Source organism: Natrix helvetica (assembly GCF_964273705.1).
Source record: "Natrix helvetica genome assembly, chromosome: 6".
Taxonomy (NCBI): domain Eukaryota; kingdom Metazoa; phylum Chordata; class Lepidosauria; order Squamata; family Natricidae; genus Natrix; species Natrix helvetica.
In genome coordinates, this window is record NC_138553.1 from 30,186,922 (window position 1) to 30,256,349 (window position 69,428).

General features: G+C 38.3%; 2 protein-coding genes and 1 long non-coding RNA gene across 4 annotated transcripts; 1 reads left to right on the forward strand and 2 right to left on the reverse strand.

Annotated features, from left to right (window-relative positions):
• Positions 1–971: 971 nt before the first annotated feature.
• On the reverse strand, positions 972–32,750 carry NPTXR (neuronal pentraxin receptor). The gene is made up of 5 exons (XM_081958739.1): positions 31,872–32,750; positions 9,760–9,982; positions 8,921–9,165; positions 6,122–6,301; positions 972–5,639 (listed from the first exon to the last, which is right to left on the reverse strand). The coding sequence occupies exons 1-5, from the start codon at positions 32,508–32,510 to the stop codon at positions 5,415–5,417; spliced, it is 1,512 nt and encodes a 503-aa protein (XP_081814865.1). The 5' UTR covers positions 32,511–32,750; the 3' UTR covers positions 972–5,414.
• A 9,377-nt stretch (positions 32,751–42,127) lies between these two features.
• On the forward strand, positions 42,128–52,198 carry LOC309394881. Its single transcript, XR_014175809.1, has 2 exons — positions 42,128–52,000; positions 52,053–52,198. It is a non-coding gene; the product is annotated as an uncharacterized lncRNA (long non-coding RNA).
• Positions 52,199–52,334: 136 nt separating this feature from the next.
• On the reverse strand, positions 52,335–58,849 carry CBX6 (chromobox 6). Of its 2 annotated transcripts, none has more exons than XM_081958542.1 (5): positions 57,907–58,849; positions 57,723–57,766; positions 57,414–57,479; positions 57,183–57,249; positions 52,335–54,729 (listed from the first exon to the last, which is right to left on the reverse strand). In XM_081958542.1, the coding sequence occupies exons 1-5, from the start codon at positions 57,973–57,975 to the stop codon at positions 53,812–53,814; spliced, it is 1,164 nt and encodes a 387-aa protein (XP_081814668.1). In that variant the 5' UTR covers positions 57,976–58,849; the 3' UTR covers positions 52,335–53,811. The 2 variants fall into 2 exon arrangements, with proteins under 2 accessions (XP_081814668.1, XP_081814667.1); XM_081958541.1 differs by having other exon boundaries at positions 52,335–54,783; positions 57,907–58,848.
• Positions 58,850–69,428: the final 10,579 nt, after the last annotated feature.

Sequence of the window (69,428 nt, forward strand, 5' to 3'; positions counted from 1 at the left end):
CCTACCAAGAAACGTTTTTGAAGGGTGACCATATAAATGAAATAAGACCTTGGATAAGATTGTCCTGATGTAGTGTAGAAAGTATGGAAGATAATCAGAGAAAGGCCAGATCCCTTACTAAAGCAATGAGTAGAAACACATAGCTTAAGTCCAAACCAAGCAGAAAGTATTTGTAAGCAGCTCAAACAAATATCTCCCTAATTCACATAGGTATAAAAGGGGGAGAAGGCACAGCAAAATTAACCTTGCAAGATTCTGTTATTATAGTCAAATTTAATAAAAAATAGTTTTAGCCATGTGTTGAGTTGACACTTGGTCTGGCCTCTCACTGTGCATCAATTCCAAGGGGCTCCTTGGTTCTTCAGTAAATAAAATTGCTCATTATTTGGAGTTGGACTCTCTGGGGAAAGTCATGTTGAGATGATGGAAAGATGGTTTGTATCTTGGGTAGGTGAGGTGAGTTTGAACTCGCAAGTACTGAGGAAGTGGACTAGAAGCTTGAGTTGATAAACCCACTCATCTCTATATTAGATCAATGGTTTTTTCAGCTGGAGAATGCCAGCCAGGAAGTGATATGCAATAGTATGAACTTTTTTGAGTATCTACTTCTTTCTTTGCAATTTCCTTCTATTTTGTAATCTTTTCTTTTGAGGGAAATTTTTCTGAAGGTGGTTGGATACAGCTTCAGAGTTCCCTGGAGAATATAATTATCTAGGTGCTTTTCAATCAGGTTTCAGACCAGTGCCGATATTGTGTTAGTATTAGCTAGTTGGGCTTGTTTATGACTTTTGGCAGAGTTAGGATGAGGGTGGTACAATTTATTCATTTCTACTCCTTTGACCAATTACCTTTCATGTATATTCTTTCTTTGTTAACAGAGTGATACAAATATTTTCCACCAGACTCTAACAATGGCTATATTGTGTAGTTGTGTATCAGCTTCCTATTTAATGTACTCATCCATAAGAGCATCAAATATAAACATCAAATTTATTGTCAACTGTCAAATATACCAAAAAAACCCAAACATTATGATACATACATGTGCGCACATACAGTATATCACATCCTTTTAAACAGCTATACAGGAGGAAGGGAGAAAGAGAAGAAGGTGATGGTTGGAGAACTTATTCTTTCCCATAGGCTTGGGATATTATGGTCACAGTGTTTACAGTTTGAACAGGATTGCTTCTCTTCCTATGCTCACTCCTTCCTCTAAATAGTTTGATCCTCCTAGGCAATGAGAAAATTTGAGGTTAACCTTTTTAGTGGTACACATTAAAGATTGGCCTGTTGGAGTGATGATTCTTATAATTCATGGAGCCGGTTTACACTGTTGTATCATTACACATATGCTGTGGAGAACTACATAGAGGCAACCTGTCGGCATATAATATGCTTCTGCAGCGTACACATGGTGAAAACAATGCTTATCTCCATTTCCTATGTAATATTTGTACAAGTGGTCACACACTATGTCCATCTTCCCAGTCTGGTGTTCCTTAAATGTGCAAGGCTACTTGCACAGTATGTGTGTCATAATTCCCACATGTGCATCACATTATCCAACATATCAGGAGGACACCTAGTCAGAGAAGGCTATATTAGTTTTTCATCCATTAAAAGAGAATCCTCACTTATATAACTGTCTCCTTAATGGTTGCCCAGATAATCTGAACAAAGCTTTTCTACCTTGCCTTCACACTCACTCACTCCATCTGATCAGAGAGAAAGTAAAAGAGAAAGGACAAATATACATATTTTGTTTAGTCAGGTAGAAACATTTACGGTAGGGGAGGGAGCATAATACAAAAAAAGGGCCAATGCACTAGATTCAGAATTTCTCAAACAATTGTGTCGTCTGGTACTCAAATCAACACTGTTGACTGTGTTCTACCGTAAGAGAAGATTCTATAGCTCTCCAGTGCCTTCCTCCATTTTTTTGGTTCTATTTTTTGAAAACCTGGAATGCTGAAGACATTTTAAGGTGTCTTATTTTTGTCCAAGGAGAGGCACAATAAGAAGAAAAGCCAGACTGGAATAAGAATAGGAACACAGCTAGTTCTCTGCTGGAAAGTGTGGAGAGCTGAATATTTTTAAGTGTCTTTGCAGTTTTTATTGCAGCATCCTGGGCTGTCTTACCCATTTGGCTTTATCTAGAATTTAATATTATTTGTTAGTAACCTAGCCAAGATTACACGACACATTTGTGAAAATATATTTTGAATAGATTCATGTGATCTTTGCTTTTCATGTGAGGAAGTCAGTGCGGGGATAAAGTTATGTCTTGTGGCTGTAATGCAGGGCTTTCTTCACTCCCTAGAAAACATTACTAACAACATTATTTATATTACTAATATACTCTACTAGTGTTCAACAGCGTTTCCAGACATTGGGCTAGCTGGGAGTTTGGGGAGCATCAGGTTGGAGAAGACTGAAATGTATTATTGTTTTTGAAGGCCCATAAGGGTCTTGACTCTTGATTAAGATTAAGACCTGAAAGAACATTGAGTCCTAATATGTAAGTGTTGCACTGAGATGTATTCATTTGTCATACTAGTGGCAAGAGATGCTCTATTGAGCAAAGAAATTAAATCAGTACTTATCAAGAGAGAAAGGGATCCTTTCTTCTTCAGGACAAATGACTTGGGAAATGTATTTATGTCTGCAAATGTGTGACAATAATAAAGAAACTGTCCAATGCATTTTCTTTACTGACTGCAAGGAAAATGAAGAATTTGCAGAGGATCAAATATTTTGATCTCACTCAACCAGCCTACCTAGTAAAACAAACATACTAACAACCCAGTCGTGGGTTTCAATTTATTTCACTACCAGTTCGCTCGTGTGCGTTTGCGCACTCGCACGATGCTTCTGCGCATGTACAGAAGCGTCTGGCGGGTGGGCGAAGCCTCCCACCACTGCCGCTACTGGTTCGTCTGATCTGGGGAGAACCAGCAGAAACCCTCCTCTGTAACAACCCAAAGATCTGATGTCTAAATTCTGACCACTCATTTTATATTTCATTTAGGCCGGAACACTCTGCCTGGTGTTCCCAAGTGGTCTGAGAATCTGTTCTGCACCTCCTTGCACACCTCTGACTGTGATTGCCATGAACAAACAGCCAGTATGGTCTAGTGGTTAAGGCACCAGGCTAGAAATTGGGACGGTGTGAGTTCTAATGCTGCCTGAGACATGCAAGCCAACTAGTGACTTTGGGCCAGTCTCTCTCTCTCTCTCTCTCTCTCTCACCCCGTCTCATCTCACAGAGATGTTGTGGAGAAAATAGGAGGAGGAAGGAGTATTAGGTACATCCGCCCCCTTGAATTATTTATATAACATAATAATAGTGGGATAAATAAATAAATAAATAAATAAATAAATAAATAATAAATAAATAAATAAATAAATAAATAATAAATAAATAAATAAATAAATAAATAAATAAATAAATAAATAAATAAAGCAAGTAGGAGAATCCAAACACTGTAGTTGAAGCCCTAACATAGTTTTAATACATCTTTAAAAGGAAGGATTAAAACAAAACCCTAAGGTCTCAATTGCCAGTCAAAGAGAAATCAGAAAATCTTACTCCCTTAGTATGAAACATGAGTTGTCCCCTTTGTAGCCTTTACATGCCAACCCCATGATAGGTCCATGCCTTGGCTGCCAAAATACAACCCATCCCCATTTGATTTCCAAAAGCTCCTTTAACTAAGGGGCTGTCTGTCAAGTAAGACACAAAACCGTATTTTCAGTGACACACTTATAAGTGTATCCACAAATATGTGAGCTAATAATGCAGCGGAAGAGGATGGATACTGAAAGATCCAGTATGCATCAGGGATAAGACAAATAGCAATGGTATCACTGCAGCAGAACCTCTCAGTAAAATGTGGAGAATCTCTCTTGGGCTGATATGTAAATTACAGTAAATGAATTCATTTCATTGACCAACAGGCTCCCTTTCTCAATTGCACTGTCTTGCTTATTGTGTCCCTCTGCAGTTTGCAGAGTTTTGCAGGATGTGATATATTTATTGAAATGTGTGCAGTGATGTATGCCTTTTTGTGGTGACGTTTTTGGATGGCAGGATCAGATTGCTAGACCCTAATCATTATATTGGCTTTTGTGTGGTCCCAAATGTTATTTCCCGACAGGTTTCTATTTATCAGGAATCAACAACTCAACCAGTCAAATAGTTTGGCCAACTTTCTTCAACTTGGGCATTATTCAGGTACATAGATCTCAACTCTCAGAATCCTACAGTAAGCATGACTTTAGCAGATAAATCTTTGAGCTGAAATTCATAGGAGGAGGAGGAGGAGAATGCATGGATAAAAAAGCTATCATAGAGCATAACAAAAGTTTTCATATCATACCACATCACATACCACATCACTTCAGACACAATGCTTTTTAATGAACACGATTCACACACAATCAGCTGCAAGTCACTGTGATGATGATCAACAAAATGAGCCAAGCTTGTGAGAGTCAGCCCTTAGGAGGGAAAGGCAGCAATGAAAGGGAAAACTGGGGTAGAAAAAAGGCTTGACCAAGACTGCTCCTATTCCATGCCTACCACTTAGAACTTACCCTTCTTAAAATCTGTCATTATGGCTTATAAGAAAGGTTTAAAAAAGAGTTTGAAAATATATAATCTAGAGAAACAAAAAAAGATTGGCAGGGCAACACAGGAATTCAAGTAACCGATTAGGGAAATGATGCCTCTGGTGTAAAAAAAAATCGAACATAGGCCTTTGTGAAATTAAGGAAACTGCTGGCACTTTTTGCTTAGTGACAATGTTTTACAAGGAAGACTACGAACTAAAGCTAGAAGAAAGATAAAACAGCTGAACATCCTGGTGAGGACATGCAGATACTAGAAGAATATTGGGTTGTGTTTTCTAGATGGTCAGTGGCTTATAGTGGGCAAATGTCAACAAGAGTGCTTTAATGCTTTTACAATCCCAATCAAGTTTCATCACTGAAACTATCAGCAATGGGACAGACTGGAAGTGTTGGAGATGTTTGTTCTACCAACAATTTTCTACTCACTGATACAGTTTTTATCCTTTCTCATACTGCTCTTCAGAGATTGGCTACTTTCCAACTGCTTTAGCTTTCTTAGTGGAATGTCTACTCACTCACAGAATGAATTTAAAAATATTTTACTGAAACAATGAAAAATAGTGTCTTAATTTCATTTTTAAGTTTAGAAGGTTTCCTTGCATATACATGCTCTCTTTCTCAAACACACACACACACACACACAACTTTCCCCTCTCCAGGCCGAATGTAAGAAGTTGCTGGATGGGAGAAAGGAACTGTTGTTCCTTCTTTCCCAAAGCAGATTGAAAGAAGGAAATGTGGCTTGCATGCTCCTTTCTTGTGGCAGGAACGAAAGACCTTCATGCCTTCATTTTTGCCTTGCAGATCTCAAAACTTAATTTGGCTGCCCCTCCATGGACTTCAACCAACTTCTCATCCCACTGGGCTACGTTGCCTTGCAGCTGGCTGGTGCAGTTGGCCAGACCTACGATCTCTGCTGGCATCAGGACACGATCCCACATGTTGAACTGAGAAATTTCCCCAACGAAGGCCTGAGTCGCATCAAATCTCCCTCCCAGTGTATCCTATGGCATCAAAATGGAGAAATGGGGAAATAAACAAAGTAAATAGGAAGGAATAAAACAACAATGGGTGAATCAGAGTGGATTAAAAAGTTGAAGAAAAACTAGAAAATAGCGGGATAGAAAAATATTGTTACTGAAGGTAACTATTAATTTTAGTGTAGAGGTTGCCAATTCTTCAGTTTCGAGGGCTGAATTTCATATTTTGTAGGAATAGGGCAGTTAATGAATGACAACCCTAAACCACATAGGGTAGAAACAGCCATTTCATACTCATGGCCCCTGGGTTTCAGGGACTCCAGTTTAAATCAAAAATCTTTAAATTTTCTAGATATTAAGGCTGATGGGTTTGGCACAGTCAAGAGAAAACCAATAGGGGATCTTTTAGGTTCAAATTCTGCTCCTTTAGTTCAACTGTTAGTCAAGTTGCTTGAATATTGTTTTGGTCATTATTTTTCAAGATCATGTGGAGAAATGAGACATACCTGTTCCTGGCCCAAGATTATCACCCCATGAGGTTTGATTGAATGCCAAGAGGCTAGGTTGTCACTGGCGCCACGCTCCACTCCATCTTGATACACGGACCATATGCCATCCCGGGTGATCCATGTAATGCAAATATGGTGCCATGTCCCATCCTTTAAAGTCATGGGCAGTTGAGCCACCTTTCCAACACAATAGAAGAGAGAGTGACTGTCAGGTTCTGAAGGGATAATGAAACCAGCCAAACACAGAAACGGTTTGAAATGCAGTTTGTATTCTTTCTTCGGCACGAACTGACCAACAAAGCACTAAGGCAATGAATAAATTGTCAGAGCTGCTACCTTGTGTTTCCCACCACCTTTTATAGCTACATTGATAATTAAGATAAGCCACACCCCGCGCGGTGCGCACACCCATCACCTTGTGACCCAGAGTAAAACCACCCGGCAATTAATCATGGATTATTAGCATGAATTTCTTCAGTTTGTGTAGGTGGGACGGTGAGTCTTGGCAGCTGGCCCAGTCTTCTCCCCTGAATGGCAGCTCCAGGCCTTGGAGCTGACAGTGCCTTAACAGCCTAGTGCAAATAGATGTTTTTGTAGATGCCTTTTTGTCCTTTGCTAAAATTCCCATACCCATCACTATCACAGTTGGGTTTCCCAATCATCTTTATAGTCTAGAACAGTGGCTCCCAACATGGAGCCCACACCCCATAGGGGGGAAATTAGATTTTTAATGGTGGCAATTTGAACCATGTTTAAACCAAGTTTTAGGCTTCCTCCGCGTGAATAGAGCTCCCTTTTGAGGTAAAGAAAGAATTATATGTCACCGGGGGGGGGCAGGGGGGGGCATCAGGATTTTAGAGATGCTTAGGTGGGGCATGGCCAAAAAAAGGTTGGGGACCACTAGTCTAGAACTGCAGTCACTATGGCAACATAGCAAACAGATACAACTCAATGGGATAGATACAGGGGTGTCAACCTTGATTTCATTGAGGGCCGCATCAGGGTTCTGTTTGACCTTGGGGGGCATGGTCAGAATGGGCATGGACATCTCAATGTCACTCATTGAGGTTCCATATTTGGCCACGATGGCCTCCTGCAGCCCTCTGCCAGCGAAAACGGAGCCCAGGAGGGCCCCATGTTGCCTTCCTGAGCTCTGTTTTCAGTGGCAGAGACACTGCGGGCTAGTCTTTTGCTGTTTCCAGAGTGGGCCAGATCTAAGCATCCAGTGGGCTGGATCCAGGCCCGGGGCCTTGAGTTTGACACCCCTGAAATAGAGTAATCTTTCTGGTTATTTTTCCAAAGAAGAATCTGATTGCAAAGCAGTTCCACAGCTGGATTGTCACTACCCAAAGAAGCCCATCATGAGTACTTGGCCACCTGGTATCTCAAAATGGTGGGTGATATAACAGACTTCTCAATTAGAATTGTAAAATGTAGATAGACTCACAGGAAAAGATAGCTACCCTTCGGATAGCCTGAACCCAAACAATTTTCTTTTGTAGATTAAAATCACCAGCCTGAATTGTTTGTAGTAGTAGATTGGAAGTCAGGAAAATATATCCAAGAGTGTTGTGGCAGAGACACTACACAAATGGACCACAACAAAAATCTGTTGCTTTTGATTCTATCTGTACTTTCTGAACATTTTTCAAGGGCTGTTCCATGCAGACAGCATTATGGGCATCTAAAAGAAAAGCAATCAAACTTGGGCAAAGCCATTCCTGCTACTTCATCACTGTGGCCCTTGATTTTCCAGGATCAGAGCACAGTCAGACCCTTTGAATCGGGGGGGTGGGAGGGAGGAGCTGAATTTTTGTGGATGGCATTGTATTTTCACTTGACAGCCCTCTAATGGCATCAGAGCAGGGTGGGTTCCTCCCGGTTCTAACCTCGTCTATAGAAGAGGTTCCACAAATCTACAGTGCCGTTTAGAACCGGTTCCAGCTCCCTCCCCCTGCCCGTCCGCACATCATCAAGATGAAGAGCGAGAGGAGGAATTCTGAGAGTTGAAGTCCACAAGTCTTAAAGCTGTCAAGTTTGAACACCCGTGGGTTTTTTTTCTAAAGGGTTAGGGAGTGCAAGGGTCTTGTAACGTGACAGCTTTAAGACTTGCATGCTTCAAATGCCAGAGTTTCTGAGCCAACACTTTGGTTGCTAAGCAAGAGTGTTGTTAAGTGAGTTTCACCACATTTTACAAGTTGGCCAAGCCCATCCTGTCACATGGCTGATAAGCCACTCCCCACCTGGTCACATGGCCGGCAAGCCACTCCCACCCAGTCACATGGCCGGCAAGCCACTCCCACAAAGCAGGCCACACTTACAGAAGAGGTTCTAAAAAATTTGAAACCCACCACTGCATCAGAGGTATATTGCTGGCATGCAGACATTACTGGAGGGGTGGGGAATCAATTTTTTCCCTCCCTTTCTTTTGGAGGCGATGTAAGTAGGTAAAACAGATACAATAAACCTATTTGTTTTTCATATTGTTTATAAAAAAATAAGTAAAACAATCACACCACTGAAAATCAACTGTTTCCACTGACATTGGGAGTTGCATTTTACTGGTAGTGGCAGTTCATGTCTTAGCAATTCATAAAAAGTAAATATGTGTCACATATGTCCGGATGGGGAGGTCATAAAAGTCAAGATGACTTTTGCAGGGCAACCCTTTCATGCTACCATGGTACTCCAGCCTAGGGAAATCCCACACTGTTACTACAGCTAATGCCACTTTTAGAACAAGGCAGTGCCTGTGCCATTCAATTTATTCTCTGCTGTAAGCTCCCTTTATCTTACCTTGTCATTAATTATAAGCTCCATAGGATTGTTTCCCCATACTATCAGTACAAGCTCATTGGCTTGTCCAGGAGCGGAGTAGGAGAAAGGGGTGCCCACTTCTGCTGAATTCTTAGCTTTTAGCCACATGCTGATGGTGAAGGCATATAGTTCAGGCAAGCTTTTCTTCATCCGAGCGTACATGTAGTTGTTTCGTACAGGGATGGAGACTTTGAAGGTTTCTGGAGGGTTGAAGACAGTTGTTTCTATGTGCACAGGAGATAAATAAGAGTCAAAAGAGTTATGAAAGACTAGCAGAGATAGAGAAATAATCCTGACATATGATCAGACCGTCGTTATCTGAAAGAGCTGCTGAAATGGGTGTCAGATTTTATAAATAGTCAGTACATTAGCCGCATTCTATCAGAATTTGAGATCATTTGACAAAGTTAATTGGTCACAGATTTAAGAAATATCACCTAGCACATAAGTAATTCATGGAATCTACAGCCACAAACGGGGAAAAGATGATCACTAGAATAGCTGGCCGTAAGAGAGGAGTCATCCAAGTTACAAAAGCTAGTTGTGTCAATCAAAGGTTGCTAGTTATTTTACAGTGGCTGTATGAAGCCTTTCACTGGGGCATATGCTATCAGGTAATATTTGCTGAGGAACAAGAGTAGAAGAGCCTCATTGTGTAACACATGAATAGCACCAGATCAGAAAGTACTTCGAGATAAACATTTCAATAGCACCGCATTTTGATGCATCTTTTCTAATATGTAAACATGTACTAAAATTGAATGTATGAAAGCTCTGGATTTAACCCCATATTCTGGGCTCCTCGTGGTCACACTAACCATGCTCAAGCTCAACGACCCGGTTATGGAGAGCATCCAGCTCCTTTTCAACATTTTGTTGCTGTTGGTTGTGGCTGCTGGTGATGGAGGTGCGTTCTTTCTCCAGGGCCAAAAGCTTAGAGAGGATTTGTCCTTCCAGGTCCTCCATCTTGGTGTGGATGGTCTCTTGGGCTGGCACGGGGGCAGAAGTAGAAGAAGCATTCGTTCGAGTGGGAATATCCTGCTGCACTCAGAGAAGAGATAAAAAACCAGATTAAAAATAACAGAAAAATAATTTCACACACAAAGAATTCAGAGATGCCTTTATTGATGTATTTATATTTCTACAGTACCCCAATATGGTTAGGATTGGACTTTGGGAGAAAAGATCATGATCCTGCAGCCATTAGGGTCCCAAGTGATTTCCAAAGGATCAGTGCAGGGGAGCATTAACTGATATCATAGCATTAAAACACACACAGAGACACATATATGCACATACATATACGTGTATCAACCAATGGATGGTTGAACATATATAATGACATATGATCATTTTTGTTACTTTTAATTAAAAATATGCATTTTTGGGAAATAAAATGGGGCTTATAAAATGGAGCAATATCTAAAGTTCCTCTTTCCGACAAGTTTAGGATCTAAAGTTACTTGATTCCATTATTCCACCCAGATCGTTAATATAGACTCAGCATAAAAAGCTGAGAGCCATGATATTATGAATAGACTAAAACTGTTGAATTAACCCAAAACAATTTAGAGAATCTTTGTGCACCTACCAATGTCTTCTGTCCTGGGCCCCAGAGCCCCAAAAGTGATAGGAGAGGGATTGGAGATCAGCAATAAAACCCAGGTCTGATGTGAAAAATACTGTTTATGGATCCCTTGCAAATTCCATTGGAAAGATTCATATAGCAGATGAAGGGAATGGTTAGAGTAGCGTGGTTTTTTTTTAAAATTTTGGCAAGTTTAAGATGTGTGGACTTTTGGGAAATTGAAGTCCATGCATCTTAAAAGTTGCCAAGGTTGAGAAACACTGTATCAAAATTACAAATGAGTTGCAAAAATCTAGACAAAACTTCAGCAGAGAGATAGCATTTTCGGTATCCATTTACTGCCACTTATTGGCCATCTGGATTTGTACAGCCCAGGTACAATAAGGAAAAAAACTTCCCTGTTTGAGACACAGAGGAGAGTTCCCATCAATCAGAGGGAAAAGGTTGGTCTCTCCCTCCCTCCCTCCCTCCCTCTCTCTTTCTCCTTCTCTCTCTCTGGAATATTTTGGATTTAGTGCTTAATATTTATGCTTAAAAGTGACCACTTGAAATTAAAGGGACAGTTAAGTCATGTTTAATATGGCCCAAAATTACTCCCGGTGGCCAAGGAATTGAAGGAAGTGTTGCAAATGGTTGCCCCATTTCTTTGCACTGATCAGCTGCTTTAACCAATTAGAAAAGATGGGCAAAGAAAATGTTTTTAAACTCTGTTCCTATACCTGTGTTGTGTGTTGTGTGTGATGAAGTGACAAAGGAAGCTCCCTGTTTATCTGTATTTCCTCAAGATGTATTTTTGATAGAAGTGAAACTTTTCTGTCCTATGCATTTCTTAATAAGTCCAAATATTAGTTCAAATATAATTTATCTTTGTCACAATAAGGATGTTGTACCCGTTGAACACATGCACACGGGTCAAAACTTTTTGGACATGAGATTTTAACATTAGTGGCAAGCAAAAAAGGAACAAGAGACAGAATATCCTTCCGCACACAATAATACATAGGGCCCTTCAGATCTTTTTGGGCTTTTGGACCATGTATAGGTCTTTGACTAATTGTTTTATATTTTGTGCTTTTATGCCTGTACATTAGTGGTTGAGAAATTTTATTTTAAATTGGAAATGGCTGTCAATATTTTAAACAAGCATAAAAAGGTAAAGGTAAAGGTTCCCCTCCAGTGGTGGGTTGCAGATGGTACGCCCCGGTACGGGCGTACCGGAGCCAGCCCAGAGCACTGGATACCGTTCCAGTACAGTGCTCTGGAGGGCCCACCCGCCTGCCCAAGCTTCTTACCGGTGTTTTAAGGCTTCTGCGCTTACGCACGCGGTGCATATAGTGCCTGCGCTCCGCTCTGCTGAGCAGCTGGAGTGTTGCGGAGGCTCGCGGAGGTGCTAAGACGCATTCACGCATGCTGCACGCATCCACGTGGACGCCCCCGGGCCCGTTCCAACCATACTGGTTGGAACGGGATCCAGAAACCACCACTGTTCCCCTCGCACATATGTGATAGTCATTCCTGATTCTAGGGGGCGGTGCTCATCTCCGTTTCAAAGCTGAAGAATCAGCTCTGTCCGAAGACATCTCCGTGGTCATGTGGCCGGCATGACTAAACCCTGAAGATGCACAGAACGCTGTTACCTTCCTACCAAAGGTGGTTCCTATTTTTCTACTTGCATTTTAATGTACTTTCGAACTGCTAGGTTGGCAGAAGCTGGGACAAGTAATGGGAGCTCACTCTGTTACATGGCACTAGGGATTCCAACCACCGAACTGCCATCCTTTCTGATTGACCAGCTCAGCGTCTTAGCCATTGAGCCACCATGTCCCACTTCAAACAAGCATAGTCTCTATTTTTTAAACATTTTCAATTAATGGGCTTATTTCTGCTTTTAAACACTCAAAAGTCTGGAAAAGAATGCCTATAAGATCCTAAGTTGCCAAGGATGGAACTGGGTATCAGGTGAAGAATAAATGGACTTTTTCTTTCCCCTTTGACCAGCCAGTCCTGTTGACAAACATATAATAATTTTAATTTTACAGTTCTGCATGCTCTGTAATTTCAGGTGCTGAGGTCACAGCTGGTATTAAGGCAGAGAATATCCAGAACTAGAGCAAGTCCTTATTACCATTTGCCAGAATGGATAATCCTGCTGGGAAAAGCATTCCCATATAGAGAAACCTATTTTTCCTTCCTGTACTCTGATTACAATAGAGATCAGAGACATCTTTTCAGCCAGAGAACCCTATGGCTTTTATTAATTGTTCTAAAGCACCATTGATGTTCCACTGCATTAGTACAGAAGCAGTTAAAATTGCAGGAAGCAGCACATCTACTCTATTATGCCAGACCTGCCACAAATATTGTCAGGGGAAGATATTTCACCCTGAACTAGATGAGGTCTTAGATCGCGGCTTTTCCAAACAACATTCTCTTTAAGGTGCGAAAAAAAGAAATAAAATCCCGGAAAACATATTCTAATTAAAAACAAGCTTTAATACAAAAATAAGAAATAGAAAATAAAACAAATCTATCTAATTGTTACATTTTGGCAAGAAACAGTTTTGTCTACCAGCTTCCTGGCAGACGGACAAAGATCAAAAGGAAAGAAGTCTCTGGAATGTGTGAAGAGCAGGCACAGTACATCATTGTCAGATAAGCCCTTATGACCTGCGCAGTAACTCATCAGTAATTATTCAGTTTCAGTTCGGCTAGCAAACAATTTTTTTTTTCCAAAAAATTTTATTGGTTTTTTTAAAACATTTACTAGGAAAAGGGTATGTGGAATAATATACAAATTTTGGCAGTTGCAAGTATGGCAGACGCCCCCTCCCTCCAAACTCATGGTATACATCTGGATATAAAACATTAATACATAATCATGTAAAATCAGCATATAGAAATAAAAGTTTTCAATCAACTTATATATCATAATATATTTTCTAAATATAATTTCATTATTACTTTCGGTATGTTTATAACAATGTGGTTTTCTTATTCATTTTTGTGATCTGAGCTTTCTTGGTATTGCCCCTTCCCCCCCCGCTGGCAGAGCTCCGGCCCCTCCCGTGTCCTGTATAACCGTTGTAGAGTCTTCTGCTTTTTCTAGGTTTGCTTTATTTTTTTCCATAAAGGCCTGAGCCTCTACGGGTGTATTAATTCTAATTCTTGTCTCCTCCCAGAATATCAACATCCCTTCAGGCATCAACCATCTAAACCACACCCCTTTCTGGTATAATTTATTCGCCAATTGCGAATAACTTTTCCTTTTCTCCCTAATTTTTTTTGGGATCTGCTTCAAGATGGTTATCTCCCTATCGTGGTATGTCAATGCTTGCCCCCTTTGTACACCCAGAATTACGTCTCTTGTACTTTTCCTAAGGAATTTAATATGAACCTCCCTGGGTACATTGTGTGTCCTAGCATATGCTGAATTCACTCTATAGGCCAAGTCTATCTCCCACTCCATCTGTTGTTTGTCTTTGTGTATGTATTCAGCTAAAATGTTGGTCATGATGTCCCTTATATTTTCTCCATCTGTTTCTATAGCATTTTGAAACCTAAGATAAAAGGACATTCTCTCAAACTCTGTTTTCATTTGTTGAATATCAAGTTCTTTGTTACTCTTCTGTAAAACTTCCACCACCCCCTCGCCTCCGCCACCCCACCCTCCACAAGGTCCAGTCTCTGCGAGTTCTTATAAATTTGGACTTGATTCTCTTTAATTTCTTCCTTCATTTCCTTTAGTTGTTTCTTAATTTCTTCCTGGCCCTGTATGAGTTGTTGAAGCATTTGCAGCAAGTCCACCTCTGTGCTCTTAGGTTGCATCATTTCTGTAATCTTTGACTGTGTGGCAGGGCTGGATGTTGCAGATGTCGGTGCAGAAGTAGCAGAGCCAGGTTTTCCAGGTGGTGGTCTTTTTGGAGACATAGTTTATAAGACAGAGAAGTCAGTCAGTGTAGAGACTGGACAGCTGGAGAAGCAGAGCAGGCAGATGAGTCCAGGGAGCAGAAAATCCAAACAAGTGAGAGTTTCTTTAGTCAATCTGGCATTAAGAAAAGGTTTCCTCTCCAGTAGATTCAGGAAATAGCAATCCACAAGAGATTCCTCTGGGTAGTACGGAGACAAAGACCGGAAGCCTGAGTTTTAAAGGTGGAGTCAGGTTTCACAGTTCATAAAGACAACGGAAGTGTGCCATCTTGCCCTGCCAACTTTGGGCTCAGAGGCATAATAAAATTTCAAAAGTTCACAAAGTTCTCAGGTCATCAACAAGTTATAAAACTAAGTCCAGTGAAAATCACTTTTATAGGGGTGAGGCATCAGTAGTTGGCTCTCCCCCCTCCTCCATCCTCCTAGGGGGAAAAGCAGAATTTTTTCAAGCCGCTTGTCCAAGGGGGGGTAAAATCCCCCCCCTCTAACCGCACCTCCAGCAAAGCTCCGAAAGTTTAACTTATAATCTTGCTGAAAAGTCCATCAATTCAACATAAAAGGAATGGAGAAAGGAAGCACCTCACCACATCGCCGCTGCTTCCTTCAAATTCACGCTGCCCGATCGGCATGGGGCGAGACGCATGCGCGCCCTCCGAAACTGCTCCCCGGTGCCTAGAGCAAAGCGGAGGAGCCCCCACCAGCCGCCGCCGATGCCAGGGCCCTCCGCGAGCCGCTCCCTCGGCAGGACGCCTCCCCGGGGCGTCCTGTGCCCCCCCAGAAGCGGGGGAAGCCCACCGGGAGAGCGGGAGCGGGCAAAAACTTGCCCGTCGCCGTAGCCGCCGGAACCGGAAGTGGCTAGCAAACAATTTAACGCAGTGACAAATATTGCATCCAGTTCCAGCCTGGAAAGGAGGATTCAGATAAAGTGGAAAGAGTTTGAAGAACAAGGATGACAGGAAACGCAAAACAAATATGTGTAACTCTTTTAAGGGACATTTCGCTTTGATAAAGATGTAAGCTAAGTATCCCTTTGAATTGCCTAAGCGGGAAGAGTCATAGAGCAGGCTTCTAACTTGTGGAACAAAGCAGCTCTGAGTTTCAATACATTCCTCAATGAAACTTCTGTGTATGTATAGAAACCATTTACTTGAAGTAAAGGAAGTTACAAAGGTAGAGTGATCTCTCACTGATGCTTCACGACCTTTAAACAGTTTGCTCCTGGAGTGCTTTTAGTACTTCTGGAAGGTAAAGCACCATTAAAGCAGATGCTATACAATCCTCAGAGACTTAACTATTAAATTCCTTGAAGAAAGATTAAGGAAGTCAATTGCAGGACAATACAGCAAGTCTTCAAGTACATACAGGAATGTCTCCCAGAAGAAAACTGTGACTCAAGACATGCAATAATGAGCTTCCGTCCAGGAAAACACCTACTGCTTGAATGCTAGACAACATTCCTTATGGAGAAGAACAATTTGACAGTAGAATTAGTTATGGGAGGAAATAATAGCTTGAACTGAACGTTCAAGAGGCTGGATAAGACATTTGTAATGAGCAGCATCTGTGCTTTTGATTTTAGAATCTGTTTTATAATCAATCACATTGGGGTTAACAATGATAGAACATGCAGTTCAGCAATCTTGTCAGCTTTTATTTTTTTCCTGGTCGTGATTCTTAATTTTTGTGAAAGAACATCAGTTAAAAGCAGAGTGTTCTAGAAGAGAAACGGAAAAGAAAATACTAAAGAAGGTGTGAAGGAGACAAATCTGGATAATTTTGTTTAGATTGGTTGCCAAATTAAATCAACATTTTGCATATTTCCAAGGCTGAAATGCAATTATCTTTCAGATTTAAATAGATATTTTAGAGCCAAATACTTTCAGAAAGTTTTGAGAGGAAATATATCTAAAACTAAATTAAAGACCTGCTCTATAAAAGAGAGTAGGATATTGCTATGATGGGGCTTATTAAACCACAGTTAAATAAAAAAATAATGTTTGAATGTTTAGGAGGAAGTCAGTCACCCAGTCTTCAGATTTTCCTAAAGATTTGGCCACTTAAAGCAGCAAATTCCTACAGTACCTTAGGGTACCTTAGGGTACTGTAGGAATTTGCTGTCTTGTACGGCCAAATCTTTAGAAAAAATTGAAGAATAGGTAAATTGTCAGGTGTCTTAAGTGTTCTTGTTTTCAATTGCAGAATAAGGAATTATAGACCAATCTTTCTGACATCAATTCCTGTAAAAAGAAGTCCAGAACAGTTCATAAAGCAATCAGTCTTTAAGGTTTGAAAGCAGTATGTCACCAGAAGTTACATAAACCTGTCAAGAATCAGTCCTGCCATATTAACCGTATCACATTTTGTGATCTGATGAGATATTTAATAGATTGTGGGAAGGTTATAGATAGAATATTTCTTGATTTCAGCAAAGCGTTTGATTAAGTGCCCCAAGGCATTCTAATTAACATAGCTAGTTAAGAGTGGGTTAGATGGTTTAACAGTTGTGTAAATATGTAGCTGGCTTGAAAATTATACTCAGGAAGAGGTTACCAATGGAGTGCCATAAGATTCAGCAGTCCAAGGTCCTATATTCTTCAGGGTATTTTTTTTTAATTTTTATTAATGACTTGGGTGAGGAGGGAAGTAAAATGTTGATCAAAATGGCAAGTGACAAAATTGGATGGGATAATTAATATAACATTTGAAACAAACTTGATCACTTAGAAATAAGATGAAAATTCCATCAATAAATGTGATAGAAACAAATGCAAAGCTCATTATTTCAACAGTTATAGTCAAACAGAGGTTAAATACTAGTTTGTTGTGGATGCTTTACTATGGATTCCAGCATTGAATAGGGATTAGATTTAATAATCTAAATGATCCATTCCAAACTTTGAGCCATATGTTAAAAAAGTATTTTAAATGGAACCATACATTTAAACAAATATACTATTTTATACTAGGAGATTCATGAAGAAATGGAACAGAATGTATTTATAAACGTACATATGAGAACATAACATGACTCGGAGATAGACTATGTTAGTATTCTCCAACTTCATGTTCTTCGAATATGATAAGCCTCCAAACAGATCTAGAGACCATCTTGCCCGGGGACACTGCCTATCCTTCCTTAGTGTGGATTAAATTAAAGGAAAAATAAGAAAGTCAAAGGTGAAATGAAAAACAAAGATAGACAAGAACAAAAAAAATGAAAGATTAAAGTAATTTTTCACCCTCTTCTACTAGTGTTATTTCTCAGTCTATCCACTATTAGTCACTTACATCAGATGTTAATAAAAATAAAGGCAAAAAGGACTTCCTGCTGTCTACAGCTCCCTGCCGCTCTCATTTATTATTGTAAAAGCTGATCTAGAGAAATGTATCTATTATTTAAACCCCTCTCTGTGTTTTAATGAAGTACTCCTAGGTGTTCCTAATTAAAGTTGTAGCTTTTCTTCTCATAATTAATCCACACATCCTCTATCCTTGGTAGAAGAGAAGGTTTGGGGGGGGGGGTTGCCAAGGGAAATTATTGGTCCATGGACGTATTTAATCAAGCACATCTATCCAAAAGAGTCTTTTGTTTATCACCAAAGCTGTGCTTTGTAGAAAAATCAGGTTGTGAAGCAAGGTTGTGGTTTTGCTTTCTGTTCTTTCTGTTCCTTGGATGTATAATAGCTGACAATTTAAGAGCAATGGCAGAATAGAAATGATGGATGGGCTCCTTAAAAGAACAGGTTATTAATATTATAAGCTTTCTCTTCTCTATAAGCCAATAGGTGTAGAAACTCTCCTCTGGGTTCCAATCACACCCAAGTGGGACAAGGAAGTCGACCTTTTTTGATGGCTATTCTCAGAGGAGATCCACATTAACAATTTATCACATGACCCAGCCATCAGCACGACAACTTAAAGCTTGTCAATAAAAATTATTTATCACCATAGCAATGGCTGGAATATGCAATAAGTTGCCAATATGAACTTGGCAATAAGTTGCCAATATGAAAATATTTCCGAATTATGAAATTCCTTGTTCAGGAAGCTTATATCAACTGTGTGGGTGCGTGCTTGCCCGCTGTTATTGAAATATATTTGGTTTCTGAGAACTAATGCTTCCACTTATTTGTTGCTATTTATATTTATTACTTTTAACATATTTATTCCATTATTTATATATGTATCTATTGAAAAGTATTTGTAAATTTAAAATAATCTGATCGGATCTAATTTTTTTGCGGCATTTCTTTACCTATCACTCTCAGATTAGCTTACAATAAAGTTAATGAGCAAAAGTGGCTTTTATCATTATATCATATTCCTTTAGCAGAAGAACATCAGAAGCAGTACAGTGCTTGTACAGTGTGTGAAATAAATTTAATGCAACTCGATTATTTTAATATACTCATTTGGGTACCAATTTTTTTCTACCTATTTTCTATCTTTTGTTCCAAACAAAAGAGAGAAAATCTTTTCAGCTTATTCATATCCTGTTCTACTTTTCCTCTTTTTAATATATTTGCAATTTAAATCTGAAAGAAACAAATCCTTCCTTAGCTAATTTATCTGGGTAAATCAATATCCTCTCCAGCAGATCTGATCCCAAATATCAGTCGTGGCTCTCATACTGACGCAGAGTGCTTGTCCAAATCTATCTGTCTCTGAATTAGACTACCTCAAATAAGATCAGCAGAATGTGCACAGCGCCCCAGGAAGGGTTCTGAAGATGGGCAAAATACACCCAAAATACCTGATGGGATTTGGAAGACTAGCGAAGTAGGCTGCATTGTTCCTTTTTTAGACCTTGTTCTGTTTCTCAAGAAAGGAACAGAGACTTGGAGCAAAAAAGACTTGGTGCACATCAGCGTTAAAAAAAACCCCAATGTTAATCCAAGAACTCAAAAGAAAAAGATATTTTATTCTGGGTTTCTAATGTTCCTTTTTTAAGAACCTTAATCTCAAATAGTGTGAGAAACATTCTAAAGGCAAAACAGTATGTGTGAGAGAGACACAGGGATGAGCTCCATGATCGCGTAAAGCAGGAGTTCCCAATTTTTTTCTCATCACTTCTCCCTTCAGGTTAATCCTAATGCACACACCTGCCCTAAAAAAATCAAAATACCAAACTAAACACAAATGAACAGTAGAAACAATACAATGAAAATTTGGAAAAGCTAGATTTATTAACTAAAGGTTATTTGCACCTCCCTTCGACTTTGTTTGCACCCATCAAGGGAAGTTTGCCTTGCAGTTTGGAAAATCCTGGTTTAAAGCAAGGTCATTACAATGAAGTAATCATAGTTTAATTCGTTTCCCATGCACATCATAATATCATAATGGAAGCTTGCCCCTTTGGTCACTTGGCTCTAGCTCCCTCTTTGAAGAATGCCTGTGTAAACTTTGCTTTCCCTACCTTCTCTTTTTTAACTTTTGTGTTTGTGACAGAATTGCTTCAGTCACCCGGTGGGCTTGCTTTACATAAGTCAGGGGTGTCCAAACTTGGGAACTTTAAGACTTGTGGACTTCAACTCCCAGAATTCCCCAGCCAGCTATGGAAGTCCACAAGTCTTAAAGTTCCCAAGTTTGGACACCCCTGACATAAGTAACCTATCACTTATGCACTGCTTGTCACCTATGGGTACCAAATTATTTGTACTCCAGTCTAGATTCCAAGCTAAACTTTCTATAACCATTCCTAGACGGTATATAAGGTAAAAGTAAAGTTTCCCCTCGAACATATGTGCTAGTTGTTGCCGACTCTAGGGGGCAGTGCTCATCTCCATTTCAAAGTCGAAGAGCCAGTGCTGTCCAAGGATGTTTCCGTGCTCATGTGGCCAGCATGACTAAATGCCGAAGGGGCATGAAACGCTGTTACCTTCCCATTAAGGTGGTCCCCTACTTGCATTTTTACATGCTTTTGAACTGCTAGGTTGGCAGAAGCTGGGACAAATAACGGGAGCTCACTCCGTTACACTGCACTAGGGATTCAAACCGCCGAACTGTTGACCTTTCTGATCGACAAGCTCAGTGTCTTAGCCACTGAGCAACCACGTCCCTCTAGACCAGTGTTTCTCAAACTTGGCGACTTTAAGTCCTGTGGACTTCAACTCCCAGAATCCCCCAGCCAGCATAGCTGGCTGGGGAATTCTGGGAGTTGAAGTCCACAGGACTTAAAGTCGCCAAGTTTGAGAAACACTGCTCTAGACTTTAATTTTAATTTTAATTTAATTTAATTAGCACTTCTAGACCGCCCCCTCTCCCAAAAGGGACTCGGGGCGGTGTACAGTCCATATCAAAAACATCATACATAAAAACAATTAAAATTATTAGATGGATAAATACATAAATAAGAGGAGGATAAAATAGACAGAACTGTAATTGCTAAATAAATAATTTAAAATATACAAAATTTAAAACCCCAGTGTCCTATAAAATTAAGTCCCCTAAAAAACCAGTAGGAAATATATATGCCAGGAGGTGACGTTAAGAATTATGCCAGGCCAGCCAGTCGGAACAGGTGTGTCTTCAGTTTCTGCCGGAAGGAGCGGAAGTCGGTGGTGGTTCTAATGTCGGGGGGGAGGTCATTCCAGAGGGTTGGGCCCATCACAGTTTATAGTTAAGAGCTTACCATTATTGATTCTTTTTTTTTTTGTCTTCTTGTCAAGGGCCAAGACAAGTTACAAATTTAGTAGAAACAATTCAACCATTAGAGTGGAGGGTATACTTTATTATTGAGGTGGTGGCACATTTTGAATGTTTAGATGTGCCACAGGAGACTTGCCTATTCAAAGAACTGCTGTACTGATGGACATCAGCAGTCCCAAGCATGCACTTACTAGAAGGTGAAAAAGCTGTCTCTATTGTGTCAGAGGAAACTTTGTGGGTCTCAAAGCACCGTAAATGCAGTGCTTATGTCTGCTACTTGGTTTTGCTGGATACCGACTTCCCATTTAGTCTTTATATTAAGAGATTACTTTTTAAAATTTAAGTAGGGCAGGCACCCTGTTGAGCACCAAATATGCTCCATGGCACATTTTGCATGGTGATATCTATGAACATGAGTTTACCCATCTTTGCATTAAGTAAATAAATTAATAACAACATTTCCATCAATCAATTACTGATTGGGACCGGACATATACTGTACTGATATATTTCACAGGTTCTCACTTCTTGGGAATAACTTGATGCTAAAGAATAGACAACTATGAATCTACAATGTTGTCTATATAATAATAATCCAATTTAAACATGTGGCAGATTAGGCAACTAACAACAATAACTACTACAATAACAAGAATAATAAATAAACCAATTGTGATAAGACACCTTGGATACAATCCCAAAACAGCTGTAACATCACTTGAACACTATCAGCATTGACAAAATTCCCATCAGACAATTACAAAGGGCAGCTTTATTTGGCACAGCTTACATCTTGAGACAATGTCTTTAACACTATCAAACAACATTTGCCTATCCCAGGTCTTTGGGAAGGACATGATAGCTGGATAACAATGCCAAATCCAATCTAAATATCTGGCAAACTGTGCAACCAACCATAATAACAACAAACAAATGGTACGACAAAGTAACCACAATTGTGTACTGGAATATCTGCAAGAAATACCATTTAGCTGCAAGCAAGAACTGTGGGAAATAGAAAATAATAGAACATTAAGAAGTTAATGTGCCCTGCAACTTTAGAATTCAAACAGACAAGCACCTGTCACATAACACCTCAGACTTGACAATTGTCAGTAAGAAAAACAAAAATGTCTGGATAGTGGATGTTGTGGTACCTGGAGATAAGAGAAGAGAAAGAACTGGAGGGGGGGGGGAAATCTCAAAACACCAGTATCTCCAACAGAAATAGAATGAATGTGACAAAAGAAAGCAAAGATAGTACCAATAGTAAAAGACACTTTTGGTGCAATGCCAAAACAACTAGAACACCACTTGAATTCCATTGGCATTGAAAGATTCACCAGCCGTCAATTGCAAAAGCTTTACTCAGAACAACTTACATCCTTCGATGATACCTTTACTGTTATTAAACAATAACATCTGGCTATTCTGGGTCCTTGGGAAGGACTCAATGGTAGATAAAAATTCCAAATCCAGTCTAAACTCCCAAATGACTGTGCAACCAACTATAACAATAAGAATAGAAAAAGCAAAAACTATTCTAGTTCGGCAAAATCTTTTTCACATGTCTCCAAGCACTTTTTATAGCCCAAATAACCTTGTGTTATTTAGAAACATTTCCTCAAATTAAGTCATAATAGCTCAGAAAGGAATGAGTTCCACCACTGTGGTAGAATCACAGAAAGGCCTTCATCCCTCATAGCCATAAACTGAATTTCCAAAGAAGGTGATTCATAAGCTACAATATTCTTTCACCAGCATCCTCAAAGTCTCCTCTTAGCCTTAGGCTAGAATATCTACCCTGGTTTTCCCCAATCATAAACCCTCTAAATGACTGGAAATTCTAGGGAATCTAACCCCAACACACTAGGTTGGGGAAAGCTTCATAATCAAAACTCTACAACATAAGGGAATTGTTTTGGTTTCAAGAGAAATCCATTTATAGTTGGCACATCAGCAAACCCATGGGACGGCAGTAAGCTGCACACTCTCTTTCAGTGTTCTCAGTGCCTGCCTCTCTCTCTCTCTCTCTCTCTCTCTCTCTCTCTCTCTCTATCTATCTATCTATCTATCTCTCATCTTAGAATTCCCCCTCCCCCACTCTCATTTTGGAGCCTTCTCTTAGTAAAAAGGAAGAAACCTCTTTTCTACAAGAAGCGGCAGAAGCCAATTGTTTAGCATCACCCTGGAAAAGTTTAATTTTCAAAACTTGTGACCAGGGTGATCAGTGAAATATGTAGAATGGAGACACATTTTAAAACTGTATTTCTATCAATGTGCCTCTTTACCACGTTCTCAGTTACAGACTTCCATGCCTGACATTTTGTCACAAAGAAAGAGAATAAATAGTTTGTCTTTAAAGTAAAATATGAAGGAAGCTGAAATTGAGCAAAGAAAAAATAACTTGTTTCTAATGGCAAGCAATATGTTTCATATAATCTGTACGGGATTAAATATATAAATGTATCAAAAAATTGTTGATTTTTTAATCCCACCCTTGTTACTTTATAAGTGACTCGAGCTGGCAAATGTATGCAATATTATTCCTCTCTTTCATTTTTCTCACAACAACAAAGCTGTGAGATGAGCTGGATTGAGAGAAAGAGTGACTAGCCCAAGATCACCCAGCTGGCTTCCATGCTGGGGTGGGACTTGAACTAACAGTCTCCTGGTTTCTAGGTCAGCACCTTAGCCACTACAGCATGCATGTGGGAAGCGTATTTATTCATTATACTTCTATTCAGGAAAACCTACATGGAATTTCCAGATAATTTTGTATTCAGACACTGATGAGGAGCAGATCTGATGCTTACTACACACAACTATACAACCTCAGATGGTGTACCACATCTGAGAGCATACTAAAGCCCATGTGATGGGACTTTATGGCTCTGAGGATTCTGGGGAAATCTGAGCCCTTTTTTCAGACTTCAGCTCCTAAACGGCTTTCGACACAGTAAGAAACTTCTGAGTGACTAGACAGATTATCTTCTCATACAGTAAGATCTCATCTCTAGCCCTCTTACAGCACATTCGGAGTTCAGCTTCAGATCGCATTGGCTTAGCCTTCAAACTATTTTTTTCATATCAAATTCAGTCTGGGAAGAAGTCAATCAATAATTAAGAGATGAAATCGGTCTGCAGCTACCGCACACAGGCTCATTTCTCCGGTATTGTTCTGCTCTTTCTAACGTAGATAGATTCTTGGGAACAGATATTGGTGTTGATAGTATTAAAACAACCAGCTCTCCTTCCATTTCAATAAAGTAAGAACTTTGCAAAAAAAAATCAGTTTTCCCAGAAATGGGCTTTTGTCCCGCTGCTGTATTTGTAGGCATGGCATTTTATGAATAATAACAGTCTGTTCTTACCAAATTTGTCCTTCTCCCTATTTCATTTTGCTGTCATGAGAACCGTGTTGCGCCAGAACAATAATAGCATCAGGGTTAGCTTTGCCCCCAATTCAACAAACATTTGTCATTATGTTAGTAATAATAGGTTTCCCCCCACAAATGATTCAAGTACTATTCCTACCAAGGGAACAGAATGATCGCCTCTGTGGGCAAACCAAGGCATAGAGCACATTGTGCTTGGAGGGTGCCCTTTAAAGAACAGATAATGGATAGGAAAATGCTAGAATAGAGGAAGACAATTGTATTTCTTATCTCACCTCTCTGCAGCGGACAAAGAGAAGTGGTGGTGGGGGAGCTGAAAGCTTCAGTTTTGTCATGATCATTAATTAAAAGATGCTAGGAAGGCGAGGAAGCATATAAGATCATCTACCTCCTCTCACCAGGGTTGCATTTAGGATGGTTAACATTGGTTAATGTCACCAGGTTGGATTCCGTTTTCATTTTCTTACCACAAAGGTTCCAGCTGAGCCCTTGAGAGGCTGTTCCAGATTGTATTAAATAAATTAATAGCCATTAGGGGTCTGCTCCCAGGTCTTCAACTACATCCTCCGTTGGCTTTTCCTTTACCTTCCTCCCAATTAGGCTCACTCATATGTCCTTCAGGTTATGTGCAGCAGAATATGTGGGCTGCTCAAAAAGCCAAAATGTTACAGAATACAGGCAGCGGGAATTAAAAGAGGGAACAAGAAGAATGAACTGCTGATAGGGAAGGGACAACATTTCTGATAAAAAGCATTGGCTGTATTTCATAATGGCATTTGGCGCTCCACTGTTTCTCTCATTCCTTTTCCCCCTTTATGCTGCCGAACAGCTAGGGTAGAAGTTCTGAATCATCCTGGTTTTGACAAAGGCGTAATGATATTGTTAGTGACCCCTCTTAGATGTAGTTCCCAATTTAAATGTCACATTTGTATCTTCACATAGAACTCTTATCTGTTAATATCAAAGACTTATAGGTTTAGCTTTTGAGTTTAGCTCCCATTAGCCTGAAGAGAGTTTCTCCCTTAGAGAATAATGAAGTTTTTATTACCCTGTCTCTTTCCATCATCTATGCTTTTTATTTTTTCCTTTTCTTTTGAATAGCTGAAATGTAACCGATTAAAACTGCCTTCATGTCTCCCTCTTTTCTTTCTGTTCTCTCTCTCGGAATTCATATTAGAGAATGATCAACTTGCCACCAATATTGCTAAGGAATGACCAATATTACAAGTGCTTCTGTTATGCCGTCAGATTCTATTTCACTTTAGTGATTAATTACTTAATATAACTTAAGTTTATTCTTAGGTTATTCAATTATTGTTATTAAGTTTTCTTTTCTCCCCTCATTACAGCCAACTCCCTGTGTCTCCATAATAAATAAACATCTATTTATTATAATTTACTCAAATCTATGCATCACTGTTTAATGGCATTTATTGCCATTTCAATTAGATATGTAATTGCATTTATTGCCATTTCAGTTAGATAGTAATTGCATTTATTGCCATTTCAAATATTTCATTGCATGTATTGCTATTTCAATAAGACATTTTGAGACTGCCTAGTCTGTCTTTTATTTTGTATTGGAACCATCCACAGGCAGAAATGGGATGGCATAATACATACAGATCACATGTACACATACACACAGAGCAAGCTTAGAAAGGAAGATACATTTCTCCCACATCCCTTACCTAGCCTTTTCCCAATGTAGTAATCTTAACATTTATTGAATTATAGTTTCATCTCCTGCCAAAATGATTGGACCTCTGGAGAGGAGTAGGATAAGAAACTCCTGTAGCCCAACTAATACATCTCATTGCATTAGTTTTCTCTAGATTAGGGCTGTCAAACTCCTGGCCTGTGGGTATGCGTTGGCCACGCCCATGCCCTGTTTAGTAAAAGGGGAAAAAGTCCTGATACATCACGTGATGCCGTTGTGACAACCTGAGTTTGACATCCCTGATTTAGATTAAAGAGTATAGAAGCTCAGCCTGGAACCAATCAATTAATTACCTAAAATCCTGAAAATATTCCTTTGCTGCTCCCTGAAGCTGATCAAAATAAAAGAATGCTAGGAAAGGCTAGAGGGATGATATTGCGGTGGTGGTGAATGGTTGATATCCAAAACATACACAAAATATGGGTATAAGAAATTATGCTTCTTATTAAGGCACCATTTCGATCTAGATAATATGAATTTTACTAATCACAGATTTGTTTATTACCTCTTATTACAATGTATCCTTGTATGGGGAATCACCTGTTTATTCCACTTGATTACATAGAATCATAGAATCTGGACTTGGAAGGGATCACAAGGACCATCTGGTCCAACTTCCTGCAGGAAAACCCATTAGACCATCTTTGAGAGGCCCAGTCCCTTCTTGAAAATCGTCAGAGATGGAGAAGCTACAATCTCTACAGGCAGACTTTTCACCGTTGTGCAGATCGTAACCATTATCACTTTTTCCTTAAATAAAACCTAAATAGATACAAGTTATACCCATTATTTCTAGAATCAGGCAAAAGCTTTCCTTATTTTCCATGTTATATTGTCTCTCAAAGACCCAGAGTTTTAAAGTTAGAAGAAATGTACCAATATTTATACCTTTAGCTGAACCAATGCAAAACAATAAGATCCCAACTGCATAATAGAAAGCTGTGCAGAAAAAAATGATCTTGTAATTTTATGATTCGTTGTCATTCAATGAAAGAAAAAAATACTTTGAAATGTATTTCAAAGCATTTCAATAACATTCTCATGAATGGAATGAGGTCTCATTTCATTTATTTCATTACAAAGTAGCTACAGTGAGTGTGGAAAACATACAACTCTTAACAGAAAATGAGAAATATCAGTCAAGAGACATGGTTATACATCACACCATTTTCTTCTACAAAAAGCTGGCTTCATCTTTTAACGAAGCAACCTGGAAGCCCATGACCTCCTTATAAGTAACAAAAAAGATATTGGGAGATACCAATGTATCTTCACTAGCTTCCATTATATTTCCAGTAGGCAGGTATATTCTTTGATAAATACCAGCCACTGCATCATGAGTTCAGGAAGTTAATTGGGTGCAGGAGACTGAACGGGAACAAATGGAACGATGGGACAAATGGAAGCAAATTGAGTTGTTTTGCAAATATAGTCAAGGAAATGAGTTGTACTTAGTGGCTGAATTATTTGGGCAAAACCATATCTTGCTGAAGAATGTGCATGTCTGATATTTCATTCTTGGCTTGGATGGCTATGTAAATTGCCAGATAATTGTAAACTTTCCAGAACTTATAACCTGAAGCTTTTCAGTCTCCTGTACCCAATTAACTTCCTGAACTCATGATGCAGTGGGTGGTATTTATCAAAGAATTTTTGGAAGGAAGGGAAAAAATGTTCAGAATACATATTTAAAAGCTGTTGGGTGAGCTCATAACTTCCCATCTGTTGAAGCAAGAGTGGGGGTGCAGAGTGTGCTTCTTGATTTCTGAGCCCTCCAAAAGTTTGTAACATGCCAAATAATATTAGTCATGCAAGATGTCAATATTTGAAGTGAAAAAAAGTGAGAGGAAAGTGGATGGAGAAACACTCCATCCTTTTGCAATATGTGATGCAACTTTTGGATTTTTGATTAATTTATCCCATTTTCAGATATTCATATATATTTCTGTAAACTACCATCAGTAGCTAGAGCAAAAGAAATCCCCTCTCATTCATTTGGATTTTAGGCTTTGATAAAGACATCTGTCTACATCAAGTTGATTTAATGTGAATAACTTTAGAACTTATGAGATGTATCCCATTCTTAAATTCAAAGATTCCTTGGTATCTGAAATAATTACTGTGTATTGAAATGTTGATAGTATGGCTTACTTGTATAAAACCTCAGTTTAGCTACAAGATTAACCTGACTCAAAGAATATTAAAATGTGTTAATAGTAAGCTTCATCATTATGATTAATAGGTGAAGGTAAAGGTTCCCCTCGCACATATGTGCTAGCCGTTCCTGACTCTAGGGGGCGGTGCTCATCTCCGTTTCAAAACTGAAGAGCCAGCACTGTCCAAAGATGTCTCCATGGTCATGTGTCCAGCATGACTAAACACCGAAGGCACATGGAACGCTGTGACCTTCCCACCAAAGTTGGTTCCTATTTTTCTACTTGCATTTTTACATGCTTTCAAACTGCTAGGTTGGCAGAAGCTGGGACAAGTAATGGGAGCTCACTCTGTTATGTGGCGCTAGGGTTTCGAACTGCCAAACTACCGAACTTTTTGATGGACAAGTCAGCATCTTAGCCAATGAACCACCGCGTCCCCTATTAAATGATTAATACAGAACTCAAAACTCCTTGAAAAAAAGTCTACGAAAGAAAATTCAGATTGCAACACTAAAAACCATTCTTTTTAAACTTTAATGGGTATAGAAAATAATCCCGGCTCTTTGGGAGCCCGCTCGCAAGAGAGCAGCCGCCCAGCAACCCCAAAACAATAAACCCTCCCCTGATAATAAGGCCCGAGCCATATTTTGTGTGTAAAAAGAAAATAAGACCCTGTCTTTTTTTCGGGGAAACACGGTAGTCCTCGACTTACAACCACAACTGAATCCCAAATTTCTGTTGACCAGTGAGACATTTGTTCAGTGAGTTTTGGCCACATGTTATGACCTTTCTTCCCACAGTTGTTAAGTGAATCCCTGCAGTTGATAGGTTAGTAACTTGGTTATTAAGTGAAACTGGCTTCCTCATTGATCTTGCTTATCAGAAGGTGGCAAAATTTGATTACATGACCCTGGGACACTATGGCCACCATAAATATGAGTCAGTTGCCAGCAGTCTGAATTTTGATCACATGACCATGGGGATTACCGCAACAGTGTGAAAAATGGTCATGTCAGGTTTTTTTAGTGCCGTCGTAACTTTGAACAGTCACGAAATGAACTGTGGCAAGTCAAGAACTGCCTACACCTACTTAGTATCTCAAGCTTGGAAACGGGTGCAAGATATCAAAGGCTTCTTACTCATTCAAGCTAGTCAGAAATCTTTTATAGACAATGGTGGGATATATTTTTTTTTACTACCGGTTTTGTGGGTGTGGCAGGGGAAGGATACTGCAAAATCCCCATTCCCTCCCCACCCCACTAACCTGCTTTCCAGCTCCGTTCTTCTGTTCAGGGCAACAAAAGGAGATCAGCTGGAAGGCAGCGGGGGCGTGGCCAGCCTCTTTGCCGGTTTTCCGAACTACTCAAAATTTCCGCTACCGGTTCTCCAGAACCTGTCAGAACTGGCTGAATACCACCTCTGTTTATAGAATGTGTGTGCACACGTACATGCAAGATACCCTGGAGATTGACAGAATGAGCCTTAAGTGTCATTTCCTCTGTGAAGGCTCTTATGCGACAGAACTTGATGAAAGGGATGAACCTTCAGTCCTTCCTTTTAGTAACGTGTATTTTTAATCAGTGCAGTTCAGCTAATAATTATTTTTTTGACCTTCTTAAAGCACTGCTGTAAAATTAACAAGAGAGGCTTATACAGATCTAATAGAGGCAAGATGATGAGTAGTAATTGACAGTTGTAGCAATATCAGTAAATTGAATTTGCAGTAATCTATTCTAATAACATAAGTTGCAGCCTGGCTAGATGCAATCCAATAAAGAACCATGCTGTTTAATGTTTGCCATCATAAGCTGTCTAGTCCGTTTCCATTTCTGGAAAGAACAGAGTCTCTATAAGTCTGGATTCAGCCAAATCCTGCTAAAACAGCTAGAAAGAAATGTCTTTACTTCTCTCATGTATTTAAATACTATACCTTTTTCATGTTGGGAAAGAATTACAGGGCAGCTTGTAGAAATTAAACTGAAATTAATATAGAAAAGTAAAAATAACAGGTGAGTTTGTAGAAATTAAGCTAAAATTAATATATAAAACGGAGAAAACAACCTTTCAATAATTAAAAAGGGGAAATTAAATAATTAAATCAACATCTTAGGAAAATGCAACAGTCTTTATCAAACTCTAGAAAGAAATCAAAGTTTGCATCTGGTGAGTCTGAACAGTTCTTCATTGGTCATCTTCCTAAACCAAGAGATTTCAAAGAGCATATAAAAGCAGCATCATTACAACTACATCAGAATAATTATATCAAGTTCAAGACTTCACAAATCCTCAAAAGAATTTATGCTTCATTTTTATTACTTAATCTTTAAACTTGTAATGATATATTGTGGGAGTATGTGGGGTTTTTGAAACGATCACAAGCTATGGGCTACCATGTTTGCAGAAATATCAAGCAATTACCTGTCTTGAAACTGGCACCAAGTTCGTGCCAAAAGAGATACCTCGATGACAGTGAACGGACATACATCAAACTAGAGCAACTTAAGAACTATAGTAGTGCTGATAGACACTCTATTGTTAGTTTATGTGTGCCTCTATATACTGAGATCACAAATTAAATTGTTTTTGACATATATGTTTATAGCAGGGTGCACTATCTGGAAAAGTGGGATTGGCTTCTGCAACCTTTCAAAACACACATTTCGTTGCAAACTGTATTATGGAAAATGGAAAATTGCACTAAATAGTTAAAACCCCAATCTCAGTGAATTTCTCATCTTCATTGACAAGGAAAATGCAAACTACTTACTCTCCTCCCCCCCTCCCTCTCACACACACACAAAAATAGATTTCAAGAGGAATATCCCTCATAGTTGCCTTAAGTGAGGTGTGTCCTTATTCATTTTAATCAAATAGAAAGAAGAGATTTGGAGAAGAATTTGAAAAATATTGTCAAAGAAAGACTAAAATGTTTTTAGATCGACTTCTTGAATAGATGTGAAATTCTCTCTTGCTGTCTGAAACTTCTTTCTAAATATTTGAAACTGGTCTCATGGCAATAGGTCTTGCAATGAATAAGTCTACAGTCTGATAAAATTCCAAAGAGGAGGAATTTTAACTCAACTCCCACAAATATCCGTATTTATTTTGAAGTAGCTAATGGTAGAGTTGACAGAAGGCAACTATATAATAAGCATATAATATGAACACGAACACAAAGTGTTCAGTGTACCAACCCTCCTCTCCCCCATATGGATGCAACTATTCTTCATTTCCACAATTTGCACTTGACACTTTCATCTTGCCCAGGGAAGGCCAGAAGAAGGTAGTTTTAATTCAACTACATTATTATCTGAATGTCTAAAGTGCAATTTGGAAAAAGAAAAAAAAAGGTGGACAGGAAAAAAAAAGAGAAGAGAGCAAGAGAAGCAAAGAGAAGTTTTTGCGGGACCCTCGCAAGAAACAGAAGAAAAGGGATTGCGGGAGGGGGGGGCTTGGAGTGAGAGAAGCAGCAGGATGTTTTTCCTTATCTTACCTCGATCTTGTCAATCCTGTCTTTCAGCGACCTCACGGCTTCCTCCAGCTCCTGGATCATAGCCGGAGAATCCCACGAGAGGTCATCCATGGGCATGGCGTCTTGCCTGGGGACCCCCCAGACGGAGGGGCTATCCTGGAAACTGAGCTCCAGCCCATTCTCGCACTGGCTCAGCTTGGTGGTCAGCTCCCGGATGGTCTCCTGGTCGGTGCGGATCTGCTCCTTCTGCTGCTGCGCCGTCTGCCTGAGCTGCTCGGCGGTGCTTTGGAGGAAGAACAGTTCCTCGCTCGCCGCCGCCGCCGCCGCCGCCGGGCTGTCCCCTTGCGGGCTCCCTTCCGCGGGGCACTCGACGGTCAGCGGGGTGCATAGGAAGCGGCTGAAGAGTTGCTGGTGCTGCTGAGGCCGGGCGCTGGCCAGGAGGTCCAGCACCGAGTCCTGGGAGCCTGTGGAGAAGCCCCCGTAGCTGCTCTCGCCAGCCCCGTGCAGGGCTCCCAGCGTCTTGTCGGCACCGGAGGCGGGCAAGAGGGCAGAGGCCGCGACATTGGAGCCATTATCAGCCCCTTGGAGGGCTCCGGCATGGCTGGCCGCAGGGTAGACGCTCGCGATGATGCAAATGATTGCACCAAGGAAAGCGAGCATCCCTGCGGCCAGCAGCACCACCAGAAACTTCAGGGTGGCAGTTTTCAGGGGGGCCAAAGCCGAAGAGAAATGAAGACCCCAGAAGGTGGGGAAGGGAAGGGGCAGAGAGAGAGAAAGAGCCCGAAGTGATAGCGAGCAAGCAAGGAAGGAAGGGTGGCAGGGACCGCCGAAGAAGCCCTTCCTTGCCTTCCTTCTGCTTCTTGAACCGTGGCTGTTGATTATATCCTGATTGGAGAGAAGGAACGGAGACGTCACCGACTCTTCCCCTCTGGGCTCTTTCCAACTCCTTCCCTGTAACCCTTTCCCGGCTGGTGAGAGAGAAACTTTGGCTCTTGCTTTTCCTGTGTGAGGTAGCCAGAAGTTAGGAGACTGGGAACATCAACACCAAATGTGTTGGACAAGGGGTCTCCAACCTTGGCAATTTTAAGGCTCTAGGACTTTAACTCCCAGAATTCCTCAGCCAACTGGCTGAAGAATTCTGGGAGTTAAAGTCCACAAGCGTTAAAGTTGCCAAGGTTGGAGACCTCTATGTTAGACTACAAAGGTACTATCAGACTCCCATCTTATTTTTGGCTACAACAGGCTGTCTTCATATGTGTGAGATACACACTTTTCAAAACAGCAGGGGAGGGAGTGAGGGAAGGAAGGAAGGAAGGAAGGAAGGAAGGAAGGAAGGAAGGAAGGAAGGAAGGAAGGAAGGAAGGAAAGAACTCTTTTCTTTGGTGAAGCCGAGTGAAACTTTCCATGCTGTCTGCAATTTATTTCCAGTTGAATTCACTGGCACCGATAGGACAGGGTTGGCCAATAAACTGTTGGTGCCATCCATTTTGTTACAGCATCAACTTTTTTAAAAAAATGGAGCAGTATTTATGGTAACAGATGAAAGATGTTCCCTGTTTTCCCTTTTCCCTTTAAAAAAAAAGTTAGCTCCAATAATGTACCTTCCATTTTCAGCGAAAGAGGCCATTTCCCAACAATACTTTAAATATTTATGATAAGCAACAGACCAAAAATTCAAAAATGCAACTCATTCTTGTAGGCATACTGTTAGATACTTGTTCTAACTACAATGGTTTCCACCAAGGTCCTCTGTTCCTCTCTTAAGCCTGTGTGTGCCTATCCATTACCCAATCTAACACATACCAATTGAGATCACTCTGATAATGTAGTCTTTTAAAAAAGTAATTAGTTTAAAATAAATGTTTGCTGCCGCTATTGAGAATAAACTTCAGGTATACAAACAAAAGAAAAAAAATTGGTCCAAGTGTGATACAGATGGAGGGATTCCTTCAGTTTTTGCATGAAATAAAGAGTAAGTGTCTCACTTCTTTGCCCCTTGTTCTTTTACATTAATGTGCCAGTTATTTCTCAGGTTAGCATTCCCTTTTGGGTGTATTTAGATGCTATGCTCATTTCTAATAAGTCAGTCTTCACAAGCAGTCATGGCTGAAATTACTAGCAATGTAATTGTAATGACATGGCAATTCAACCCTAGTCAGATCCACTCTCCCGTCCTTTCTTCTTACAGTCTTGTTTTCATAAATATGTTTCAGTAATCTATTTTCTATTAACTACCCGGTATGAAACATTATGAGGTTTTTTTTTTAGGAACCTTAAATCAATATTTATCAATATCTAACTATATTACATGAAATAATTCTTAATGTACTCTTAAATTTTTTTTAAAAGGTATTATTATTTTACAGTAAAAGGAGATGTTAATATTTTGACAATTTTTAAAGAATGCAATACGATTTAATGATAATGCTGATAACATTTATAATTGTGGCCTCTCTTTAGCAGATCTCTGGGTTTAAAATATATTTTTTTGTGCAAAAAACATGCTTTACCCTGATTAGATTTTACTTCATAATTCCAGTCCATAATTGCCACTTTATTGTAATAAACCAATTTAACTTTTCCAAATCTTTTAATTACAGAATGTTTCAAGACTGAATAGATGAACAAACTAATTGGTCTGAGCAGATTTTATTTTATTATGCTTTATTTTAAAGACAACTAACTAGCCTCGTAAGAGCTAATTGGAAAGTACATAGGATTGAATTCGTTGAGTGTTGAATGCTGAAATGTTGTGATTTCTGCATGAGATATGTTCACTTGCCTTGTAAAGGGGTTTAATTATATCTTTATTCTGCTTCCTTGCTTTTGCTGTAGCTTATGTTTCTTATCTGCACTGTTGTCTTGTATTTTCTCTCTTTCCTCTTCTTTCTTATGTAAATTTAGATAATTAGATCCTAAAAAGATAAAATCAGGCATTTCATGTACTGTTTTACAAACCAGAAAACATTATCCCAAGGGTTGAAATGCAGGTTACTTTTTGTTTTTGTTTTAGTGTGCCCACCGTTATCCTTGAAAAAATGGTTTAAAAAAACCCCATAAATTATGTAAATACATTATCTTTCACTATATATACAGACACATCTTAAACAATACTGTTATATCAGTTCTAGTATAGAACTGATAATTCTATACTGTTCAAACAAAGAAAATGAAAGGTTTAGATAGAAAACAGAGAATTCCTTTATTAAACCAATAAGGTTTATTTTTTTAGCTGCTAAAAGGTACTAATCATTAATAGCACAATTATGTGCCTTCTCAGGAAGTGCCTTTCTGATGGCAACATTAAATCATTAACATGACTTCTTTAATTTCTTATTTGGGGAAACTGAAAGCCTCCAATCTGACGTCAAAGTTCATGACTTGGAGCAACCTGGAGGAAAACAGTAATACAAAAATCAGCATGTGACAAAAACAACAATAAAATGCAGGGTATTAGAAAAAAAAGTTACCTTAAGTATTCCTAAGAGAAAATCAGTGAAAGTTTTTGTGTGGGAAAGAGATTGTCTTCTTCCTCCAAGAGATGAAACTGACTTGGAGAACAGCTAGTTGGATTTGACTAAAGAAGTCTAGAAGATGGAGATGTAGCCAATTGGCTTTGTCTGTGTGAAACACTGCCACTTGTAACTAACAATCCAAACACTTCATTTTCCAAAAACCAGCCAGCAGTGTTAAGAATGAAAGACTGAAGCAGTAGATGAAGGAACAGGAAAGATAGCAGGAAAATAATATGCAGAAATTGAAGAAAGAGAACTTGTGGGACACACAGGAAATTTGTAATAATCAGCAGAGATAGAAATAACCATTTTGAGAGATGGGCAAAGAAAAACATCATAAAGGCAGCAAGCAGGATCAGACTCTTATAGTGATAGATCCTATTATTGAGTCCCTTTAATGTGAAAAATGAGCATCCTGCAAATTAAACAGGCAAAACAGAAAAATCTGTTTGCCCAAGCTTAAAATCTGCCATGTCCAATTTTACATTTTTGCCATGATTCAGGGTAATTGTTAAATAAACTCCCACAGTCATTAAGTGAATCCAGCTTCCCCCATTAAATTTGCTTGTCGGAAACTGGGAAGGTGACAAATGGCGATCAGGTGACTTCCAGAAGTCTACAATCATTATATATAAATGCCAGGTGCCCAGTGCCCAAATTGTGATCATGTGACCATGGGGAAGCTGCAACAGTCATAAATGCGAGGACTAGTCATAACTCGCTATTTTCAGTACCACTGTAACTTTGAACAGTTGCTAAACAAATGGTTGTAAGTTGAGGACTACCTGTACTACTTGTTCCACAAAAGCAGCTTTGGCATCTTATTTGACCAAAAGTTTCCATCTACCCTGTTTCCCTGAAAATAAGACCTCACCGGATAATAGGCCCAATCGGGTTTTTGAGCGCATGCGCTAAAATAAACCCTCCCCCCAAAATAAGCCCTCCCTGAAAATATTACAACACAGCAGCAGACATGAGGTGACCATGCTCGCTGCCTCCTGCACCTCAAAAATAATAAGGCCTCCCTGAAAATAAGGCCAAGTGTTTATTTCGGGCTTCAAAAGAAAGTAAGATCCTCTCTTATTTTCAGGGAAACACGGTACCCACTTCACCTATTTTTTTTTTTTTTTTTTTCAAAAAGTTTTATTGGTTTTTTTAAAAAACATTTATGTGGAAAAGGGTAGGTGGAATTACAAATTTTGGCAGTTGCAAATGTGGCAGACGCCCCCTCCCTCCAAACTCCTAGATTACATCAAAATATCAAATCTTAATACATAATCATAAAAAGTCAGCATCTTAATTCTAGAAAGAATAATTTTCAATCAATTTATATAATTATAATATATAGTCTAGTTATAAATTCATTTTTACTTTCGGTCTGTTTGTAACATTGTGATTTTCTTATTTATTTTTGTGATCTGAGCTTTCTTGGTGTTGCCCCTTCACCCCCCGCTGGCAGAGCTCCGGCCCCTCCCGTGTCCTGTATGACCGTTGTAGTGTCTTCTGTTTTTTCTAGGTTGGCTTTATTTTTTTCCATAAAGGCCTGTGCCTCTATGGGTGTATTAATTCTGATTCTTGTCTCCTCCCAGAATATCAGCATACCTTCAGGCATCAACCATCTAAACCACACCCCCTTCTGGTATAATTTATTCGCCAATTGCGAATAATTTTTCCTTTTTTCCCTAATTTTTTTGGGAATCTGCTTTAGAATGGTTATCTCCCTGTCACAGTATGTCAATGTTTGCCCCCTTTGCACACCCAGAATTTCATCTCTTGTGGTTTTCCTAAGGAATTTAATGTGAACCTCCCTGGGTACATTATGTGTTCTGGCATATGCTGAATTCACTCTATAAGCTAGGTCTATCTCCCATTCCATCTGCTGTTTATCTTTGTGTATGTATTCAGCTAAAATATTAGTCATAATGTCCCTTATGTTTTCCCCATCTGCTTCTATTACATTTTGAAATCTAAGATAAAAGGACATTCTCTCAAACTCTATTTTCATTTGTTGGATGTCAAGTTCTTTGTTCCCCTTCTGTAAAGCCTCTACCCCCCCCCTCGCCTCCACCACCCCACCCTCCACAAGGTCCAGTCTCTGTGAGTTCTTAAAGATTTGGGCTTGGTTCTGTTTAATTTCATCTTTCATTTCCCTTAACTGTTTCTTAATTTCCTCCTGGCCCTGTAGAATTTGTTGAAGCATTTGTTGAAAGTCTATCTCTGTAGTCTTGGGTTGCATCAGTTCTGTTATCTTTGACTGTGTAGCTGGGCTAGACGTTGCAGACGTTGGGGCAGAAGTAGCAAATCCAGGCTTTCCAGGAGGTGGTCTTTTTGGAGACATGGTTTTTAAAGCAAGGAAATCTGTCAAAATAGAGACTGGGCAGCTGGAGAAGTAGAGCAGGCAGGCGAATCCAGAAGGCAGAGGATCCAAACAGATGGGGATTTCTTTAGTCAGTCTAGCAGTAGATGAAAATTTTTTCCCCAAAGAGTTCAAAGAAGAACAATCCACAAGAGATTCCTCTGGGTGACTCGGAGACAAAGACCGGAAGCCTGAATTTTAAAGGTGGAGTCAGGTTTCACAGTTCATGAAGACAACGGAAGTGTGCCATCTTGCCCTGCCAGCTTTGGGCTCAGAGGCATAATAAAGTTTTAAAAGTTCAGAAAGTTCTCAGTTCACCCATAGATTCTGGAGCTAAGTCCAATGAAAGTCACTTTTATGAGGGTGAGGCATCATTAGTTGGCTCTCCCCCCCCTCCTCCTTCCCCTGAGGGCGAAAGCAAAATCTTCTCAAGCCGCTTGTCCAAGGGAGGGGGGAAATCCCCCTCCCTCTAGCCGCACCTCTAGCAAAAGTCCGAAAGTTTAACTTTTTTTTTTTAAAAAAATGCTGAAGGGTCCATAAATTCAAAATAGAGGGAATGGAGAAGGGAAGCCTCTCACCACATTGCCGCTGCTTCGTTCAATAGCGCGTTCTCCGATCGGCATGGGGCGAGGCGTGCGCACACGGGCGCCCTCCGAGACTGCTCCCCGGTGCCTAGAACGAAGCGGAGGAGCCCCCGCCAGCCGCCGCCGACGCCAGGACCCTCCGCGAGCCGTTCCCTCGGCAGGACACCTCTCCGGGGCGTCCTGTGCCCCCCCAGAAGCGGGGGAAGCCCACCGGGAGAGCGGGAGCAGGCAAAGGCTTGCCTGTCGCCGTAGCCGCCGGAACCGGAAGTCTCCCACTTCACCTATTTTCTTAAGGCCCATTTTTTCCTCTTCAGCAGGGAAAGCCTCAGGCAGCTGCCTTATCATCACAAAAAGAACCAGGATGTAGATGCCAGTGCTGGCCCAGCTTCTCAATCTACTCAATCTCACAGACAGGGCTTTATTCTATTGATTTTGTCCTGCTGTAATACATTGTACTCTGTCTTAATTTTATAGCTTGAAAGCCAATTGAGCAGAAAAACTGAAATAGGGAGAACATACATTGCTTCCATGGATTGGGGGGAGGGAGATAAATATATCTTCACAAAAATTCTTTAATTCACAAAATCATATTTAAAAAAAATGTTTATCAAACTTCAGACTCTTTTCTTGCAATGGAGCAACAAATCCATTTTGAGTAATTTCCAAGACAGAAGCAAATGTTGCGTTCTGGAAGTTTGGGGTTTTTGAGTTTCCAGTCAATGTTTGATACTTCTTAGAATACAGAGAACGGCACTATGATTCATACGGGACAAATGGTATTCCTATTCAAACACATTTTTAGGCTATATTTAATTTAGTGAGAACTGGCTGCTGCTAACCTATTCTCTCTTGATATTCAACACATCCTGAATTACTCAAGCTATACAGTCATTGACATGACAATTAGCTTAGGAGAAATTAGTGTCATTTCCTATTAATGTAGGTGTACCAGATACTTACACTCTGTGTCATCACTTTCAGTTATCCTTTGAAATGGAAGGAAGGCATTGCTCAGGGAAACAGATATTCAGGAATATTAGCCATAGTAGGCAGCATTATCTGATATCAGTAGGTAGCCTTAATGTTATATGTATTTTATTTTAATATCTTTGTAACTCCCCAATATTTCAACTTGGACATACAACAGAATAACTATCAAGGATTTTAAAAAAACCTGTTAATAAAAAATATCCTGCATGGCCATCCAAATCCTTAAATTTGGATTAAAAGCATGACAAAAAATGCCATATTATCAGTTTGACAAGATGCCAGGAAGGGATAGAGAAAAAATTGTTGGAATCACTGGCATAAGATTCTTGAGAAGGTTATTTTGGCTTATTTATTACCTATGCTGGACTCCCTTTAACATTTCTCACTTAGATTTTTGTCCCAGTTACTTCAATAAGGAAGTTGCAACAGTATATATTTTAGTGACATGCACTGCAGAACACCATCATTTTAACATGCACCAAACAAGAGAATAAGGAATTTCTTTCAAGATCTCCATAATTAATACTGGCTGAGTGTCCTAGGTTCTAGGAGGGTGCTCAAGCAGGATCCAGGTACTTGGTTGGAAAATGACTTTTTATTGCAAATGCAAAGTATATGAAATGTGGTGTTGTTTTTTTTTGCTTCCTATCAAAAAGTATCTCTTACTCAATCTATAAATTGAAGCAAATAAGATGTGATACAATTAGGTCTCTGTAAGAATTATGATGGGTATAGAAAATTCAGAGTTTGAATTTTGACTTTTTTTTTTTTTACTCAATCTAGGAATAAAAATTTCAAGAAAGCCCTGTCAGTTGATAAATCTGTACTTATCTTTGACTTGCTGATCCAAGTATTTTTTCCGTATTAGGGGTAAGATCAATGTGTAGAATTTAAATGAGTGAATTTATAAGATATTAACTTTGGTAAGGTTTTCATTGTGTAAACTAAGTTACCTGTTGAAGAAAGGGAGATATATTGTAATTTGTTACGTGTTCAGCTTTATTGCTTGGCCTTTGTTTTAGCTTATTACTGGTTCCAAGATGTTCAGAATTCAATCCTGTATGCTCAATTTGAAAGTTATTGACTTTACATATATCTTGGAAAATACTGAATTATTTGTTCTGTCATCTATTTTAATGCCTGCACTTAATGTTGCAACATATATAGTGTATGGGAAATACTGAGTTGCAGGTAATTTCACCACTGGAAAAGCTTACAAAACAAGCTTACTCTAAAATAACAGTTTAATGTGAAATTTGTAAGGCAACCTTGATGTTTAGAACATTGTGAATTTATAAAAATTAATTGTAACATGTTTTCATAAATCAACTTAACCTTTTCTTATCTGGCCTATTTTAATCCTGATGCTTTTAGGTTCCATAGCTATTAGCTTTGGAAAACATTTCATTCTAAAATGGTAATCCACTTTTACAAGAAACTAATGAAAACTAAAATTTATATTTTTGTCTATAATGGATTGCTGTATGTCATCTATGTGTGATTGAATTAAATCTTTTTCTGACAAAGGGAGAAGGGAAAAGATTTTAGCAGCAATTCAGTTATTTTCCTTTGTAGTTACTTTGTACATAAGATGTTTCTATGCCTTTTGTTCAAATACATTTCAACCACACTTTATTTTCTAATGAATATAAGTTTTTTTTTAAAAATCTAATTAGTTTGATGCAACTCTCCCCTCACAAATACAACATAAGTGAAGTAAAATGGAAATTCCCACCAAAACCATATTCAGAGAAATTAATGCTAATTTTTGAAAATGAAGTTGATGTGTCATTTGAGGGAAGGTGGGATAAAGTATCATAATAATTAGCTTGATATAGTTTGTAATTCAGATCCATTTAATAAAAACAGAACATAGATTTCCATTTGCAATCCAACAGGGCAGTGATGGCTAACCTTTTTGTCATGTGATGAAAGCGCACACGTGGATGTGACAGCACCCACACCCATAACACAATGTGTGACCCACACCCCACTGCACATGTATGCACGATCCCCCTGCCCCGTTTTGGGCCTAGCAGGCCTCCCTGCAGCCTCCTGGGACCAAAACGGGCCATGGGGGGGGGCACTGCCCCCCGCGCTCTCCCTTGCCCCCCACATGCGCATACAACTCCACCTCCATGCATTTCTCCTTCATGCGGCCCGCCCCCACCCATGAGTGGCAGAGACCCGAAGACCAGCTGGTCAGGAGGCGGCGCACACGGAGTGGAGTTGAGCTGGGGCGATAGCTTGCGTGCCCGCAGAGGGCTCTGTGTGTCACCTGTGGGACACGTGCCATATGTTCACTGTTCTGTCCTGTGATTCTAATAAATATGCAGACACAGGCTTGGCTGTCTGCCACGACTAATTACAGAGATAAAACCACCCCTTGGCTAGGAGCCTAGAGCTATCTTCAAGAAACCAAGATTAGATTTACGGAATGCTTTCTCAACGGCTAGTAAAATGGACTATTGTTTCCTGCAAAGATTCCCCTCCCGTCGCTCCACCTATAAACTCTTTGGGAGGGGCCACAACCTTAGCCAGCTGTCCCTACTTCCTTCTATGACGTCTTCTCCACAGCTGTTCCTTTCTCCTCTCAGCTCTACGCACATGCACATTAGGGACAACCTCCCTCTGTTCCTCTTCACTGCTCCCTGACTCAGATGTCACCTGGTGGCCAATAGGCCTCTCTAGTTCCTGCTCTGACTCCAAACACCCCCCAGAGTCTTCCTCATCCTCCAGAGCAGTCCCTATCATCACAGTTCGCTATCATGGAAATAGGGTGTTCAGGAGAATAAACTTTGAAGAGAAACAAGTAAAATTTGAGATGAATTTTCCTTTTTCTATACACAGCTGTAGCCTTATGACACATAATCAATACAATAAGGACATCCTTGGTTGAAATATCTTACTTCTTCTATATTTTTAGATGTAGAATTTTATAATCCATCCAAATCAATGTGATTAAAAAGGTAGTGGATACTTCTGAGTGTTTTGAAAATAATAAAATTTGCAAACAAAGCAAATGAAATCTGTTATTGTTTCAAAAGACAGAGGAAGAGAAGGGAAAAACAATTGCCATTAATGCTAATGAAGTGGCTATAGGCAAAATAATTATATGTATATTGAAGTACAATGCCTATAGAGTATTGACTGTAGCAGAGACCGATTTTGCTAGAAGATAATCAGTGAAATCAAGAGATCAGATCTGTCTTTGGTGTAGCAACATAAGATGATTGAACATAAAATTGAGACAGATAGCTTGGAATGTAACAATTTATTGGGGTTTTTCTTCTTAATTCCCCAGTTCTGGCATTGGTACAATATTCAAGAGCAACAGAAAGAACAAATGTACAATGATACAAGAATAATTAGCATTACTTCCCCTCACCGCAAACTCGAAACAATCCCCTTCTCTAATAAAAATGTCAATGGATGATTAAATCACCCACTGTATAATGCTTCCCAGCAATCCACTCTAGTTTAGCCAGTTGAACACTGGATTTTAAAAAGCAACCAAGCAAATGCAAACACTATATTTAAAAAGTAATTAAGACAACATAGTATTAGATAACATTTAATTCGTGTACAACTGTTTCATTAAATGCATTTTTCTCATAATACAAAATAGTCATCAGATATATAGCTCTTGTTTTTAAAGCCTATTTGTATGCCAAGAGGTAAGAACTTAATAAATTTAAACTTTAGCTTGCTCTTGACCATAAGGTCTCAACTTTGTAAAAACTAAATGCCCAAGCGTATGCATATTCACTCGAATATCTGAACATTTGTAAGGCCCACATTAATACTTCAGACAAGTTACAAAACTCTTACGTATTATTAAGGACCACAAATCCATTAATTCTCTTAGAGATTTCATCCTATACGAGCATCAATTTTGGCAAGATTGAGACTTGGTCTTGGGAAGCCTAAAAATGTATGCAATAAAGGAATAAGCATCAATTCTATGCCACTCTGTAATTGTTCATGTGAAAGTACGGGATTTTCCTTGAATAGGACCAGTAGGACATATTGTGAGATATATTTCAAGCGGTTTGGATATAACATTCCAGAATTTAGGAAGAATAAAACATTAGGAACGTCACAAGAGCTGTTAGTTATGTTAATCTCTGTGTGATAGCACTAAGATTATGAAGAAAATCTGATGTACTTACCATATTTTTCAGAGTTTAAGACGCACCGGAGTATAAGATGCAGCAAGGTTTTGAAGAGGAAAATTTTAAAAAAAGTTTTTGCACTCTGCAAACCTCATGAAAAACGGGCCTGTTTGTTTTTTTTTTTTGTCAAAAAAAGGGCATGAATAGCCAATAGGAGGCTTGTAGAGTGCTCCTGGGGGGTGGGGTAGGGGCAAAAACGAGCAAAAAATGGTCCCTTCTTTGTGAAAACAGGCCCGTTTTTTGTCAAAAAAAAAAAAGGGCATGGATAGCCTTTAGGAAGTTTATAGAGTGCTGCTGCGGGCTGGGGGGCAAAACATGGGCTGTTTTTCGCTCATTTCCTCCCTCCCCAGCCCCCACGAGCTCTCTGAAAGCCTTCTAAAAGCTATGCATGGCCATTTTGGTGAAGGGGGCAGAGTTTTGGGAGGCAAAATATACTGTACTCAGTGTATAAGACACACCCAGATTTTCAGCCTCTTTTTTGAGGGAAAAAGGTGCATCTTACACTCCGAAAAATATGGTAGTTGTCCCCTTGAAAATAATTACATATTTTCCATCAATTTATTCCTGCATTTTTAAATATTTTTTTATTTTTATTTTTTCCGCATTTCGGGACCTGCAAACTCTTGGATTTAAAATTATTAGGGCTTGCAGTATTCAGACTCATTTTTGGAGTATTTTGGAGAACGTGAGAGTGAAAACATAATCTCTCTCCCTACAGATCTTTGAAGCACCAGTACATCACTGAGATGATATGGCAGCTTTAAAGAAATGCAGATAAGTGCTACATTCCTGCTCTTATATGCTCCAAAGTGACTATTTAGAATTGAACTTGAGTGATGCAGTTGTAAAAACCTCTTTGTTATCAAATTATAGAGTATCTACCTTATTTCTGATAAGGTCCTATAAACACCACAGGACTGTCTCCCATTACTAACTGCAAGGACAGATATAGATAATTGTAATATTTATCTAACTTGATAGAACAGTGATAATGCAGCAGAAACAGGGAGTGCTTTCCTGACAATCAAATATGAAACATGGAAAATTTCCTATTTGTTGAAGTGCCTCAAACTATAACAAAACAAGTAAATACATATAACTATTTCCAAATGCTGCAAAATTAAAGAATCTTAACAGGCTCTCTGTTGTCTTCTGAATAATAAATATTCGTGGCTACAAGTCATTCCTACAAGTAGGACTACTTGATTATTTGACAGAAACAATCTGGGGAATGGGGAAGCATTCTTAGATAAAGGGGGATCCTTTAACATGACATAAAAAGTTTGCCAATATGATAATGCAGAGTTTAAATTATGTGCTTACAATATTTTTAAGTGCTATATAAACCAGGAACCAGGTTTTTCATGGTTCTAAATGATCTGAATGAATTCAATCAAAGGAAACATTTACAATAATCTCCCAAGCAGCTTCACCTCTAAACAATAATTTACTGTCCACTGCAAACCTTATTTTAAAAAATGTATACTCCTTGGTTTTCTCTTACTTCTCTGTCTTGCCTATTCATATAATACTAGATGTGGTCTCTTTCTCCTAAAGTACTCTTTCTGGTAAGTACTGTAAGTAAAACTGCACTGCAGCTGTCTTCTATCTTCACAAGCAAAAAATGTGATGCCTGTTCAGATGTCCTTTGCAGCTCTTATGAGGCAAGTGCCAGATAAGGGCCACTCATTAGGAAAGTACGAGATTCAGGAACCAGACATCTCTGGGGCATGCTTCTTCCTTGTCAACATTTTAACTGTAATATTTAGAAAAATTCACGCATAGGAAAAAAATTATCTACTCTACTGAAAAAAAAAAGAATGCAACCAGGTAAATCCTAAAGGATTTATCTGAGCACTGTAGAATTTTTGTACTTAAATGAGCAATTGCTATTATCAACTGTAGGAAAAATGGCTTTTCAGATGTTGTTGGACAAGAACTCTCTGCAGGACTGATAATGAAGATGCTGTAAGTTGCATCTGTCAATCCCTAGAGTAATTTAGTTTTCCTAATACCATAACTATTACATTTCCATAATATACAGTAACTGAGATTGCATTGGTTTTATTCAGCAATTATTTTTCCTTAACTAAGCCTTATGCATTTCAATGATCTTATGTGCGCGCATGTGTACATATTCATCCAAAGAACACTTAAAGGTATGTATGCAAATGAAATTTCACAAAAAAGTAGTCTAGAGTTTGCAGGATTCTAAGTTATACAAATTAAGAACAATTGCACATATTTATAACAAATAAGGGCTTGAAACACTGAGTTTCAAATTCACAAGAGTTATTTCAAGTTTAAAATGGATTACCTGAACTATTCCAGAATTATTTTGAGCTGAAACCATTTCAAAGTCAAGGAATAAATCTTGAGCATCAAAGAGCTCACACTGATTTCAAAATACCTCTGGAATGTTCAGAATTATTTCATACTTAAAATATTTTGAATCTGAAACCTTGTGCACCCTCCTCCCTAAAAATAATACATGACACTGAAAATACGCTATAATTACTCAGAATTCTGCTAAGAACTAATTTTGACATTTTCCCCTCAAACGTTGCTTACAGTTAGCAATTTAAAAAGTAATTTAAATAATCCAAGATGTTTAGATGTTGAATATCAATTGTACAATTTACCAACTGCAAAATTCCAAACTTGGAGAAGTTTGGAATTTTGATTCTATGTCAATGTCAAGTCAAGATACATAGATGCAGTATAACTTCATCTACCTTTGAGTTTTAGAAGTTCCCTCAAAGTATATAGTACAAAAAATATTCAGGACTTGGTATAAGCAAAGGGATATACATATTATATTGGAAAGCCTGTAGCTTAATAGCAACACATTTTGTGGAATGCAAGCTTAAGCTCAGTCTCAAGAATCGCCTATTGAAATCTCTGTCTCACAGAGGTCATGCCCATAAGTATAATCAGTACTCAGCCAGACTGAATAAACAGCTAACAACACAGTGTAAGGCAGTTTCATGTTTTTAACGTCATTTAATCATTCAAAGGTAACACTGATAAATAATCTTTAAGCCAATAAAAACAGATCATATATACCGGTAGGTCAGATTAGAGATTGCATCAAGATGAAAAAAAGCCATGTGGGGAAGGAGAATTTTCCAATCCCAACTTCATCGCTTAGGATTCTCAATCTGTAAATTAAGTGAAAGCTAATATTTAATTAGGGAAATATTAAATGGAAGTATAAGTATTCAGAAGTGTTTATAAGCACTGAGAACAGCAAGTTTCTCCTTTTCCTCTTAAAACCAATTTCAGCTAGAGAAAAAGGAGATCTCGAAAATAAAACTAAACAGCTTATAAGTCACAGCATTCTTTTAGACCACAACTAGGTATTCCTAGTTCTCAAAATTATGATCATACTACTGGCCCAAGCTGTCTTTTTTATCACAAAGCTTGGTGGAGGGTTAAGTGGAGGATTATTTATTTATATATACATAGTACATATATTTATACTGAAAATATCCCAGCTTTGCACCATCAGCAGACAGTCACAAAAACAGCAAAGCAAGCAATACTGGAACATGAATGCACCAGGCAAAACAGTGCAAGGCCTTGGGGCAAGAAGCAAGGAGTGGGAACAGAGACACGATGGTAGTGGAACCTGACCAACTAGAAATATACTCCAAATTTATTACATTACTTATCCATGACCCAACAGGAATCCTACAGCTGTTGGATCCCAACATTTTCCCATTTACTTCATAAACGTAATTCCCCAACGGGGGCAATTTGTGAATTCTCTTCACTATCTTGTTTTCCCCTCCATATTAATAACCCAAATCTAGGCTTTATAGAAGATGGACAGCAGGAAATGCAGCAAAGAAATCAAATTTATTCTAAACAGAAAAAGAAACACAAATCTTACACTGACACTCAACTCAGTTAGTATTCCATCCCTGTTAAAAATAAATTAAAATAAAGGGATGATTCTTCTGTAATTTATTTCAGATAATTTATATAGCCACCCATCTCATAAGCAGCAGCTCTGGGAAGCTAACATTATTTTAAAAACCAATTTAAAACAACCGATCACAATAATATACACAGAGAGATAATCTTTAAATGGGCAGGATGTTGAGCAACAACAACAAAAAAATCACCTTGAGAGGGATCCACAGAATCTGAAGAGTGGCTTATTGTTGCCATACTTTAATCTTTCACAGCCCATTTCATTTATCAAGTCAACCAACAACCTAAGGCTGTGTTGTGGTTAGATTTATGTCTGGAAGGCATCTGAGAACACTCAGGAGTATGAATACAATATCTGTCTGCAACATCATACAGTGGCTGTGTCTTTTCCCAAGATCATGGGAGCTGCCACACGATACTGAGAAAGAATATAGCTACTTTAAAGAGAGACACAGAAAGTTCTATGTGCTGCATAGCTATAGAAGCATTCCCTTCTCTAGTCTCAAGCTCTCCAAATAGGCTGAATTGCAAGCCTTCTCAGTGTTAAGAGTATAGTCTTATCTATCCAGAGGGTATAAGAAAGTTTGATTAGTATGGAGTGAAATAGTAATCTCAGTGAGCAAAGATATCATAGTTCAACTAGTAAATAATAGCTGAGAAAGCTTTTCTAAGAGTGAACTGATGAAAAATAGTTATCTGTAAAATACAGGCACAAATCTGGATACATTAGGGAGCAGTAGTATGTTTCCTTGGGAATACAGCTTATATTTCTTAAGTAGATTTCAATTTTCCATTAACGGTTGTTGCAGTTTATGAGACATTAAAAATTAAGAGCAAAAAATGCAAATTTCTATGCAAGCAAAAACATCTAAATTATAACAAATACTATAGCACTACACTAGAACAGCTACCCTTCCCCATTCTTGTCCAATGCCTGTCCTATAATTTCCACATCAATGATCTGATCTGTATTTGCCCATATGACTAACATGGTAGTCACCCATTTAGATTACAAGGACTGTAATAGAAAATCTAATATAGGTATTAATGTTATACTGCCATTGGGTTGTGTGAATTCTTTCCTAGCACTTATTTACACTCAGCTTCTACACTCAGCCCTTCATAGGTGATTGGACAATTGTGAATTGTGTGCATCATATTTCCCTTTCATTATATATTTTCCTTAAATATTTTAACAGTATATATGATTTTCAAGGCTATACTTGCTTTTTCATATCATTTTCCTTATGTCTCAGGATGAAAATAATCACCCTGGTCCAAGCCATCAGAATTAGTATAGTGCAGTTTTTCCTATGTTGTGGTTCTCCAACTTTTTTACACACTGTAACTACTGAATGACGGGGAATATTGGGAGTTGCAATTCTAACACACTTTGACTGTGCCAATGGGAAAATTGCTTTATTTAGTTTTACTTTCTTCAAGAAGGCCCTGATCATATCTCTTAATGTAGGAAAGCTATTACCCACTTGTAAAAATCCTGCTTATATAAGTACGAAAGATGTAACATGGATTTCATTAGAAAAAGAATTTTTGGTGTACCAACTTCAATATCAACAAACTGACTTTATCACTGAACGTTTTGCCAGATTATAAGGGTATGTTTCCTTCACAACTACCAAACACACATACGTCTTGCTTGTCAGAGATCCCAGATCTTACTGAAAACCACAAAGCAGCAACATGTCCCATTCAATTCAGCAGATCATCATGAAGTACAACTGATAACTTGCATGAACAAGTTAATAATAAAATGCCACATAGTCCCGCCTGACAAACAGAACAAGGCTAAATTCTGGCTTCATAACTCTGGAAGGAGGCACTCTCCCTACTCCTTCAAGTTAAGGGTAACAGAAGGAAGAATTTTCTCTAAGATAAGGATTTGCTTCCTCAGTTTGGAAGCTGCATCTCTTCTTACATTCTTTGCTCTTCCTTCCCAATTTAAATTATCTAAATGCCATCCTCTACCACTCATAATTGTAAAAATACTCTTTTCTTTAAGGACCAGCTAATATCACTACATTTGTGCAATTACTGCATTTAATATTTTTAAATCTCTATCCTCTTCTGTATGTAAAAATCTTCTCTTTTTTAAAAAAAGAACTTTTCCTTTTTTCTTTTTTTCCTTTTATTTGCAAAACTAGTCTTCTTTCTCAACCCCCACCCCATCAAACTCTCCTAATAACAAAAGTGGCCACAAGCATGGCACAGATGCAAAGAAAACATATACATACAACTCACACAGCATCTTTGCACAGGCTGTATGTATAGAAGGGCTTTTATGCTTTATCATATAAGGAGAAATTAAGATTCAAGGTAATAACGCTCAAATCATTAAAACACAACAATAGCTCTATATTACCCTCTAGTGGTTTGACTGCATCATGGAACAAGGTTTCCTTTTAACAGAAAAGATCAACACAATTTGCTTTTATAGAGCATGTGCCAAATTAGGAAGGGGAAAATAATCTAAGGCAAGAACAATCTTGCATTCCAGTATTACACATAACTGGTCTCCCCCGGCCCTTAAAGGAGATGATTCTTTCTGATGTGAAGAAATGTTCTAGCTCCTGGAGACAGAGGCAAGAGCAACTAGGTTGATATGTTACAGAACCCCCAAATTAATTAGAAGCTGCTAGGAGGCTATTTTATATTCCAAACAGCAGGCATTTCTTGTATCAAACTGGCCCAAACCCCTTACACCTCTGTGAATTAATTACTCTAGTTCACAACCTTAGCCCATTCTTAAAATAGTCTGCTGGTTGTAATGAGATAGAAGAGATAATAGCAATACAACCAACAATTAGCACCATATTCTATTTTACCAGACTGGCTCAATAGCAACCTGCCAGAGATTTCTTACTCAAACACCACTTGTTTAAATATTTTTGGCTAAATCTCCAGTGATCAGCACAAGCAAGGCAATCTACTAACTGCAAATACTATTACTCCAAATGGATTTAAGGAATAATCATTATAGTGAAGGAGCATACAACTTCCATTAACTCAAGAGCTACATCAGATGCAACGTGTGACATACAGAAATGGGAAAGGCTAGGCTCCATTTGAGAAGAGTGGTTCAGGAGTACAGTAGGTGCTATATTAGTATGTTGAATTTTAAAACAATCATTGCATTCCTTAAAACACCTAAAATGAAGAAAAAGGCCCACATTTTTAGCCCCACAAAAGAAATGCTGGATGGCCACTGCAGCTTTTGGACCATAATTTTTCCACCTCTAATTTACTGCTTTTCATTTTTAAACAATTGCTACAGTGGCAATTATAGCAATCGAGGAATTGCTATTCAAGCAGCTTGTGATAAGTCCTAGAAGTTTCAGCCTTTGACTTTTCATGTTATAAAAACAAAAAAAAGATCCTTATTTGTTTTCTATTTATCATAGTAAAGAACAAGTGTGTGGAGGAGGTTTTATGCCTTAAGAGGCAGTAAACACATATATGTTAGTTTTAAGCAGCTATACCTCCTGAGCAAGTATTTAGTGCATAAAATGTATACCCAATATCTTCATGTTAAAATGATCATAAAAGAGAAAGGAAAAATTACTTCATCTCCTCCTTTCATTTTCTCCAGGCACACACTCCACTATTTCTAGTAGTTGATCTCTTTTTGGATGGAATAAAATCAAACAAAGCCTGTTTGATGCATTTGGAGGAGCTTTATGTTGAAATCAGCCAGTTTGTTAATGACTATTTTTTTCATAATACCTCTAAGAAAGGTAAAAACCATATTCTATGGAAACTCACAGAAACTAAAGTGACAAGAGACTCCAGGGAACAAGGAGAAATGGGCCAAGAAATTATGTGCTAAAGTATCTGAAGAGTTTCCTATTGAAATTCCTTTTTACAATGGCTATCTAATTTGTTTCTAACAAAATGCCACAAAAATAAACAATTGTAGAACATGATTGACTATTCAACCACCCTTATATTTCCTCTTGAAGTTTCATAAAATAATTCTATTTTTTCTCTTAAAGTCTTTTTTAATACAAGTCTCCCTGTTCTCGCCCTATTATATATCTCTTTCCTCAGCCCAGCCCAACCCACCCACCTTTGAAGCCATTAAAATAAACTCTCATGATAATGCCTCCTATTCTTCTGAGGCAATGCAATGATACAGCTTGTCTTGCTGATTTCACAAAAAATTACAAACAGTGAATTCCAAAGCATGCAGAAAGCCTTGGAGTTATATATCAGTGGGAGGAGCATGGAGGTAATAACCCTGCACACCTTGTAGAGTTCATTCTTAAAAAAATAAAATAAAAGACACTAAAGAAAATGCATGGCTGGATAACAGTAAAACTTGAATATTTCTTCAATATTCCCTGCACTCAAAACTTTCACAAACAACACAATGCTTAACATCATAAACTTTGCTTTTGGTAGGCATTTATGTATAGATACTGATATATATATATAGGACTCTCAATCTTTTTTCAGCTCTCAATCTTTTTTCTAAGAAAGTTCTGATTTCTTCTTAAGCATGGATATAAACAAATGGAATTCTGAAAAGTCCTTGAAGGAAAGAGAGGAATGTTAAAAAGAAAACATAGGGGGAGTCCCTTAGGGGAGAGGGAGTGGTTAACAAATCCAATTAAAGTAAAGTAAAGTAAAGTGTGAAGAAATCCTTTCTAATGGAGAGAATGAAATTAAATAACTGCTTTTTAAAACTTTATCAATCAAACAGTAAATGCCACAGTATTTGCAGCACCAGGCTTCACATATAGTTAATAAACTTTAAAAGAACAAAACAAAATGAAACACAAAAAAAAAAATCCCTAAGCAGAATCTTAAAAGATAATTGTTCAGACTGAACATAGAGAAGAGACATGCCATTAAGAACAAGAGTTAGTTATTTCAGTGACAGCATAGCATGCAGTTGAGCCCTTAAGAATTACCTCAAACACATCCTTCCCATCATAATGTAACAATGCATAAATAGTTTGCTGGACAACACTGCATACATACCCACATGTGCCACTACTAACAAATTGGAGGCATAGTATAGGGGAGAAGTTTGCATCAAAGCTGGAACATGTGACAAAAGAACTATGAAGTAGAAATTTGAAGAAATACTTCAAATGTTAGTCATCAATATATGGAGTCATTGTTCCCAACAGTTGTAGGTGGTGGAGGTGGAGGCAATCTAGCAAAAGCATCTACATTATTTGTTTACAAAGCAGAGTACTCAGGTTTCAGTAAGAATGAATTAAATGAAAGGAAGGTATGGCAAGCGGGTGGATGGGAGGAAGAGGCAAGCATACACTAAACATACACACTGTCTCCCAACAAACATACCAAGAGACATATAATAAATGTTTACAATATGTTCTTAGCACCTTTGGTTGGCAACTGTACAGGCAACTTGAAATCTTGGGAACTGCAGAAATGAATGTTCTTCCATCTCTTTTACCGAGAGAAAAATAGAAAGAAGGAAAAGCACAAGCAAGCACCTTTTTCCTACTTCGCTGACATATAACTAAATATACCAATGTAAATAAGAATAGTGGGTTGCATCTCAATGCACTTTTCTAAAGGACTATTAGGCCCCACTTTGTTTTGAAATAAAACTCATACATCTGATATGTAAAGAAGAACAAATGATGCAAGATAAGATTAACAGCTTCATAAGACTGAAGCAATTTTAGCTTAACAGTAAAAAAAAAATACAAAATCTATTACAATCAGGAACTATTAGAGATATAGTTCAAGGCTAATGAAAAAGAGGAAATGGGCCTAAGCCATCTACAAGTGCTACAGAACAACCTTATTTGCACTTCTAATACATGCACAGTGGAACAACATTCAGAAATGCACTGCAGGATTAGGCACACCCAATCCCTATGAAGTTCTGAAACGGTTTCTAAATTCTGTAGCAGTTTCCAATAACTATGGTGTTATTTTCCTTGGATACTGTCAATCCAAATTATCTTGTCAAATTACAAATATACAGGAAAGGTGACAGGAATAAAGTGGCAATTCACTCCCTACTTTGAGTTTGGCCAAAGGGTTACTTTTTTGTTTTGTTTTTTGAACAGGAGGGGAAAATATATCATTCACTTAATATACCTACCATTCTCCCAAGCACTTATTTACCAGATTCCTGTCAAAAAGATGCAATTTTTGAAGACCTCCAAACATGCACAAGAGGAAAATTTATTTCCCAGCATGAGTCCTAACAGCTGTGACATTGGAGAATTTCAAACACATCTATTTTCATTCCTCTATCATCTTAATTTCCAAGCAAAATGAGAAACAACAGATGAGAAGGAAGAGAGAAAAGAAAGAAAGCACTCATATCATGCATGGTCTTGCAGCATAGCCTCCTTGTCCCCTCTCCCAACATTTGTGAAAGAGGAATACACCTCTTTATTTGCTGCCTCCTCCTCCTCCACAACCTCCTCCAGCTGCTGCCATTTTTTCAAAATCTTCAGCATTGCAGAATTCCTTGATTGTGACCGTTAATAGATTGCTGGTGACATCAGTAACTACCACATTAGAGCATGGAGACATTTCAGGTCGCCAATCACCAGCCTCCTGTTCTGGGTCAGAAGACAATGGAGATGATGGGATCTGACCTACTCCATTCCCTCTGGAAGGTGACTGCTTACTGGTCACTGCTGACTCAGGTGGAATTGACAGATCGAGGACCTCAGATTCACGCCAGTCAGGAATGGTAGGATTTAGAATCTCGGGAAGCAGCTTTGGTGGGGAATCATCTGGATCAGATGAGGAGTGTGGAGCTGGTGAGGGGCAGTCAGAGGAGCTGGAACTGCGGGCATCATAGGCAGAAGAGCCCATGAGTCCACAAGAAGCACCTTGAGAACCTCCTGCCTCTGTCTTTCCCTCTAATAATGGGGTTGGAACAGATGGCTTGTTATACAGAGGGAAGCTTCCAAATTTCATGTGGCGGATCTGATTACGAAGCATGCTCTCACTAAACTTCTTGCTCTTACCAATTACACGATTTCGGGACGGGATCTTAGAGCGTGCCAAGTTTCCTCCCCCACTTGCTCCTTTGCCACTTTTATCAATGACTTTCAGATTGAGAATAATACGACTACGCTTGGGCTCACGAGGTTTCACTTTGCGGTTGATGATGCGTACGGTCTCTGAGAAAGGAGAGACAGGGGGGCGTATACCAGTACTCCCACCCACTCCACTGTTTTGTGGATCCGGGCGGGGCAATGGGCGCCGAGACATACGGTGGCATCTTCGAATGTCCTTCTTGAGCCGGTGTACTGCAGCACTGGAGTGCAGTTTCGGTGAGGCTGTGCTAGAACTGGGCTTGACAGAAAAATGTACATCCCCAATGTGTAGGGCCTCTGCTTGGGCCCGAGCCTGCAGTAGATGGGATAAAATGAAAAACATAGAGTTAGACTGGAAGAAAATATATTCTATGTGCTGAAGTCCAGGATCCTTAAAGAGTTGGGAACACAATTCTAAATACAAAGCCAAAAAAGATGAAGAGAAGAATGAGTTCTGGATTTCTAATACGGCTTCCTTGTAGTTCAACAAGGCAGTTTTGCCTAAGCTTAGTCTAACATAAACATGATATGGTTACACACAGGGAAATCCCAACAGGACTGTATGAAATATATTTTGATTTTTTAGCATACTAGGATGTTAAGGAACACAAAGAGTCAAGGGTTTATGTTTACTAATTAAGAGTGACCCTAGATTAGTTAACTTTGATGCATACATTTGAACCTAGCAATATAGTACAAATTAGTTTTCCCAAATTAAAAAAAATATAAAGGCTTATAAAATTAACAGTTCATAAATATCCTGACATCACTAGAATTTTCGGGCACATCCTTTTTCAGACCATCCAAAGAAATCATTGATCTTAACTACTCACTTGAGAAGAGACAGGATATAAATTTTATTTATTTATTATGTATTTATTAAGTTGTTATTATTATTATTATTATTATTATTATTATTATTATTATTATTATTATTATTATTATTATTATTATTATTATTATATTTGCCCATCTATCTCTCTGTGGGGTTCCTCTAGGCGACCATACTAATATCTGTTGGAAATAATGTCAAAATTGGATAAAAACACTGTTAAACAAAAAACAGTATTTCAAATAAAAATATTTAACCATTAAAATGTAATTTATTTGTCATAAAAATTGTTAGGAAATTACAGTAGGCAATTTGCTACAAATGTAAGATCTGGAAACTGTTTTGATTTTAATCAAGAAAAATCTATCTACTCTTTGATCCATGGATGACTAGGAACAGCCCATAGACAGATTAAATATGATCTTCTAGATTGTGTCAATCATTATGATGCCTAGTCACTTGAAAATGAATCAACTAATGCAAAAACAAGCAATGTAATGAAATGCATTTTTCCAGGATTTGCAAAAATATTATTTCTGAGCCTAAAAACATTGTAATGTACATAGCAACAATCATTAATATTTTAGACAGATCTTCTCTACTTAATACTATGCTAGAAAAGCCACAGATTAGCATATAGAATTAAGACCGTAATGGCATCCAGTTAATGTTCAGGTTAAGTCAATTACAGGTACTTCTCACTTACTGTTCAAAGTTATGATGGATCCCCCAAAAGCTAGAAAATCCCACACACAGAAAACTGGTTTATGGTGCTATAAACCCCTCCCCTCCCATGGTCACATAGCCACATTTCAGGCACTTGGCAACAGGTTCACCTTTACGGCTAGTTGCAGTGTACCCGGGTCACATGACTGCAATTTATGGTTTTTGGCAGTTTCTGGCTTTTTCAGACAGTTTCTGGCATAAAAATGCCATAGGAATAAATGGATTTGCTGAACAATTGTAGCATTTGCTTAAGGATGTTGTGTTCGCTTAATGACCGCTACAAATATATATATATAAAATCAGGTTGGTCACATGGGTGCCTCGACTTGACAACTCTCAGGATTTACTATGGAAATTCTGGGCTCAATTAGAGTTGTAAATTAGAGAGGGCAAGTCTGTCAAGATCCTTTTGCAAAGGGTTTTGTCTATTCCTGCCAGCTTAGTGTCTATTCCTTCATCTAAATCATTTATGAAGATACTGAAGAACACTGGGTCCAAGTCATAACCCTGTGGTACTCCACTGCTTGCTTCTCTCCATGCAGTGGGATAACTTGTGAATGTTCAAACATGTAGTAAAGACTTTAATTTATGCTGATCTATGACCATAATAAACATAAAGACCATAAAAAACCATTGGTTTTTAAAAATTTATAAAGCTGCCCATCTCACAGTAGTGCCTAAACTAGCATACAATGTCTTTGTAATTTTCTTGATAACAACGTAACAATTATTTACCACTTCTACTGGCATTTTAAAAAATCTGTGGTTTTCTGATGATCTCTCTTTCAATGATAATTAGGAGTAACTTCTTCGCTTTTTTGAAATCAAATAGCTATCACATTCAAAATAAGGTCAATTTTAAAAGGTCTGACAAATTAAAAAGGATGGCTTATAGCCATTGGTCAGTGCCAGTCCAATGGCACTTAAATGTAGGATTCGGTGAAACAAACTTCTGTTTTGTCATCACACTGATCACAGCATTTAACAAATGACAGTTTGTCAGATTTATCAGTTAGAGACTGTATTCAACCATAATAAAGAAGAACAAATAACATTTGATTTTTATCTATTCCTTTCCAATTCCCCTTTTTAAATATTTAAACAACAGAAGCTAAAAACCTTAACCAGCTATCAAGTTATTAAACAGAAGTTACCTTTAGCAGAAAAGTTTTAGGCTTAGGTCCTCTCTTCTTAGGTCCATAAAGCTCACGCTCACGTTCCCTTGTTGAGGGTGGGGAAAAGAAATTAAAACTTTTTTAAAAAAAAATCCCAAACACGAACAATTAAAAAGAGAACGTTCTTCTAAAATAAACACATTAACTTCCTGACTACAGGAAATAAAGCCACAGCGATTCCTCCTCTGATTTTTCAAGACTTCAACTCACTTTTGCTCAAAGGCGACAATCAAGCGAGAATCTAGGATATTTTCCTCGGGTTCCCAAGTGCTGTACCTGCAGAGAATTTAGACGAACAGAGCGGGTGACACGGCGTTCATGTGCACCGAGGAGTTTGCGGAGGGGAGGGTGGGTGGTGGTGGTGGTTGTGGAAGGGGGACAGGAGGGGAGACAGCCAACCGCCCATTGGCCCCCTGGGTCTGATCTCCGAAAGGAGAGGAAGGCAGAGCGCCAGCCCGGCCAGGCCCCGAGAGGCGGGAACGGGGCTTCGCGCGGAGAGGCTGGAAGGCAGCAACTCACTTGATGGCCCAGCCTTTCCATTTCACCAGGTATTCGATGCGTCCCTGCAAAAATACGTGGGCAGAAAGGAGGGAGGACGGGCGGGTGGGAGAGCGGAGAAAGGAGGAGAAAAAGGAGGGCAGCGGGTTAGAGAGGGTGGCAACGGCAGCGACCCCAAGGCGAGCCCCGCCGGCCCGCAACTCACCTTTCGGATCCGCCGCTTGATGATGGATTCGGCCGCAAAGACCCGCTCGCCCACTGCAGAGAGCTCCATCTTTGCCTCAGCCTCAGCAGCACCCACAGCCCATAATAATCCCGCCCGCTCCCTCGCCTTCCCTTTCTCCTTCTCTCAGGGCTGGCTGGCTGAGTGACTGACTGAGGCGGGCTGTTGGCGGCGGCGGCGTTCCCGCGACAGCGGCTCAGAGCGATTGAATCGCGCACACGCACGAGGGACGGGAATGCGCCGGCGCACGCGCGCAGGCCGTCTTCGCCTTAGCGCGCGCCGCCCCGCCGAACGCACGCGACCAGGGAGCCAAAAAAAAAAAAAAACAGCCTCCCCCCTCCTACCGCCACCCCTCCGTTTCACGTTCGCTGCCGCTTGGAGAGTCCGTGCCTCCTTCGCCCCCACCCACCTCGGGGGGAAAAAGCCGGCAGGGCGCAAGCGCGGGCTCTTAAAGTGTCCGCGTTGTTGACTTCGGAGCACAAAAAAAAAAAAAAAAAGGGACGTGGACGTGCGAAGAGCGAGAATAGGAAAGTACAGCGTGGACTCGCTTGCAGGGGTAGCGCCCCCTCCTCTCCCCCCTCCCCTCTCCCCCAGTAGGTTTCCTGCTAGTCTTTCCATTTTCTCAGCGAGCGCCTGTCATTATTCATAGCTGTCATTTCCTGCTCCCTCCCTCCCTCCTCCGTGCAGTGGCGATCTTTCTCCTGTGGTAATTAAAAAAACAACTTATGATGTTATTCATATAAAATACAAATAGGTGCTAGAAAGCATTGACTCCCGGATAGGTCTCTGCTTCAGAGACACGTAATTTATTCATCCCAGTTAAGCTGAGATTCAAGCCATGTTTTCGCTTCTCGGCTTGTCTTGACGTTCGGACTCCCTGCCGGGAGATGAGGAGGTTTTAGTCCAAAACGTTTACAAAATCGAAAAAAAGTGGCTTCAGCGAAAGGTATAATGAGCCTCACGGATTGGATTTGTCATTCTGGCTGCCGGTTTTATTTGATCTTGAAATTCAGCTAAGTTAAAATTGAAGACGCAAAACAAAGACGTTAGAAACCTGTATCACAGATATACGTAAAATTGGAATAGCCTTGCTCCTATCCCGTTGCTATAATAGAAATAGAATGGAATAGAATAGATTTCTTTATTGGCCAAGTGTGATTGGACACACAAGGAATTTATCTTTGGTTCATATGCTCTCAGTGTACATAAAGAAAAATAAAATAGAATACATTCATCAAGAATCATAAGATAACAAAAGAAAACAAAAAAATAGGGAGAAAACAATTGTAAAATTTATTAAAACTCTAATTAAAAAAAAGAATCATAAGATACACACTTAGTGATAGTCATAGGTTACTAATAAGCAACCAAATTGTACTAGGAAACAAATAAATTAATATCAATTGTAAAGATACAAGCAACATGGTTATAGTCATAAGTGGGAAGGGATAGGTACTAGGAAGGAAGAGAAGAATAATACATTCTTTCCCCCCTAAATCATAATCCCCTCCCAATCCTACTTCTGGGCATTTATTTGCTGTATGTTTATTTGTTGGGCATTTATTTGCCTTATAAGCTGCATTGTGGAAAAAACAGGACAAAGAGAACAAAAACAACAAAACAAAGATATTCAGATAAGCTATTCATGTTTTTTTTCTTTTAGCCACCAATCCATAGTGAGTAAATCAGCCAACTCTTTGTTGTTAAATAGCAAATTCTGTGCTTGAACACATTAGGGAAAAATGGAAAATAAAGCAGTGTAAATATTATCATTATATAAAAGTGCAATGAGCCTTTATTTTGAATACTGTGTTTGGTTTTGAGTACTGCATCTGAAAAAGGATCTTAGAAAGCTAAAAAAAAGAGTGATCAACATTTTAGGATGCTCCCTTGTTCCTTGTATACTTTTATTTTTTAAATCTTACTGTTTGTACTGTATGTGGGTATGTCATTTAGGATTTCTGAACTGAAACAAAATATACCCTGTAAATAACAGGTACAACCTTTAACAAGAAGAAAAGTAAGTAAGAGGAAATCTTGTATTTCCTTTTTCTTCTTTCTTTCCTGTTAAAAGCTGGATCTCTACACATTTGAGTGGATACTTTCAACCTATACTATTGTTAAGGAAAAGAACCTATGTTTGTATAGAAGTATACCAAATTAAATGTCAAGAGATTCATCATGGATAAAAGGTACAACTTATTTACATAGTGTATAATTTGGAATGTGCCACCATCAAATACAGTGATAAATGCCAATTTGGACTATTTTAAGGGGAAACTGAACAAATTTCAAAGGTAAGTATATGATTAATGGTTTTAATACTGATATTTGTGGCTCCCAAAATTGTTGACAGCCTACTTTGTATATCACATCCTGGAAAGCAAAAGATTATGACTTTCATCTTCATGTTTATGAGCTAATTGTCTATGGATATTTTGATCTACAAGGGCTACTCGTAAGTCTTTAATTCGCAACTGCCTTTAAGGTGTGTTCGAGAGTAATCTGTAGTAATAAAAATTCAAAAAGAATTTCTGATCTATCATACTTGATCAATGCATGCACGTGATCAGATCCAAACATGTATTTGCAACCATATGCATCAAACTGGACACATCACATGGTGGATAAAGCTCTTTAAAACCCAATAGTGATCCTGTTACATAAACTACCATTTGTAATTCAGAAAGTGACACCTAATGCTTAAAAACAGTACAGGCTTCTTTATGTACAATGAAGTGCTTACTGTCATGACTTGCCTAATTTCTTGACACCATGTATAGCAATTAAGTGCTCTGATATGCTCCAAAGATATTTGACTACATTGCCAAAGCAATCAGCACTCTGGAGAGCTCTTGGCACCTTGTTTTGTTTACAATCTGTAAATGCTTTAAAAAGAAAGCACAAAAGGAAATTAAACTTGCAATCACTGTAGTATGAAATTGATGAAAGAATTAATGGATAAAGGTTAAAGGAGCTATGTAGGGCTTCTTACAGCCTAGAATAATCTGTAGGCCCTCAGATTCTTTACCCGAGGAAGAATCCATATACAATACATGGATTAAAAAAAATTCGTGAAACAACTATGATTGCTTGGTATAAAAGAGCAGTCCCAACATTCAGAAAAAAAGGCTCAACAGGTCTCAACAGGCACCCTAAGCCTAACAGAGCCAGGTCTTAAGGGTCTTCCGGGTCTTTTGCAGCTGTGCATGACTCCAGGGGGATGCTGTTCTAGAAGACAGGAGCAGTAATATGATTACTGCAAGATTATTATATGTGCAGAGGTGGAAGGATCTGACACTACCCACTACGGTTGGTAAAATTTAGATCTTGTTGAAATTGGTAGACCTCTTTGATTACATAAATTATCTACATGTATTGGTGACTTACGCACTTTTCACATAAAATGAATACAGTGAAGTTGTGATTTATGGTTTTGATGATTAGACAGGATAGATTATAGAAAGAAGAATACATTGTAATTTTAGAGAGATTAAAACATACTTCTACTTAATAACCGCTATGCAGAATATTGGAAGCCACTTCATTTCCCCCCTCCCCTTATTTTTCTTCAACTTTTCTCTTTTCTTGCAGTTTTTTTCTGTTTCTTACTTTATATTGGTTTGTAATAGTTTTATTTATTTATTTAAATTTCCTATTTCATAACCACACATCTTTTATGGGACTTTCATTTTCTTGTTTTAAGTCTTAATAAAAAAATATTGTAATTTTTTAATAAAAAATCATTTTCCGTAGTGCTTCCCACTTCAAAAAGTCTGATATCATTTCATCTTTTTCCTCAAAGTAATAGAACTTTCCTTTCCAATTTTGTTTAATTTTACAGAATGCACAACTTTTTCCTTTGTTGTAACAGACGAATAGTAAATTAAAATTATTTTGAATAGATTTGATAGCTGACTTAAATAAGTCATGGCAGAGTGGTTAGAATGCAGAACTGGAGGTTAATTCACTGTTCACTCCAGGAGTTCAGTTCTCATCGGCTCAAGGTTGACTCAGCCTTCCATCCTTTCCAGGTCGGTAAAATGAAGACCCAGATGGTTGGGGGTAATATGCTGACTCTGTAAACTACTTAGCGAGGAGCTGTAATGCACCGTGAAGCAGTATATAGGTCCAAGTGCTAAATGATCAATAACATCCTGAATTCTGATGTAGAAGATCAGTGATAGTTTTGCCAAAATACATTTTCATTTGCCTGTTTGTTCTAGATCAGCAGGATTAACAAAATGCTACAAGAGAAAAAAAATGAAAGTTGTTATTGAAAAAAGAAAATTGGACATTTTTTTCAGAAAAAAATATCTAAGAGAAAGATGGCTCAGGTAGTTACAATACAATTATTGGGCGATTAATCCACATTTACAGTCCTAGCTTTTGTGATTGAGAGTAAAGTAATGTTTTCCTAATCAGATCAGTCTCCTCCCCCCCAACAAAAAGGAATAAAAAAGTTTGCCATATATTAAACTATCCATATGTTTTAATTAATTGGTAGCTAGTTTGAAATATATGTGCAAATACTGTGTTTCCTTAATCCCCCCATTAAAAAAAATATTTAGGTTGCTGAATTAAGCTGATATGATATTTATAATTATTTTGAAACAAACATCTACAAAGCATTTTTTCCCTTCTGTTCAGTCATGTTCAATTATCAGAAACTGCCTGGACAAGTCTGCAGAAAATGTGATAGCTCCAAGCTAAAGCATGTCCCATGTTCCAGGTTTGATTTTTGCTATTGCCATATTTGTTTGGAGAGATTCCTGCCTGCATGTACTTCACATTTTACAAACATCACTGACAAAATGTAAAGAGGATAAAGAAAACGATGGGATGATCTTTCAACTGGGTGAATTTAGCTTGAAGAACAGATTAAAGGAAGATACTGTTGATTTCAAATACATGAAAAATTGTTATTATACAAAAAAAGAGAGCCGGGAAGCAGATGCCAGCTAAAATTTAGTGAAAAATTCCAGAGTGTTAATTGTTTGACAAAAGAGTTGATTATTTTGGCATGTAAGTAGAGGCAGGGAAGCTCTAGTGAAGTTACAATTGCTAGAACTACAACCACTGTAGCTGCTAGGTTTGAAAGACTTTAAAGAGTTTCAGGTTTCTTCCAGTTCTGCAGTTCTATTATAAAAGATGCTCAGCTGCTTACCAAACTGTAATCTCTGCTGGCAATTGCTATTCAAAATTGTCATAAGGGCAATAAGACTTAACTGTTTCCACTTTTGCTTGGCATAATATTATCCATAATATTATATTATCCTATAGTCTCTTCTTGTAAACATTTAAAGACAACCTATTTCTTTGTATGTGATCAGTGAATCAGATAATCATGCCCATTTAAGGTGTCCAATCAATGCTTAATCATGAAGTAGATCTAAGAACCATGTGTTCAAACATATGAGGTAATTTCAGACCAAGTTGTATGAGTAAGTAATCCCAATATATTCAGAAAATGTTACACTCTTTAAAGCCACATTAGGTACAAAACTCTGGTTACACTATTTAATATTACTGCACCAACCAGTCATGTAAGTTTTCTTGCCTAGAATAGCCACGTTTGATTAGCCATCTGACAGAAATGCCCACAGGAGTTCAACTAAATGATATTCCATGTCATTCATTCACTGATAAGTGGATGACCTGGTCTGAACTACAGTACTTGCTAAATTAGGCTATAGTTAAACATGATATAACAACTTAAACCAGAGCAGGCATTAAATTGTAATGGAACATATTAATCAAACTTTGTATTCACGATTGATAGAAAATTTACTTACCTCCACCATTTATATCTCACATGGATTAGAGAGAAAAGAATATAGGATTAATTTCCCATTCTAATGTTTAAACATAGAGATGTAAAGTAAGAGACCACAAAGGGGATAGAACAGCATCTTCCTTCCCTTTGGCTGTTTTCCACCACCATGTTGAGGTTAGATTTGATCACCAACAGAGTGGCTTTATTTGAAATAGAAGACAAAACAGGAGACATACCAATCAAGGCAGAGAATGATTATCAAGCTGCAGCTGAGTATGGTTTTGCTATGTTAATTAATACACTGTAAAACTAGATTTGTAGAGCGTACTAGGTTGAAGAACTAGTTCAGTGTAGTGTTAAGAAGTTGGAGTAGAAATGCAGCCCATGAGTTCTTGTCTTCCATTAGGATTGAAGCCTGGTGGGTGCCTTTGGGCCACCAAAAGTGCTCTTTTGATATAGCAATTGTTGGCAAAGATAATAGTGTCTTTTTCTTGAGGTGGGATGTAGCTTCCATTTGGCACATGTGTAAATATCAAGGTAGTGGCTTCCTCCTGTGATGGGAATGTTGGAAGAAGTGTTCTCTGCATGTGTTTGTATGGGAAGAAATGATCTCCAATAAACTCTCTTTACACAAAGAGTAGGCAGAAGAGGAAAAACCCTTAACTCTCTACTGCCCCCTTGTGGTCATGAGATGCTGAATAATCAGTTCCCACCCACCCGCACCCCTGAATTTGGACGTCTAACAAGCAGTAAAAGTCCCAGAATTCTAAGATTCTTGCTCATCCTGGAAATTAATGCCAAGCTAAATAGGTATCGCTTGATTGGGAGATTGATATACAGAGGCTCAGTATACAAATATTCACAGTGTCCAGGGAATTGTTTGGAAATCCATGTTAAAGTAATCCACTTTACCTTGGGGTTTTACCCAAGACTGACATGATATATTTATCCTAGCATTTTCAACTCCTTCTCCCAAAACCTCAAGTGATTTGCAAGTCCATGGCAGTTACCTTTTGCAATTCTCATGGCAACCTACCCCTTGGGTTTTTTCAATTTCTATAGGATTTGGAACAATATTTATGCAAATATTTCATACAAATACACTTTAGAACAGTGTTTCTCAACCTTGCTCACCTGAAGATGCGTGGACTTCAACTCCCAGAATTCCCCAGCCAGAGTGCTGGCTGGGGAATTCTGGGAGTTGAAGTCCAGACATCTTCAAGTTGACAAGGTTGAGAAACACTGCTCTAAATACTATTTTATATTGTCCTTGCACTATTCCACAGTATGAAGAGAAGACTGAATGGCAGTGAGAGGAAATAAGTATTATATATATCCACAACCCAAGTCACAGATGCTTCCAGAAAATTGGCCTAGCATAGAACTGTAGGCAATGGAGATCAAAGGAAGACACAGAAACAGGGTGTTAGCTAAATGTCAGTTCTCATTTAATGCTCTTAGATAGCCTTATTTGCAACATTTACCACATAAATCATCTAAATAAATAGATGTTGTACAGTCTTTTAACCATCATCAGTACAAAAATAAAGCCACACATTGCATCCATTAAAATTCGCTCTGTCCTCCTTGTTTGTATTACAATCTCTGTTGCGCAGCAAACACTCACAAAAAGGCATTAAAACTGCAATTTCTACATTTTTAAATTTTTGTTTGGAATTTGTTCCCTGAACCCTTCCCTTTCCAATACATTCAATTAGTCTATACAAAAATCCCAAGAAGCTCATTCTGTGCAAAGGAAGCTTTTGTGTGCAAAGGTAACTTGGGCACTGGGGTCAGGAAAATATCAACTCGAGTACCATGCCATTAATGGGGGATTAACCTCCCCTCCCAAAATAATATACAGAAAAATAAAACAACACACCTGGCCTGTTTTTCTCCCATCCATCAAATACATTGCCAAATCTATCCCAAAGAAAAGAAGACTATATAGGAATAAGCAATTAATTCAGGCAGTCACTCTGACACATCAAGCAGTGCAAACAACAAGAACACAGCGCAAACCCTCTCAAATGGGATGTTCTTGGCACTAACATGTTTTTTAAGTTCAGTAGACAATAATAATGCCCTCTTTTGATTTTTTAATTTTTTTTTTTTTGATTTTGTGGTATTTCTGACCACACTTTTAAAAAAAAGGTTTACTAATGAAAGACTGTAACAGCCATTAAGAAAAAGCTGCTGTTTATATCCCATAAAATAGCTGGATGCAGACCCACATCTCTAATAAGTTATTAAAGTGCAATTTGTTAGGGAAAGGTGAACTTTGAAAAATATGCATTAAAATATACATCATATATACAGACATAAATGGAAGAGTGTCACAAGGCTGCGTTTGAGTAGTGCGCACAAAGCTGGAGGAATCTATCAGAAACAACTTATTGCTGGTATCTGGAAAGTTTTTTGAGTTCAAGGGAAATTTGGAATTGTTCTAAAGAACAGTCATTCTCTTTTTTTCTGAAATGGGGAACCTACTGTGCAGTTAGGTCTGAAAGACTAATTACAATTTATAAAAGAAGAGCAACCTGGGGTCTACAATGGCTAACTTTTTGTCTTAATAATGCTATTCCTAAATATATTGAAATAAGCATTTACAGTGTAATCCTACATTCAGAGGGAAGCATCAATGTGCTCACTAGTATTTACTCCCAGTAAGATGCATAGGACTGCATCCTTGGTATCAACTTTTGTGTATTTTAGATTGTTTTTGCCATAATACAAACTTGCAAATTGGTTGTCAGATGTTCAGACACACTACATTAGAGCCAAATAAAATCATTAGTGCAAATATACTTCGTATCTCTTCCCACTGAGGGGGTGTGTGAAGTTTAGTTGGGCCAATTAAAACATGTAATTTTGATATATTAAAATTTCCCTTCCTTCAATAAATTATGTTCATTGTTAAACTTTAGACTAGGACTATAGCCCAATATCTATATGGGTCTGAAATTATAAATTTTTCAGGATTCTTCAAATCTGCTTTAAAACTGTACATATTTAATGTTTAGTTCCAGGTGTTGATGAGAATTTGCCTTTTTATATTAGATTTTTCATACTAGGAGGCTGTCTCTTTCAAGAAAGTTTCCTATTAATGGAAAGGAAAACCTAGAACATGTCAACGTTTTTAACAAGTTCATATTTCCCAACATTTCTTAAAGAATGCCATACGGTTTTGTGCAACTGACAACCCAAGCTCATCAAACAATTATATATGATTGTATAGTCATATTACAGCTGCTTCTATCTCATCATCAATCTGCACATCAAGAAACATCAACATAATTATACAATAACTTATAGTAATCTTCATAACTATTGCAATTTTTTTCTTTAATCCTTCAGTGGTTTTAGGAAAAGAATCTTTTTCACAAGGAACAGCATCTATTAAGGTACTATATTACTGGAGAATATCAAATTGTACACTTATGTTATATTTCCTTAATACAGAACTTCATCTCTCTTTCTCTCTTTTTTTTTTACATTTATTCATATCTCTGTTGTTATCTATCTTAAGAGGTTACTTTTCCAAATCATGCTGAAAATACAAACATGAAACATCAAATGATCTTACCTTCTCTTTGGCACAAGGCATTACAGCATATGCACAAGTAGCATATATACATCTTAGCTGCAGCAAATTAAAAAAAGGCCCTTTCTCTACATACTCTTTCTCACATAAAATACATGCACACCAAAAATATGAACAGCTCAACTATCTATGCATATAGGAATTATTAAACAGGAAAAAATGTACAGTAATAGGATTAGATCTCAAACTGGACTTGAACTTAGTGACCACTGAACAACTTTAAAAATGTTGGTACTATACTAATCACTTTGGCATATTTTTTAAATGGGAGAAACTAAAGGATCAAAACATCTACAGCCATAATAATGCTACATTTTGCTGAAGCAATGCATCTAATCCTGAATAGTATAGCAAAATGTTAACTAGAAACTGAGAAGCTACAAATTTTCAACATGTCTTAGAAACCAAAAAAAACACATTACCAATGTAATGTACAATATAATGATATAATATGAAATGTATATTCATTAATCATACACGTACATATGACAATGCTCTTCTTGAAGATCATCTTAAACTCAACTTATACTCAACTTTTCTTATTGGAGGAAATGGTGCATTTTAAGCAATGTAACATGAATTAAACTGCATCTTCTGCTCTCTTGAACAAACACCATTTCTTTAGCAACTGCATATTTACCAAAATTACTATATTTATTCCCTTAAGTCATTAAATCTATAATAAATTTATGCCATCATCACATGATAAGTTTGAGTTGAAGGTGATCATGTTTTATTAATTTCAGTTTCCAGCTTCACTCACATAACATACAAATGGAGCTTATTTATCATGCTAAGCCATGATTCATTGCCTAAACTCTTTGGGGAAAGCATAGCTTTCATATTTTCTCTGGGACTCATATTAAGAGCTCAGAAGAATTGGGCTCTTATTATGTTAATGCTGCCTGCAATCTAATGTAGAATAAAGGAGGCTAGAATAGTTCAGAAAGGTGGGAATTGAATTATTCCTTCCCCACTTTCAAGAAATCAATCTTCCTTTGTCAGTGTGAAATAATGTGAAACTATCCCAATTTACACCTTCTGACCCATAATGACACCTCTTCCTTTAAAACTTCTGAGAAAGAAAAAAAACCAGCAGCTGGTGCACTGAGCATCAACAAATAGCTTCTTTGAATTGGCAAGCAACAACTTGGTCCAAATTACCCTTCCAGAATTTGACATCAGGTTGGTAGTAAAAGCCTTGATGGAAGACTAGTTGTAGAAGCCTCACATGATTTTAATATTTCTATTTTTTATAAATCTCTGAATTAATAAAGACTTTAATCAGTCAAAGGGAAAAAAGTATTTTTGTGGGATAAAAGTGGAGAACAGTAAACAAATCAGAAATGATCAAAAGATGCATTAGAACATGCTATACACATTGGTTTTTTTCCCTTTCAATCCTTAATCTCTCTTTTTTTTTTAGTAAAGCAAGACATCTTCCTTTCAGCTGACTTAAATTCTTCAAAAACTAGTGTTTGGACTGCAGTTCTACCTTCTACCATTCCATTGTCACTTTCCATAGGAAAATTATTTTCTAGAGTTCATCTGTTCAAGCAAACTTAAAAGAAGCACGTATTCACAAGAACATATGCTAAAGCTATACAATTTATAGGTAACAACAGTTTCTGTAAAACAAAACAAAGCATTCACAAAGAAGTCCAGCACAAATTTCAAGGTACTAAAGTGCAAGACAAGAGTCCTATATAACTGCAAGCTTCTCCTGGCAGAGATCTTCATAAAATATTTTGTACAGAAAAATATACAGAAGTATACCAATATGAGGAAGAAATCAAATAGTGTCCATTAGAGAACAAATTAACAAAATTAGATTTTTGTCTCATCCTTATCTTTCAAATCCATTTCTCTGCTCTAGTATTTCTGATCCTGTATTGGATCAGTTAGCCCAATAAAATCAGTGTCAATAGGCCACTTCTGATTAAATTTCTAAACAAAGCTGGTAATTGTTTTCTCTACTAAAACATTATTCACTCCATCAACTACTTCCATTTTTAACTCATGCAATATTCCCATATTGTAGATGCATGTAATTCCCCCTCTACTTGAGTAGGAACAGAATGTCAATGCAGTGTTCCTCAAGCCACTTCAAGCCTAGCAAAGAAT

Coding starts and splice junctions, on each gene's coding strand:
- NPTXR (XM_081958739.1), bottom strand. CDS start 32,510: ATGCTCGCTTTCCTTGGTGCAATCATTTGCATCATCGCGAGCGTCTAC. Junction 9,983..31,871: donor ACAGGATTGACAAGATCGAG/GTAAGATAAGGA, acceptor CTCTGAGTGCAG/CAGGATATTCCCACTCGAAC. Junction 6,302..8,920: donor AGCTTATAATTAATGACAAG/GTAAGATAAAGG, acceptor TGTGTTGGAAAG/GTGGCTCAACTGCCCATGAC.
- CBX6 (XM_081958541.1), bottom strand. CDS start 57,975: ATGGAGCTCTCTGCAGTGGGCGAGCGGGTCTTTGCGGCCGAATCCATC. Junction 57,767..57,906: donor TCAAGCGGCGGATCCGAAAG/GTGAGTTGCGGG, acceptor GTATTTTTGCAG/GGACGCATCGAATACCTGGT. Junction 57,250..57,413: donor ATTGTCGCCTTTGAGCAAAA/GTGAGTTGAAGT, acceptor ACCCTCAACAAG/GGAACGTGAGCGTGAGCTTT.